This window comes from Anas acuta, chromosome W (genome assembly GCF_963932015.1).
Source record: "Anas acuta chromosome W, bAnaAcu1.1, whole genome shotgun sequence".
NCBI lineage: Eukaryota > Metazoa > Chordata > Aves > Anseriformes > Anatidae > Anas > Anas acuta.
Window position 1 is genome coordinate 26086410 of NC_089016.1, and position 72089 is coordinate 26158498.

General features: G+C 47.8%; 1 pseudogene; it reads right to left on the minus strand.

Moving 5' to 3' along the window:
- Positions 1 to 16377: 16377 nt before the first annotated feature.
- Positions 16378 to 57860, minus strand: LOC137846938 (nucleolar protein 6-like; annotated as a pseudogene).
- Between the last annotated feature and the right edge of the window lie 14229 nt (positions 57861 to 72089).

The window sequence follows — 72089 nt, forward strand, 5'->3', positions numbered from 1 at the left end:
GCCTGCGACACCAAGCAGGGGCCTGTTTCCATTCCTCCTCATCTCCTAGGTCCCCTCCCTCTGCTCAACAGCAACTGGGCAGAGGGTCCACCACTGTTTGAGGTGTCACCCCAGTGCCTTTCCTTCAGACCTGGCAGGGAGTTGCTCCACCAGTCTATCTCCCACTCACACTCCCTGATGGGCCTTAACCTTTCCACCTCCTCCTTGAGCTCTGTCACCAGACTGACCAGGTCATCCACCTGCTCACACCTCACACACATAGTGTCTCTGCCACGCTCAGATGGCAGCAACAGGTTCAGGCATTCCCTGCATCCAGAGACCTGAACTGCCGCATTTTTGAGCGGGCAGTCAGTCTGGGTGGCCACAGACTTTCTAGAAAGAGCTTTCTGCCTAGTGCAGACAATGACATTTTTGCCATAGGTAGACAGCCAGTAGACGAACTATTCTCCTGAGTGGGACAGGATGCTCTGCCCTGTCTGAGCACGCCCTGCCCAGGCGAACTGCTGCACCATGCCCTGACTGATATGCCACGCCCTGACTGCCCATCCTGTTCTCCGCACTCCTGGTCACTCACACTCCCTAGGGGCTCATCACACCCTCTGCAAACAACACTGGCAGGAGGAACAACAAAAATAAAAGTTTCTCATAGCACAACTGTCAGACTCAGCAAAATGAGTATATTATACTGTATGTTATCACTACCATGATTACTATAGGTGACTAATTAGAATGTATGGAAAAGAGTGTAACCTGAGCATGACATAAATGGTATGGAATAAGGGGTGGATAGATGTCCTGGTTTCAGTTAGAACAGAATTAATTTTCTTCCTAGTAGCTGGTGGAATGCTGTGTTTTGGCTTAGGATGAGAAGAGTGCTGATAACACCCCGATGCTTTAATTGTTGCAGAGCAGTGCTTATACTAAGCCAAGGACATCTCAGCCTTTTGCTCTGTCCTGCCAACGGGCAGGCTGGGGGTGCAGTAAGAGCTGGGAGGGGACAGACCCAGGACAGGTGACCCAAACTAGCCAAAGGGGTATTCCATACCATCTGACGTCATGCTAAACAATATATAGGGGTGGCTAGCCGGGGGGAGGGGGCCGGACTGCTCGGGGTTAGGCTGGGCATCGGTCAGCGAGTGGTGAGCAATTGCATTGTGCATCACTTGTTTGTACATATTATTATTATTTCCCTATTATCACCATTGTATTATTATTGTTATTATTGTTATTATTATTTTGTTATTATTATTTTCCTGTCTTATTAAACTGTCTTTATCTCAACTCACGGGCTTCACTTTCCATTTCTCTCCCCCGTCCCAGAGAGGGAGGGGGGAGGGTGAGCGAACAGCTGCGTGGTGTTTAACTGCCGGCCGGGTTAAACCACGACAGTTCCTGATTGTTTGGGACGTTTTCCAGGAGGTGAAACAAACAAAATTTCCATGAGAAAGAAAACCAGTAGGATTTGACTGCTTTGGGTGGTTACTGAGATTTGTTATCACAAGAGAAGAATTTAGATAACTTTTTCTCAATAATAGGCAAAGAGAACTTCTTTGATTTCATAGGATTTATTAATAGCACTTGTGCTTGTCCACTGAACCTAAGAGTTTGTTATCCTTGACATGCCCACAAGGATTCTCCAACAAGGAAATGTTACTGCTGTCTGTTGTAGTGGGTTTACGTGGCAACGTTTTGGTAGCAGGGGGCCATGGGGTGGTTTCTGTGAGAAGGATCTAGAAGCTGCCCCATGTTTAGTAAGGGCCCCACTGTTTTCCAGAGCTGAGCCAATAAGCTCTGTTGTTTTGTGCCTCTGTGAGAGCATATTTAAGACAGGGAAAAAAACGCTGCACCACACAGCAGCTGGGAGAGTGAGAGGAGTGAGGAACGGCCTTGCAGGCACCAAGGTCAATGAAGAAGGAGGGGGAGAGGTGCTCCAGGCTCTGGAGCAGAAGTCCCCTGCGGCCTGTGGTGAGGACCATGGTGAAGCAGGATGTCCCCCTGCAGCCCATGGAGTACCATGGTGGAGCAGGTTTCCACGCTGCAGCCCGTGGAGGAGACCACGGTGGAGCAGGTGGCCCTGCACTGACAGAGGCTGCCGCCTGTGGAAGACCCCTGCCGGAGCAGATTCTGGGCCGGACCTGTAGCCCGTGGAGAGGAGACCATGCAGGAGCAGGTGACCTGGCAGGAGCTGCTGCCCATGGGGGAGCCAGGTTGGAGCAGTTTGCTCCTGAGGGATAGACCCCGTGGTACGGACCCATATCTGGAGCAGTTCTGGAAGAACTGCTGTCTGTGGGAAGCCCACGCCGGATCAGTTCATCAAGGACCCCACAGCACAGGGGACAAGAGTGATCAAGAAGGAGTGGCAGAGAAGCGCTGTAGACTGACCATAACCCCCATTCCCCCGTTCCCCTGCGCCGCTCGGGGGGAGGAGGTGGAAGAGGGTGGATGGGGGGGAAGGTGCTTTTGGTTTCTTTCCTTTGTTTCTCACTTCTCTAGCTTGTTAGTAATAAGCAATAAATCTTACTATCTCCTTATGCCGAGTCTGTTTTGCCCGTTACAATAATTACTGCATGATTTTCTCGTCCTTATCTTAACCTTTGAGCCCTTTTCACATATTTTCTCCCCATTCCTCTTTGAGGAGGGGGAGTGAGAGAGCGGCTGTGGTGGAGCTCGGCTGCCCACTCGAGCGGAACCACGACATCTGTGAACCCTCATAGCTGCTGATGACACCACGCAGCAGCTCTTCTACTAATTTGGGCAAAAAGGTGAGCAGGCTCAGAGCTGTAATCCCTGCAGAGCCTTTCTGCACAGAGTCATTCCAAAGAGATTGCAGCTAGTAGGAAACACTTTGCTTTCTGTCTACTTTAACAATAAATCACCCTACAAAATGACTTTACCTTTGATCATGTGCCCTGTAAGTCTTGGGCAGATACCCATGAAACCTTCTGGAGTGGAAATCCCATCTCCATGAATCAGAAAGGAGAGTGTTAAGAAAAAACAGTCAGCACGTGGAAGTGCCTTGGGTGGTGTCCACATTGAGGTGAGATCTACTTGCACCAGTGCTGTGAAGTTAATGGAGGGCAGTAAGTTACCGCATGCTGGAGACATAATGACTACCCCACTTCTAAATTGTGCTTCAGCTTCTCAAAGCCTTTCAGACACAGCAGTCTAGGACTGGAGAGACAAGAAGCTTTTAAAACTCCAAAGGAGCTGCAGTAAATAGAACTGGGATAGAATCAAAAGAGCAAAAAAAGCAGGCTCCCGCCCTTGCGCTGCAATTACAGAGGTCTTTAATCTGCCCTTGTGAAGTACAAGTGTCTCACCTCACCTGTCTCATCCCCATTCAATACTGTCCTCAAGCCACCTGCCAGATCCATCAGTTCTACTCTTTCTCCTGCCTCTTGGTAAAGTCTTTTGCAAGAGGTGCTACCTTTGTAACAAAGCTACATGAACAAAAAGTCTTTTACTGGCTTTCAAATAACTCTCCTCACTAGAAAATACAGATACTGTGAATAACTACATCTTTTGCTTTCTTCAAGCCACATCAAGTGTTTTTCTTTTTCCATGGAACTTGTCTTTGGCAAGCAACAGCAGAAGCATCACAGCCAAGGTTTCTGCCTGCCCTTCTTGGAATCACATTCTGTCTGACATCTACCAGGTAAGATTCAAAACAGCATGGATCAGAGAGGTGGATGACGTTCAAAATGTTTGTTTGTCAGCACTGTGACAAGTTAGCCTCGGATCTGAGACTGTAAAAAAGATTTTCTGAAGCCAGATTTTCTCAGAACCAATATGCCAGTCTTGTGATGCAGAATTATAGAAAAATAGATTTGGAGAGATCTGCCTAGCAATTAGTCAATACTAGGGGTTGGATTAGTGTTGCTCAATATACTTTTGCTAATCCAGAAAAGGAAGTAAGCAGTTAAGTGACAACTGGATCATTGCTCACTTCCTTCTCAAGAGTTTTTATGAATATATTGAATATCAGAGACCATAATTTAGCACTACTTATAAAAACAGAGGATTGGGGTGCAAGGTGGGGTCAGCTCTATCCTTGTGACTACAGACAGATGTTTATCTATCCTGTTATTTCAGATTCCCGTACCGGGAATCTTCAGTCTGCCCAGATGATGCATTCAAGCACTTCACAATCCTACTGTCCTTAAGATTTTGCTCCCTACATCTCCATTGCTGCAATGCATCCTCTTAACTTTCTGCACCTCCAACTGAGAGAACTTCTTCCTTCAATCACAATTCACACATTCAAAAACTGGCACTGGGCCCCTTTCAGTCTTCTCTGCAACTACAATAGTTTGCTGTCTCTCACTTCAGTGTTGGACCCTAAATAAGTTCTCCTGCAAGCACAGACCTTTTTGGAGACGTTATATCTGCAGACAGCTCTATAGCACATAGAAATGTGCTTTTCTTAGCCACCTCTCCCAGACCCTTTAAAAATAGGCCAGAAGACAACAGACCACAGATCAAAAAGTCTCTGCTCTAGACTAAAGAAACTGTTTCTTCAGTCCTTTTCCATGCATCATATTTCCCACTGTGAAATGTGTTCATCTGATTCGTGTCAGTATGGAACAATGCTAAGGTGGCATGATATGATGAAATGTGACCTTCTGTCTTACATACCCTTGTATAACCACAAGTCTAAGGAAAACAGAGTGGTTAATGTATGTAGTTCTTGTATCTTGCAAAGGAATGGTCTAGCAGTTCATGTCAATAGAGGGTTTGAAGGGTAAACCTTGAAACTCAGGTCTAGGGGATAAGAGAACAAAGGGGTATGCCGGGAGTCTCTGCTCCACCAAGATGCACACCAGTTACATCAGGTGGATGGTTTTTATGCTCCTAGGCTAATACATATTCCACACCACTTTTTGGAAAAGGCAGGGTTATTATAATTAGTTCCCAGAATCCAAACCTTCCCACTGGCGCATGCATATCAGTGTCTGGTGGTCCCTCTGGGGGTCTCTCGTGCTGAAGGCTCGTAGTCTTCCTCCCAGGCTTTTTCCTTATCCTTCTCCTTTGTCTAACTTGGCTGTATGTCAGAGACTTGTGCAGCGTCCCATGCAAGTTTTGCCTTTTAGTCGTCCTTCAGCTTTTTCCCTTCTCCTTAATCTCTTGGCCAGATATCAGGGACTTGCATAGTGCCCCATGCAATAGTCATAATAGTTAGCACCCAGCGCTGTTTGCTTACCTCTATTTGTTTAATAAATTGTAAACTTTAATTGCAATACTATTTGGGACTTAGTCATTTATTATAACTGGGGGCTCATCCTGGATGGCTTTGGTTCCTGAATTCTGATTTGATCTAGGAGAGGCACCCCACAATTTGGTGGCTCCTGTTCGAGTCAGGTCAGGACTAATGCCATCTTGAACCTGAATAAAGGTAAGCAAAGATTTTGATTTTTTTTATGAGCTCCCTTGCCAGCTGAAGCACTGTATTTTGCCCGTAATTCTGCACGCGAAGATCCGAATGAAGACGATGGAGTCGTAAGTATTTAAGGCGTATACCGTTCGGTTGGGTGGGATTCGATTGCCTGTGTGTGTAAGAGTGTGGCTGAGACGGAACTCAGTTCCGAAGCGAGTGTGGAGGTCTTCTAACCGCGGTTCCAATCTCCCGCGAGGGACTTGGCTGGTGAAGGACCGAAGCGATTCCTATAGGATTCGTGGGTGGGTGATAGGTCCTAAACCCCCTGCAAGACACTCTTACTAAGGTAACCAAGGGCTGTGGGAATTGCCATAGTAAAATTCCTAGATGGGTCAGACAGAATTGAAGACCAAGGACCAGAAGAAAGGGAGCAAATTACCAGACGTACCACCAGAAAGTCCATTAGGAATAACGATTAGAAATTGGAACGATAGGGGCCCGAGAAAAGGAAAAAGTAAATTAAAAATGGTCCAGTATTGTATGATAGAATGGCCAAAGGAGCCTTTAAGACCACATGCTTTTTGGCCTGTTTTTGGATCCTTTGAAGACTAGATTTGCTAGGCCTTAAATATACATGTTAATTCAAAGAAACCTTTTAGCCAGGAAGAAAGTGATTATGCAGGATTATGGATCAGGACTTCACGTCCTTTTCCAGCCTCAATATTTACACTAAAAGCAGACGAGAAATTTGAAGAAGAAGAAAAACAGGAAAAAGAAAAAGATGATAAATGGGAGCTGTTGGATAACCTACCACCTCCATATCCTAAGAACCCACCCCCAGCAGCTCCCCCTCCGGTGGCCGTGGTATCTCCACCAGTACCACCGTTGCCCCTGCCTCCAGCACCAACAGCACCAGAATTAGACTGACCTCCGTCTGCATGTACAAGAAGTAGGACTGCCGTATCTGAGAGAGCTTCTCTATATCCCTTAAGAGAGGTACCCCTTGGAGGCAATCAGGGAGGCATTGGGTTTGTGGCAGTCCCATTAAATACCACATATGTAAGAATTACTTAGGGAAGCACAGAAAGTATATGTTAGGAGAGATGAGGAAAAACAAAAAGCAAAAGCCAAGATCTTTGTAGCAGCAGTAAGAGAAAGTCAGAAAAAGACCTTGTCCGGAGAGAGGGAGGAATCTTATATATAAAGAATCAATAATAAAAATTTTAAGGGAATTAAGAGAACCAAAGGAGATAGCAGTGGTACATGTGAAAGGACACCAAAAGGGATTAGATTGCATTGGGATTTTTGAAATAGCAAAGCAAATTACACAACGTTGCTTAACTTGTCAGAAGATAAATAAGAAAGTGTTTCAACAAGCAGCCATGGGAGGGAGAAAAACAGCTTATAGACCTTTTGAGAAAGTACAAGTTGATTTCACTGAATTGCCCAAAGTAGAGAGGATAAAATTGGTAATAGTAGACCTTTTAACACAATGGGTAGAAGCTTATCCTGTAGCACGAGCTACGGCACAAATGGTGGTAAAAATTCTATTAGAACACCTGATACCTAGATATGGGATAATCCAGTACATTGATTCTGATCAGGGCACACACTTTACTTCTAAAATAATAAAATTATTATTATGTCAATCATTAGGTATTCAGTGGGAATACCATACTCCGTGGCACCCACAAAGCTCAGGAAAAGTAGAAAGACTGAATCAAACAATAAAACAACAATTGGCTAAATTAATGAACGAGACACAAATGCCCTGAATGAAATGCTTACCATTGGCACTTCTAAACATAAGAACTAAACCACACAGTGAGACTGGATTATAACCATATGAAATGTTATATGATATGCCTTATTCTCAAGGGATGCCTCTAGGGAACAATGTAGTTGAGGATCGTAGCATCCAGAAATATATAATTACTCTTGGAAGGACATTACAAGAGCTAAGAGAAATTGGAATGATGCCTCAAACACCACCTTTAGGGTTTGCTATTCATAAGATACAACCAGGGGACAAGGTCTTAATAAAAACCTGGAGGGAAGAATCATTGAACCCCCAATGGAAGGGACTGTACCTTGTTTTACTTACTACTGAAACAGCTGTGAGAACAGCAGGAAGGGGTTGGACCCACACACCCAGAATAAAAGGACCAGTAACTACTGAAGCTTGGAAGGTGGAGTCCACTCCTGGGGAACTGAAACTAAGGCTAAAGAGGGACTAATACTCTGGTGGCAACGAGGCTCTGCATGAATTAAGGGCACCAGATAAAGGGGACGAGCCTGAAGGAAGGAAAGGGAGAAGGCAAGACCAGGGCAGGACCCTCCACTGTGGTGTGTATGGTCTACCAAGGGAGGCAACCCCTATGGGTATTGACTGCCGAGTGAGAGGGCCTCGAACGGACTTCTCCCACACCAAGGTCAGGTTGTCCCGAGAAAATAACATAAGAACCTCTTTTTTTTTTAAAAAAAAAAAAAGCATATAAAATTGTGATTCGTTTTCCAGGAGCTGGATCACCGCAACAGGCTGAATGGTAACACAAGCCCGAATCAACCCTGAAAGCGGGCCCAACCCTTTGATTGAAGGCGTTTGCCTATTATGATCCAGCTACGTGGGCAGAAGACAGATCCTGGGGCTATAGGACCCCAATATATATGCTTAATAGAATAATTAGGTTACAAGCTGTAATAGAAAAAGTTGTAAATAAAACCGGAGATGCACTTGGATTAATTGCAAAGCAAAATACCAAGATGAGAACTGCTTTGTATCAAAATCGCTTAGCTTTGGATTATTTACTAGCACAAGAAGGAGGAGTCTGTGGAAAATTTAACTTTAGTAATTGGTGTTTAAAGATTGATGATGAGGGTGTTTCTTCCTAGTAGCTGGTAGAATGCTATGTTCTGGCTTAGGATGAGAAGAGTGCTGATAATATGCTGATGTTTTAATTGTTGCAGAGCAGTGCTTACACCAAGCCAAGGACGTTTCAGCTTCTCACTCTGTCCTGGCAACAGGCAGGCTGTGGGTGCAGCAAACTGGCCAAAGGGGGAAGAGGGCCAGACTGAGCATCGGTCAGTGGGTGATGAGCAATTGCATTGTGCATCACTTGTTTCGTACACATTAGTAGTAGTAGTACTATTATCATAATTATTGTCATTATTGTTATTATTATTTCCCTGTCTTTATCTCAACTCACAGGCTTCATTTTCCTGTTTCTCTCTCCCATCCCAAAGAGGGAGGGGGTTGGGTGAGCAAACGGCTGTGTAGTGTTTAGCTGCTGGCTGGGTTAAACCACAACAGAAGGAAAAGCTGTAAACGAACTTGTAAAAGAAATGGAAAAAATTGCACATGTCCCAGTTCAAACTCGGAATGGAATTGATCTAAGAGGATTATGGGAGGGGGCTTTATGGGTGGTGACTGGTTTGCTAAAATAAGGATGGTTGTATTGGGGATATGTGGAGGACTGTCAATAATTCCATGTTTAATATGCTGTTTCCTTACCTGTATTCGTTTAATAAACTGTAAACTTTGATTATAATCCTGTTTGGGACTTCTTCATTTATTACACCACCCTCCAATCACTTCAGTTGCATTCCCCTGGACACTCTCCCACTGGTACATATCTTTCCTGCAGGGCAGTGCCCAGAGCTAGTCACATTACTACAGCATATACATTGTCTACAATAATAGTTGTTGGAACTATTTCATGTGTCCTACAAACAATGCTGCTGTTTATATATCCCAGGGATGTTTAACTTTTCCTTTCTTTTTTGCAACGCCATGACTCTGTTGACTTAGGGTCAGCTGATAATTGCCATAGCCACCTGCAATGCCTTCTCTATAGAGTTGCAGTCTTCCCAACTGTTTGTTTGTTTTTCCCCTCTTCGTACAGAAGACAGTTCTTGCATCCATACTGAACCCTGCACCATCCTCCTCTGTTGAGGGATTTTTGAAACAGCAAGGAGGCCATGACTTGCTGCAGCTGAGCAAACCAAGCTACCAGGACGACTATGAGAAGTTCCCATGACAATGTTCCCACATCATCTGATTGAGGAATTAAAAAATATGGTTGCCAGCAAATGGCTTCAAGGACGAGATCTATATGACTGCACATCGCAAATGTAGCAGGCATTAAGCAATGAGTGTTGCCTATATATTCATTCTTAATCAATCACTCTCTAATTTCTAATCCCATGTTTCAGAAACAGATCTAGGAAGTTGGATCCCTTGGGTGGAAACCCACTGAAGGCGTTCCTCACCACGGTCCCCTTAGTAGCTTGACCTGGCACCATCAAGCTGCCCAAACCCAGGTTCTAGCAGCTGCATCCAAGACTGCACAGTGCAGCATATGGCAAGAGGCAGGTCCTGCCCAGCAGGTGATCCTTCCACAGAAAGTTTTGCTGCAAGGCAGCAAAGACAAATGTGGGTAGTTAGGGTCTGGCGGCCGGAAGATGTCGCGATGTACGGAAAGGTGGAGCCCCTCCCTTGATGGACAGTAGCATGTGGCCTGTGATGTAAGCAAGCGGAAGTGACGCTATGGGCCTCGGGTATATAAGCCCATGTGACTCGACAATAAACGCCATTTGCCATCCACCACATTGGTGTCTGTGAGCTGATGGACCGAGCGGCCTGGGGTTGGTCGCCGTGCCGTTCCTGAACCAGGTCGCCACTGCCTCCCGAAGGCAACAAGTGGTGCCGAAACCCGGGAAAACTCCTGATTCGGGTGAACGGCGGCCGGAGCGGCGGGACCAGCCCGGTGGGGAGGAAGCTCCCGGACCAACAAGGAGGATGGAAACCCTTGTGAAGGTCGTATCAAAGTTGTGGAAGCTGTGGGGTGGCTCGGCTGAGGAAGCCAGGGGTGCCGGTGGGGAACCAGAGCCTGAGGAAATCTGGGAGAGACCACGGCCATGTGCGCCCCAGTACGGTGCCGAACTAAAAGATGAAGGGTGGGATGAAGAAGCCTCCGGCGGGAACGGGGATGAAGCGTTAGGTTTTACTAACACGTGGAAATGTGAGAAAGAAAACGGTTGCGGGGACGACCGGGGAGGAGGTAGAAGCGTGAGAGAGGGGCAGAGAGCCGATCGGAACGGCCATCCGAAAAAACGCTCCTGTGGCGCAAACGCCTCGCTGAGATGGCGGCAGGGCGAGCCACGAGGCAGAGAGCGGCCCCCCCGCGGGGGTGGGGGGCGGGGCCGGAGCAGGGAGCGGCCCGCCCGCAGGGGCGGTGGGCGGGGCCGGAACTCGATGGGAGGGGACCGGAACTCGGAGGTGAGCAGTCAGTCAAGCTCCGACTCCGGATCAGATACCGATTCAAATTCGGAGGAGGAAATGGGGACAGATAACAAAAACATCCCCATCCGAAATAAAGCTGCACCGCGAGGGGGAGAAATTCCTCTCACGGATTGGAGAAAAATAAAGATTGCGTGCGCCGACTGGGCCCCATCAGCCACGTTAGCCTTCCCGGTCCGGGTGACAGACGGGGGCCAGAGGGTTTATTCACCAATAAACCCTAAAGATATAAAGACAATTGTTAAAGCAATTGCAGACAAAGGGCTTAATTCCGCAATGGTCTCCACCCTCATAGATGGTGTTTTTGGGGGAGACGACATGCTCCCATTTGATATAAAACAAACTTGTCGACTGATCTTTGACGGGGCAGGGATGATGGTTTTTAAACAAGAATGGGAGGATAACTGCATGAAACAACAGGCCCAAGTAACTGGGGCAGATCACCCGCTTTATGGCTCTAGCCTGCAGCGGCTAATGGGTATGGACCCAACAATGATCACCCCCCAGGCACAAGCCCAGGGCCTGCGGGCTCATGAAGTTATGGCAACTACTCGTGCAGCCCGAGAAGCTATTCGTACAGCCTCTACAGTTATTGCCAAACCATCCCCGTGGTCAACAATAAAACAAAGTGAAAGCGAGAGCTTTGTACAGTTTGTAGACCGTCTCCAGGCAGCAGTCGACTCTTCGTCACTGCCTGTGGAGGCAAAAGGCCCAGTCGTAGCAGAATGCCTATGCCAGCAGTGTAATTCAGCAACCAGAGAAATCTTGCGATCACTGCCAGTGGGGTCTAGCATCGCAGACATGATTAAACATGTCATGAGAGAGGAGCACCTAACCCCGATCCAAGTAGCTGTTCACACCGCAATAACTAACATGATGGCATGTTTTAAATGTGGCCAGGCAGGCCACATAATTGCAAATTGTCCTCAGTTGGGGGGTCCATCAACAGCACTCCTCCCATACCAAAACCAACCCAGAGGACCGTGTTGGGTTTGTGGAAGGAAAGGGCACTTCGCCAAGGAATGCAGATATAAAGCTCAGGGAAACGGGAGGGGGAGAGGGCAATTGGGCCGCACACAGCCCTCTCCCACTTGGGATATGAGGCGGTCCAACTATGTCAACCCCGGATGGGGCGCGGTGCCCTCGAACCCACTGCACCCCCAAGAGGCGACCAATTTTATGGCTCAACCGACGGTCCAGCCAAACCTGTCCTCATCTCAGGGACAGCAAGGACCACCCTCTGGGGACGAGACCCCAGGGTGGCCCTGGCAATAAAGTGTGATAACCTGCCAGTGGTGTGGGGTACCTGTTCCCTTTATGATACCCTAAATTATACCACCATTAGTGTCCCCTTTTTGATTGATACTGGAGCGGACGTTACAGTTATTCCTGAGACAAACTGGCCTCCAAGTTGGAAATTGGAAGATGCCCCCATGGTGGGTGGAGTTGGGGGATTGACCCGAGCTCAGAAGAGCGCTCAATTGGTTGCAATCACGCTACACACTGAAAAGGGACCGGAGAAAACCATTACTCTCTTCCCATATGTCATGTCAGGAGTCCCTCCCCTGCTGGGAAGGGACGCTTTATCCCTATTAAAAGCCAGGGTGACAAATTTACCATAAGGGCCACTGCCGCATACCCACTTCCACCAATTAGACTGAAGTGGAAATCGTCCAACCCAGTGTGGGTCGAGCAGTGGCCCCTGTCGAAGCCTCGAATGGATGCTCTTCTCGAGCTAGTCGACCGTGAACTACAACGAGGTCATATAGAGCCTTCTACTAGCCCATGGAACACCCCAGTCTTTGTAATACCCAAGCGAACCGGTGAAGGATTTCGCCTCCTCCATGACCTGCGTGAAGTAAACAAGGTAATTCAACCAATGGGTCCTGTCCAAACATTGTTGCCTATGAACTCTATGATACCAGAAGGGCAACCTTGTGCCGTCCTTGATATTAAAGACTGTTTTTTCTCAATACCTCTACATGAAGAAGACAAGGAACGGTTTGCTTTCTCGGTCGTGTTTCCAAACAGCCAACGCCCCAACTTACGCTTCCAGTGGAAAGTGCTGCCTCAAGGAATGATCAACTCGCCTACTATCTGCCAGATCACGGTGGACCGGGCGCTGGCGCCAGTTCGGCACAGTGACCCGACCGCGACTATCATCCAATACATGGATGATATCCTGATCGCTGCACCGTCAGGAAGTCAAGTGGACCAGCTAGTGTCAAGAGTCTCAGAAACTTTAAAAACAAACGGGTTTGAAATCGCGAGCACGAAAGTTAAAAAGGGACCATGTGTAAGTTTTTTGGGAGTGGGGATCACAAGTTCTTACATAACCCCCCCCCAGATAAAAATCCGTCGGGACATCAAAACACTCCATGATATGCAACAATTAGTGGGATCCTTACAGTGGCTCCGCAATATTGTCCTGATTCCTCCTGAAACCATGGCTCCCCTGCACGATCTTTTAAAAGGAAAAAACCCATGGGAACAAAAGACTCTGACGACAGAAGCGATGAACTCTCTCGATTTTATCGAGCGACAACTATCATCAAGCACGCTTGCCAGGTGGAACCCGAATGAACCCCTTGATCTGTACGTGTACTTCACGGAAGGGGGGGAGTAGGGGCGCTAGCCCAGGGCCCCCCTCAAAAAGTTCAACCAATACAGTGGATAGTCCTAGGAAAACCATCACGCGCATTCTCTCCAGGAGTCGAGTGCATTGGTAACCTCATCATGAAAGGCCGAAAACTCGCCCTAAGACACCTAGGTATCGAACCTGCCACGATATATCTACCCTTTCGTAAACAGCTGCTACCACAATCAGTAGCGATGTCAGAATCTCTAGCCATAGCCCTTGCTGGATTTCGTGGAGAAGTTCAATACGCTATTAAGCCCCCCTGGGCTCAAATGCTGAAAATTGTCAACATCGACCTCCCACAGAAGATCATGGACCGGCCCCAACAGGGACCAACGGTCTTCACAGATGCATCCTCAGCAACCTCAACCGCAGCGGCAGTATGGCAATCGGAAGGAGAATGGCACTGCATTAAAATGACCGATCATGCGCTTTCAGTCCAGCAATTAGAAGCAACGGCCGTAGTATTAGCCTGTGGACTGTTCCCAATGGAACACCTCAACATAGTGACTGATTCAATGTTCGTAGCCAAACTTTGCTTGGCCATGTCGGGGCCCGGCCTGTCAATATCCACGGTTGCTCTAATGCTAGAAGAAGCACTTTTCTCCCGAAAAGGCACCGTATCGGTCATCCACGTCAACAGCCATAACCCAATCAAAGGGTTTTACCAAATCGGTAACGACAAAGCAGACGCTGCTGCAAAAGGATTATGGACACTAAAGGATGCCCACCAGCTACATGAGTCCCTCCACGTCGGAGCTAAAGCATTAGTTAAGAGATGTGGGATTTCGACCACCGACGCAAAACACATAGTAGCCACGTGTCCCCACTGTCAAAAAGCACCACTGTGGTCCAGTGGAGTCAACCCCAGAGGTCTCAAAGCCTCTGAGGTGTGGCAGACGGATTTTACACTCTGTCAGTTGCTGAGACCTCGAGCGTGGCTGGCGGTAACCGTAGACACATATAGCGGAGTGATCGTAGCCACACAACACCTTAAGGCCGACTCCAAAGCAACCATCCAACATTGGCTGACAGCCATGGCATGGCTGGGCATCCCTAATCAGATTAAAACGGACAATGGTTCGAATTTTGTGTCCAAATCAGCCCAAGCATTCGCTCAGAAATGGGGTATTACTCTAATATATGGCATCCCGTATAATAGTACAGGACAAGCCATAGTCGAACGAGCGAATCGAACTCTGAAATCTAAGTTAGAGGTATTAGCAAAAACAGAAGGTTTTACCACCGCCATTCCCCCACGAGAGCAAGCACGCTTGCTAGCGACCGCTTTGTTAGCACTAAATCAATTCCCCAGGGGAGAAAAGGTGGATAGCTCCGTCCAAAAACATTGGGCCACTCGAGCACTAGAAGAAGGCCCATCAGTTATAGTTAGAAACGAGCTGGGAGAATGGGAACAAGGGTGGAAATTAGTTCTGGCAGGGCGGGGGTATGCTGCAGTTAAAAAAGATGGCAGGGTCAAATGGTGTCCGCTTAAGTCCATCAAACCAGACCTTACTAACGAAAACTGAGTTTCTGTTCACAGGAATGGATCATTGGACACCCCCGTAGTCTGTACACCCTGGTGACAAGACAATAAGTCAGCAAGCGTCCTGCCTAAGTCCGAGAGCTCCACACTGACAGAACCCTGACAACAGCGAGGCAGCCTCCATGGGTGGGGGGCTGCGATGCCTTTGTATGATCTTATCTTTGGACCTTGTATACTAAATAAGCTTGTGTTGTTTGTTAAAAGTTGGTTAGAGAAAATTTACATTATGTTGGTAGAACACCAACAACTACTTTAAGAGTGTATTTACTCAGGGTTACCAGTTACCTCCTAGTTTTCTCCTGGTTATTGTGCCTTATGTTTTTTAGTTAAGTTGTGATGTCTACGTCTTAAGATTGTTATATTTTAGCTAATTTGGTTGTGCATAGGGAGGGGGGAAATGTGGGTAGTTAGGGTCTGGCGGCTGGAAGATGTCGCGATGTACGGAAAGGTGGAGCCCCTCCCTTGATGGACAGTAGCATGTGGCCTGTGATGTAAGCAAGCGGAAGTGACGCTATGGGCCTCGGGTATATAAGCCCATGTGACTCGACAATAAACGCCATTTGCCATCCACCACATTGGTGTCTGTGAGCTGATGAACCGAGCGGCCTGGGGTTGGTCGCCGTGCCGTTCCTGAACCAGGTCGCCACTGCCTCCCGAAGGCAACAGACAAACCCCAGTTAAATGCCTTCCTGAAGGTCAGCATCTATAGCTCTACAGTCTTGTGCAACCAGAGCTCCTTCTTCCCCCAGGACAGACAGCACATGAGCTGTCAATACTCAGCATCCCAAAAGTACACTTACCAGAAATCTCAAGTTACAAAGTCCTATGAGGTGCAAATAAATGTAGGATGGACTGAAGCAATCTGTTCTCCTTGCCCTCTATGTTTCAGCAGCTACGTCAACGAGTGACCTCTTCGGACGGTGCTGGGCAGGAGAGCTCAAAAGGAGCTTGCAAGAAGAGCGGACTGAAGCCCACAGCATGGCTTCCCCCAAGCCCACGTGAGCTGGATTCCCAGCATTGCAAGGACGCAGGGGATGAGCACTGCAGCAGAAGTAAACAACACCACATGCAAGCAACTTCAAACCTAACGGTCTGTCCCAAAAGCTCAGCACTGTTATAAATGAAGTCTCAACTCAATCTGAATTTAGTAATATTTATAAAAGGCAAGTAAACAGCGCTGGGTGTGCAGGGAGTCTATGCTCTACCAACACGCACACACTAACATTGAACTTGCTAAATATACAGAACAGTCTCCATTTTCCATTCCTTTTCTTGTACATATTAAATGCGAGTATGCCTATACATATGTACAGTCAGAAAAGGTAACTAACAATCCTTTAAGTTCCATGACTGGGGAGCATAGTTGGAGTTGGTAATCCTGGTTGAAGTGCTCCCATATCTTCCATGACTTCATTAATTTCTCTCAGATCATATAACAGTCTCCATTTTCCATTCCTTTTCTTGATTACAAACACCGGAGAATTCCAGGGCTAGTTGTGGGAACAATATGACTGGCTTTGTTAAGCAACTCGGCCTTCGGACCTTATGTAACCTATTCTTCCCGGATCGAAGGGAAACATATCCATCTCCTTTTCAAGGCCAACAGGGCCTGGGTCAAAAGACACACATCCAGGTCACCAGGGGGTGTAACAGCAAAGGCCTGCAATGGCAGTAGTATCAGGGGGGCCGGTGGTGTAGCAGAAGGATTGGTGGACAAGCCCACAGATCCCTCACTATCTGGCAAAACATGTTTCTGATTGAAAGAAGTGAAGAGGAACAGGCTGGCATGTGATAAATTAGTGGGGGTTTGTTCATTGTCTTTGAGGAATTTGGAGAATCTGCTGAGGAGATAAGGTTGTACAATTTAATGGCCTTGATAAGGGGGAGGATTAAGCAAGCAGATAGCAGGAGGGGGTGTTGGGTAAACATCCTTGAGTGAAACCAGACTCTGTGAAATTCCTTACCACAAGACATCCTTTTTGCCGCTTCACTTTCCCCACCTGAACACCAAGCAGAGGAACAACGACCCCCCTCTCAACAATAGACTGCGCAGCCTCAGCCAGTTCAACAAGTCCTGATAAGCTGGAATTCGACTGCTATAAAACAGCAACCCTGGAAAGGGAAGTTGCGCGCTGTTGCGGAGCGGAGACTCCCCAGCCGCCCAGCGCTGTTTTGCTCGTGTCTGCTTACTTGATTAATAAAATAATTTCAATAGACCAGTAAATTGTGTGGTCTAATTTATAACATGGCAGAATGGAGACCAGTACGGGAACAGGCACTTTGATTGCCTCATGAAGATAGGTTCGGTCAGACTCAGCAAACTGCTCAGAGAAGCTCGTACAGAAAGTTGCTGGAAACAGGCGCTCTGGAGCTGGACAGAAGCTCGAGCTGAGAGAAGCGGACCCATGCACACAACTGCCTCTCGCTGGTAAGCAGTTGCGCATTATGGGGAAGCATATGTCCTTAGGAACAAAGACTGTCCTGGTAGCCTTACAGCTTATTCTCCTTATTAACAATCGGACAGTTTATGAGCCTGAAATATGGGACCAAACTGAGGTCAAGGTGTGGGACTCTGCAACTAAAAACGACAAGGTTGCAGTGGGATTGCTTGGCACCTGGCGAGCAATCTCTGAGGCCTTAAACAGCCCTGTGGGACCACAGTCAGAAGCATGTGGTTTTGCCAGACAGTGAGGGAACTGCGGGCTCCTTTACTGATCTGACTGCTACTGCCATGGGCCCCTCTACTGCTACAGCCGTCAAAGGCCTTTGCTGTTGCGCCCCCTGCTGACTTGAACGTGCCTTTTGACCCAGGCCTATTGGCCTTGAATAGGAGATGGATATGCTTTTCTTCGATCTGGGAAGAACGGGATACATAAGGCCTGAAGACCGAGTTGCTTGACAACTTAAAGCGAGACATATTGTTCAAAGGGAATGGAAAATGGAGACTTGTATGTAATCAAGAAAAGGAGTGGAAAATGGAGACTGTTGAGTCATGGAACTTGGAGGATTGTTTGTTACTTTTTCTGATCGTGAATATATATCGGCGTACTCGATTTCAGTAAGTTATGGAACTCAAAGGATTGTTTGTTACCTTTCCTGATTGTACGTATGTATAGGCATACTCTGGTTTAGTATATAAAGCAATGTTCTGTATATTTAAAATGTTTGATGTTTGTGTGTGCGTGTTGGCAGAGCATAGACTCCCCGCACACCCAGTGCTGTTTACTTGCCTTTTATACCTTTTATAAATATTTCTTTTATAAATATTACTAAATTCAGATTGAGTTGAGACCTCATTTATAACAATACATACAATCAGAAAAGGTAAAACAATCCTTTAAATTTCATGACTTAACAGTCTCCATTTTCCATTCCCTTTGAACAATATGTCTCGCTTTAAGTTGTCAAGCAACTCGGTCTTCAGGCCTTATGTATCCCGTTCTTCCCAGATCGAAGAAAAGCATATCCATCTCCTTTTCAAGGCCAATAGGGCCTGGGTCAAAAGGCACATCAAGGTCAACAGGGGACATAATAGCAAAAGCCTTTGATGGCTGTAGTGACAGAGGGGCCCATGGCATAGCAGTCGGATCAGTAAAGGAGCCTGCAGCTCCCTCACTATCTGGCAAACCACATGCTTCTGACTGGGTAAACAAGCATTCTTTCTGGAAAAAACAGAGGTAACAGCTGCATGTGGAGTTGCTACTGGGCACCTTTGCTCTTGGATTGCTCAGCCATGTCAGAAGGCCTCAAAAGCAGACTTTGCACTGCATGGACACCACCAAGCAGGTGATGCAGGGCTGTAGGTAGAATCTACCCCATCAGAAATCACCCAGCCCTTTGTCTTGGGGTCCTGATGCAAGGCCTTTGCTATGCTTTCACCTGGCTTCAGTTGGTAGCCTCTCCAGCATCCTTTTGTTCTCCCTCCCCTGTTTTTTATTGTTCAGAGCAGCATTCCATTCAACTCCTTGTCCTGGAGGCTGGGAGCCCTGGGGCTGATCTGAATGCAGTAAGATGTTGGTACTGGAAAGGAGTGTGGCAGCAGCAAATCCTTACAGAAGATTTTTGGATAAGAATGCCTTTCACAGAAGTGGCTGGCTTTGACTCAGAGTAATTTGCTCTGCCTTAATAGCATAAACCACAGAATTGAGCAACAGGATTGTAGCAATGGTGGTTTTACAGCAACAGAGGGAGACATCTGCCACACAGCAATGCTGTGGGATTTTGTTCTCTTTTATGGGTGGAAAAGAAATAGCTTTTAATGTGGCAAGCTCAGATTTTTAAGCGTCTGGGCATGTTATTGAGCTGAGAGGGACAAGGAGTAGTCAATGTCCTTGGCCCAGTAACCACTTCTGTCCTGTCCAACCTGTTTGCATCGAGAGATGCCCTTTTGTTCTCAAATCAAAGGGGTAGGCAAGGCAGGAGTGCTCTGGAGCTGGAGGATTGCTGCACGCCTACCCCAGTAGGAGAAAATAAAAGGAGGGGAGGTGCTAAGTCCTGACTGCTTTGATTTTTCCTGCTTCAAGGAGATGTGCTACAGGAACTGGTCTGATTAAGTTGATCTGGTGCCTGAGAGGCTCTGGGTAAAGATGAAAGGCTGGTCATGGCATTCAGACAGTGAATTCTTAAATTCCAAGACAGATCTGATGGAAAAGGCCTATTCTGGGAGTTGGTCCAGATGAAAAGGCTTTGGAGACAGACACTTTTGAAGGAAAGTAGGTGCCAGACAACCCACGGAGAGGGCTTCCCTCATGTCTCAGCCTGGAACCAGATTCCCCAGTGCCTACTGTCCCAAACACCTTGGTGAACAATCCCTGGGTCAGGTCCTTGGGGATTCTCCAGCAAGACTAAATCAAGTTTTCAACTGATTCAACTGAGGTTTCCTTTGGATCCCCATTGTGACCGCAGGTTTGTGTTGTGGCTGCCATCGAGCAGCGCCTGCAGTTCTGCTCCCTTTGCTGGGGATGTGGCAAAAAAAGGGTCAGTCAGCACAGCTCTTGCTCTAGGGTGGCTTGGGTGTCTGCTATTCCACCTGCATCCAGTGAGCGCTGTGGCTGTGCTTATATCCATCTGCATCCATTCAGCAGCTCACAAAGCCCAAAGACTCTGGTTGCCTTGCAAAGGTCTAGAACTGTTCCTTCATGGAAGGGAAAGTTGAATGAGTCAGTCCTTGTGTCTATAATGGCTGCTAAGACTTTTTTTTTTTTAAAAGGGTCTTTAGTCTTACTGGATATGAAGCACTCAGATTTAGCTTTCTCTGTTTGCATGTGCCTGTTAGAGAGCTCATGTCATCTTGTACAGAGACCTTTCCTGTGTGGACAAGCAGGAGTATGTTTCCTGCTGTACTGTATAGGAAGGGACTTTTGCTTGGTGGACCAGTGGATGAGGCATGTTTACTAATACAGCCAGGAGACTGTGGGTGTCAGGTTTTGGTGGTGGCGGGGTGTGTGTGTTTTTTTTTTTGTTGTTGTTTTTTTGTTTCCCCCCACCATACATACCTGCCACTAACCTGAACCCCCAGGAGGGGGATGCTTGTGTGATTCTGGTGAGGTGCTAGGAGGTGGAACAGCGTAGATGGGTTGAAAAAACATCTTACCAGGGAAATCCCAAACCTAACACTCCCAAACCTAACACTCCCAAACCTAACACTCCCAAACTTTCCCTTGCGGGAGGTGTTTTCAAGCTGAGACAAGCCCAGTGGCACTGAGCATAGACTATGGGATGTGGAAAGGGAGGTTAACTGTTTGCTATTACTTCCCAAGCCTCTGTACAAACAGAAGCACGGTGACTAATGCACCAGATTCTTTTAATGCTGCAGTTTCCCAAGAGTTGGATGTGTATCTCTGCAGCTTGGGGAAGCCAGCCTGAAGCGCTGTCACGTGGACCTTGCTGGGAGCAGCACGGGAGCAGAAGCTCGCCCTTTGCTGGGGTTTTGAATTGGATGCTGTGGTTTTAATGTCAGCCCTCTGCTCCCTCCTGGATGTACAAAAGGTGCTAGATATCAGGCAGAGCAGTGGTGTGTTATGGGGAAACGAGCTGAGCCTGGGAGGGTTCCTTTCCTGCAAATGCTCCTGGTTCCTGTCCAATGTAAAAATACTTCTAGGGTGCATCATATGGCACTCAAGACTTCACCCCGTAGACTAACAAGGCCTTTTCAGGTTGTAATATGCTCTGGTCCCTTTTGATTCAGAGAGCTGTGCATTGGCAGTCATTGTGCTATGTGCTTTGCCCTTTGTTGAGCTTACCTTCCCTCCTGCCATTTGCCTTTTGGCACAACTGGGAGTTTTCCTTGGTGACTGGGCTCTGAGCATTGCCCATTGCTCTCAGCTGAGAAGCACCAGGGTAGGTTGCTGCCTCCTCAGTGTATTTTTAGAAAGTGGCCAAAATATCTTGAAAAACCAGGTAATGCCCTGACCAGCCTTGCTCCCTTGAAGGTCCCATGCAGTGGGATGAGCTGGTAGGTCTCCGGACCCTCACAGCTTGCTGGCCTAACCATGTTGCACTCTGTGCTGCTTTAAGTCTGAACTCATAAATCTGGTTGTGAAGGTTGCAGACAACACTGCCCATCCCTGCTTATCGGCTCCTTACACTTAAAATGCCACCCCTCCCTTTGGGATCAGTGGTAATACCAACTCAATCCACCTTTTCCTCCTCCTACTGCAATCCTGCCGTGTCCATGGATGGTGCCTGACTCATGGAAAGCTGACTCCACAATCAGTAAGATTGTAAAGTATAGGTATGTTTATTCAGCACTGGGCAGCACGGGGGGTAGTCCCACCAAAGTCATGCACACCTAACACGGCAACTTGCTTTGGTTATATGCAGTAAAGATTTACATATGCATGAGGTTTCCTAGTATGCATGTACATATTCATAACCTGTCCCTGCTTAGTATTAAAATTAGCTCCAAGGAGTCATTTCCATAAACTCCTCCCCTCTGTGCTTGCACAGTGCCTTGTGGTGGTGGGCGCTGAGGGTTGTGACGATGAAGTAAGATGTCTTCATCAGGGTTGAACTTTTCACCTCGTCTCCTTGGGCATGCTCTCTGAGCCCTTGGTCACAATCCAGGCCATAAGGTTGGTTTGGTCCAGTTCTCCGGATCTGAGGGGCTCCTGTTATCTCGAGGCCTTTCATGTTTGACGTCCTTTTTTAAGAACAGTCCTCCTTATCCTTGAGCCCTTGGTCACAGTCCGAACCATATGGTTGGTTTGATCTGGTTCTTGGAGTCCCAGGGGCTCCTGTTATCTGGAGGCCTAAGCGCAGCACAGACACATCGCAAATGTAGCATGTATTAAAGAATGAGTGTTGCCTACATATTCATTCTTAATCAATCACTCTCTAATTTCTAATCCCATGTTTCAGTGCCTTCCAAACTTGCCTTCTTCTTTATTTATGCATATCATCATAAAAACATCATGATACAATGATGCTGGAAGAGACCTTTCTTTGTAAGAGTGTGACAGAGATGAAGCTGGGGAAACTAGGGGAACGTGGTTACTGTGGTCCTGTTGACCATCAGAAGGATGAAGAGGGAACAGATTTCTGTTTCTTGCAGTAGGTTGCTCCAAAGCTAGCAAGGCCATGTGCAGAAACTTGCCATGCCACTGGTGCTGCAGGGGGTGTCTTTGCTCAGCACATTAAGCAATTGCATTGCCTGATGCAAGTCTCCACCGTGATGAACAGGTATCAGGGAGCAGCTTCTTGGCTGCTTGCTCAGCTGCCCTTGGGATGTGTATCTCTAGGTACCAGCGTGTTGGGTGCTGTGATATATGAAGTAATAATTTGTGTCAAGAAGACGGTTGATATTAACAAAGAAGGGGGAGATGTGGGAGTGTGGCCATGGGGGTCGACAAGCCCTGTGTTTCAGATAACATTAGGCTCTTAACGATGAGGCCATCAGGAATGTAAAAGAGCTTAGAGGGAACAAAGAAGGGTGATTCAGGAGACTCCATGCAGCCTCCTGTTGCTTGTTCTCCAGCCATTAAGGCATGGAAGTTGCTGGGTGCTTGCTGTTGTTGTTATATTCAAAGTTGTTTGACCAATGAAAAGTTGTTTTGAAAAGAACTGCTGTGGAGAGAAGGGTATAAGAGGGGAGCCTGCCCTCAAGAAAGAGGAGAAAAAAAAAAAAAGGCAACACGATATGATGAAGTTATGTCAACAATAAAGAAGCAGAAAGAAGGAATGAAAAGGAACAGGCTAGCAGAATGAAGACCAGGACAGGAACAGGCACATTGATCGCCTCAGGAAGATAGGTTCGGCCAAACTCAGCAAACTGCTCAGAGAAGCTCGTACAGAAAGTCTGCCTGTTACTGACCTGGAGGCTACAAGAGCCAAGTGCGCTGGTACTACAGGACACCTCCCACACAATGGGCATGGGGGAAACACAGCCATACCTACCTGAGCCTTCAACAGTAGGAAATGTCCCCCAGAAAAGGCTGGAGTAGAGAGCCTGAAATCTGCCTCACCAAAGCTTGCTCTTTTGAGAAACTTGTCATCAACTCCTGGCTCTGCATCCTCCCAAGCACCCTCAGGCCAAAGAAAAAGAGACACTGACTGCATGCTCCTCTTTGTGAGCGTTACACTACTTCCAACAAGGCAAGGTGACCTTTGCATGTACCCACGTTTCTTCACTGGGATGTTGGTATATTGGATTTAGGGCCAGATGTAACTTGTAACCCAAACCAAACCCTATTCCAAGTCTATTGTTACCTGTATTAGAGCAAATAGGCAGTAGAAATTAACACTTTGGATGTCGTAATTGAATGGATCAATTAAGTCAACTTAGGATAATTAAAACTGCTTTCCAGGAAAGATCTGCACTCTTCTCTTCTGGAGTCATTACTGACATCTCTTTGAAGACAGCAAGTTAAGTAGAAGCACAAAGAAGTGCTTTAACTGCAACACACCCTGATGAGTTTCCTGACAAGTGCTTCATTACACTGCCAGATTTGCTGCAGGTCTGTTGACAGCCTCCCCAGGGAGCCTGCTTTCCCCACTGGCCCTTCCAGGGGTCTCCAACTCCCCTTCGAATAAGAAGTCAGCCTCTTGCCAGATCTCCACAAGAGTCGCTCAGCCCTGACCTCTCTGGAGATGCAGCAGCTCTGGCCCCATGCACACCAGGCATCTCCAGCATCTTGGCAGCTGCTGAAAGACTCCATTCAGCTCTAATCCTCCCTTCCAGCATGGGCTGGAGGAAGATTTCAGGCTTAAACTCCATTTCCTACCCAGAACTGTGCCTCCTTATCCAGGTTTCATAGTGGCAGGTCAAACCCTAGTCATTTAGAGAACGAAGAGGAGCCTGCCCTGAGAATCCATCTCAGATCCAGACACCAGCAGAGAGACTGAAATATTAAGTTGTTCCCAGTCCTCATGCAGGGTATTCCTCCCCCTCCATCTCACAAATCCTGAACCCCAAGAAGTCTCCCAATGGTCTCTGCAATCTGCCTGGTGAACTTGCAGCTTCTCAATCACTTTACTTCTCAGAAGCAGGAGACCTCCCACCCTGTGCACTGGGCACCTCCTTTCCCTCTCCTCCCCATCCTTCCAGGCAAACGAGCAGCGCCACTTCCAGGAGAACTGGGGGAGGATTTTGATGTCTTACTCGAGGTATCTTTGAATTGAAGACCTGCCTTCCAGCAAGCTGCCCCTAGCACAGTTGCTGTGGTGGACTGAGCAATCAATGCATGTTGCAACAAGGGAAATGCCATTCAGGTATTAGGAAATAAACTTTCACCACAGCAGTGATCAAACATTGAGACAGAAGCGGAAAAATGTGGGAAGTCTCCATCCCTGGGGATATCAGCATTCAACAGGACTGGGCTCTTATGTTGGGTCTGTCTGAGCTGGAGTCACCTTTTCCCTGCAGCAGCCCGCACAGTGCTGTGGTCTGCACTCGTAGCTGGAACAGCACTGATATCACTCCAGTGTTGTGTCTATTGCTGCGTAGTGCTGGCACAGCATCAGGACTCCTTCCAAGCCCCCAAGAGCCAGCAGGCTGGGTGTGGGCAAGTGATGGGGAGGGGACATTGCCGGGGCAGCTGACCTAAACCAACCAAAGGGATATTCCATAACACCTGATGTCACACTCAGCAATAAAAGGGGGGCTCTCGTGGGGGAGGGGGCTGTTCCTCCTGAACAACCACTACGCGTTTGAGGCCCTGCTTCCCAGGACGTGGCCGAACACCGCTTGCTGATGGGAAGTAGAGAATAATTTTTTCTCTCTCTGTGCTTCCGCGAGGACTGATTGTTTCTTTTGTATCTGTTTTTCCTTCCCATTCCCTTTCCCTTTAGTTAAACCATTCTCATCTCAAACCTCGAGTTCTCTGTGTTGTATTTTCTCCCCCTTCCTTTTGAGGAGAGGGGGAGTGAGAGAGCGGTTGTGGTGGAGCTAGGCTGCCCACCTGAGTAAAACCACCACAGCTCTATGCAACCTCCTCTAATGTCCAAGCTGGATCAGCTCTGAGTGGGGAACAGGACCAGAGATCTGCACAGCACCTTCTTTCCAAAGCAAGCTCATGGTTCCTGTGTTCTAATACTGCTCACAACACCTCTGCAGACAGATCATTTGAGAGTCAAGCCAGTTTTTAATGAAAGGGCATCTCTGCCCCTAATCTCCACACATTAACATTTATTCAGCTACTACAAGCACAGCCAGAAAGCCCCAAAAAGAGGCTGCACATATGCTGGCCAGATGTCACATGGATCCCACTGCCACCCAACTCCTTGTGTTTCACCCCAGCTTGCTGAGACTTTAGCATGACCACACCATGGAAGAGCACTGGGCTGATGACTTTTGGATACTGATATTTTCCATTTATCCCCTTTACTAACTTCTTCTGTCATCACATGAGTAACCAGCCCCAGAGAAACAAATCTGTGACCAGTATTTGGCCTCAGTGGTGCATGCACCTGTTAGCCTTCCAGCAGTTTCTCTGGGAAGCCTGTGCCAATGCCTCACCAACCCAAGTAGGGAATTTCTTCCTGAAAATCTAAATCTACCCTCACCTGCAACAGAAGGCACTTAATGACCTGAATTAATGACAGACAACCCCCTGTAGCTCCCCAAAGGACTTACTCTCAGCTCCTGGAGGTAGCACTGTACAGGCTCATAATCCACCACAGGAAAGAGGACATTCACTCCCACGCTGTTCTTCACCACCCCCTGGGAAAACGACTTCACTGGACAGTCCACGCTCTCCAGGTGCTGAGGAATCTGGTTGTAGTTCAGGTGGATGAGAACATTGTAGAGATCCAAAGGAGCTGTGCCAGGGGGAACAATGGCAAGGCCAGGAGAGAAGGCAATGGCCCAGCTGAAGTGCATCTACACTAATACACGCAGCATGGGTAACAAACAAGATGAGCTGGAAGCCATCGTGCAGCAGGCAGGCTATGACTTGGTTGCCATCACGGAGATGTGGTGGGACCACTCTCATGACTGGAGTGCTGCAATGACTGGCTAGAAGCTCTTCAGAAGGGACAGGCAGCACAGAAGGGGTGGTAGTGTGGCTCTCTATACTAGAGAGTCTTTTGATGTTGTAGAACTCGAGGCTGGGAATGACAAGGTCCAGTCCCTTTGGGTTAGGATCAGCGGGAAGGCCAACAAGGCTAGTGTCCTGGTCGGAGTCTGTTATAGACCGCCGAACGAGGATAAGGATACGGATGAGGAGTTCTACAGGCAGCTGACAGAAGTTGCAAAATGTTCAGCGCTTGTTCTCGTGGGGGACTTCAACTTCCCTGACATATCCTGGAAGCACAACACAGCCCAGAGAAAGCAGTCTAGGAGGTTTCTGGAGAGCATGGAAGATAGCTTCCTGACGCAGCTGGTTAGTGAGCCTACCAGGGGTGGTGCCCCGCTAGACCTTCTCTTCACAAACAGAGAAGGACTGGTGGAGGATGTGGTGGTCAGAAGCTGTCTTGGGCAGAGTGACCACAAAATGGTGGAGTTCTATATTCTTGGCAAGGCCAGGAAGGGGACCAGTAAAACCGCTGTATTGGACTTCCGGAGGGCTGACTTTGAGCTGCTCAGGACACTGGTTGGTAGAGTCCCTTGGGAGGCGGTTCTGAAGGGCAGGAGTCCAGGAAGGCTGGGCGCTCTTCAAGAGGGAAATCTTAATGGCGGAGGAACGGTCTGTCCCCACATGCCCAAAGACGAGCTGGCGGGGAAGAAGACCAGCCTGACTGAACAGAGAATTGTGGCTTGAGCTTAGGAGAAAAAAGAGGGTTTATAATCTTTGGAAAAGAGGGCGGGCCACTCAGGAGGACTATAAGGATGTTGCAAGGCTGTGCAGGGACAAAATTAGAAAGGTCAAAGCTCATCTGGAGCTCAATCTGGCTACTGCCGTTAAAGATAACAAAAAATGTTTTTATAAATACATCAACACAAAAAGGAGGACTAAGGAGAATCTCCATCCTTTACTGGATGCGGGGGGAAACTTAGTTACAAGAGATGAGGAAAAGGTGGAGGTGCTTAATGCCTTCTTCGCCTCAGTCTTTAGCGGCAATACTGGTTGTTCTCTGGATACCCAGTACCCTGAGGTGGTGGAAGGGGATGGGGAGCAGGATGTGGCCCTCACCATCCACGAAGAACTGGTTGGTGACCTGGTATGGGGCACTTGGATGTGCACAAGTCGATGGGGTCGGATGGGATCCACCCAAGGGTACTGAGTGAACTGGCAGAGGAGCTAGCCAAGCTGTTTTCCATCATTTATCAACAGTCCTGGCTATTGGGGGAGGTCCCAGTTGACTGGCAGCTAGCAAACGTGACACCCATCTACAAGAAGGGCCGGAGGACTGACCTGGGAAACTACAGGCCTGTCAGTTTGACCTCAGTGCCAGGGAAGCTCATGGAGCAGATTCTCTTGAGAGTCATCACATGGCACTTGCAGGGCAAGCAGGCGATCAGGCCCAGTCAGCATGGGTTTATGAAAGGCAAGTCCTGCTTGACGAACCTGATCTCCTTCTATGACAAAATGACGCTCTGGGTGGATGAGGGAAAGGCTGTGGATGTGGTCTACCTTGACTTCAGCAAGGCTTTTGACACCGTCTCCCAGAGCATTCTCCTCAAGAAACTGGCTGCTCTTGGTTTGGACTGGTGCACGCTTCGTTGGGTTAGAAACTGGCTGGATAGCCGGGCCCAAAGAGTCGTGGTAAATGGAATCAAGTCCAGTTGGAGGCCAGTCACTAGTGGCGTTCCCCAGGGCTCGGTGCTGAGGCCGGTCCTCTTTAATATCTTCATCGATGATCTGGATGAGGGCATTGAGTGCACCCTCAGTAAGTTTGCAGATGACACCAAGTTAGGTGCGTGTGTTGATCTGCTCGAGGGTAGGAAGGCTCTGCAGGAGGATCTGGATAGGCTGCACCGATGGGCTGAGGTCAACTGTATGAAGTTCAACAAGGCCAAGTGCCGGGCCCTCCACCTGGGGCGCAATAACCCCAAGCAGAGCTACAGGCTGGGAGATGAGTGGTTGGAGAGCTGCCAGGCAGAGAAGGACCTGGGAGTGATGGTTGATAGTCGGCTGAATATGAGCCAGCAGTGTGCTCAGGTGGCCAAGAAGGCCAACAGCATCCTGGCTTGCATAAGAAACAGTGTGGCCAGCAGGGCTAGGGAGGTGATCGTCCCCCTCTACTTGGCTGTGGTGAGGCCGCACCTCGAGTACTGTGTTCAGTTTTGGGCCCCTCGCTACAAGAAGGACATCGAGGTGCTTGAGCGAGTCCAGAGAAGTGCGACGAAGCTGGTGAGGGGCCTGGAGAACAAGTCCTACGAGGAGCGGCTGAGGGAGCTGGGCTTGTTCAGTCTGGAGAAAAGGAGGCTCAGGGGCGACCTTATCGCTCTCTACAGGTACCTTAAAGGAGGCTGTAGAGAGGTGGGGGTTGGTCTATTCTCCCATGTGCCTGGTGACAGGACGAGGGGGAATGGGCAAAAGTTGCGCCAGGGGAGTTTTAGGTTGGATGTTAAGAAGAACTTCTTTACCGAAAGGGTTGTTAGACATTGGAACAGGCGGAGTCACCATCCCTGGAAGTCTTTAAAAGACGTTTAGATGTAGAGCTTAGCGATATGGTTTAGTGGGGACTGTTAGTGTTAGGTCAGAGGTTGGACTCGATAATCTTGAGGTCTCTTCCAACCTAGAAATTCTGTGATTCTGTGATAGGAGGGTAGAAGACAATCTGCATTAAAAACAAAAAAAAAAAACAAAAAAAAAAAACAAGACTGGTGCTATATAATATAGGGCACAGGCAATCAGGAGAGGTAAGACAGGTTTCCCAAGTCAATATTTGTATTTCATCCTCTTCTCCTTAATGCAGTAAGATCAAAGCTGTAACGAGGACATTGTCAAGAGCAAGGTGGCAGCGCCTGTGGCCATCTCCTGATGGGTAGGATACATGCTCCCTGCACCAGCAAAGTGCACCTGACTGCTGCAGCCCAAGTGTCCAGCAAGCTAAGCCCTCTGCCAAGGGGGTTGCTCCCTACCCACAGCAGACACCCAGCATGCAGGACTGCCTTTTCTACCCCACTGGGTTCCCAGGTCTGCAGAAAAAGCTATCTGGTGTCCCTGTGACTAAGGGACAGTCCCTAGAGAAGGGCTTTCTGGGGGGGGGCAAGGTTCCTTCTAGCTACAATCACAGGCCCTGAAAAGGAGGGAGTCAAAGAAAACCCCAAGGAACACAAGGAGCTGCAGGACAGCAGGACAGTCCCATCTGTCCAATGATTGTCCCAAAGGGCAGCAGCATCTTCCAGCGAGCAGAGGATGAGAACAGGCCCCATTAGCGGAAGAGAACAATCCCAGACACAAATATTTGGGCAGGAGGGATCTAGCATTCTAGATGCAATCGTATTAGAGTGGAAAACGTAAAACTGCCTGTACATTTTTGTGGAGTAAATGACATGGGAACACAAACAGAGCCACTGGACACTGCTCTCAGCATAGCGCTGTCAGAAAACCCACTGCTTGGGGCTGGCTTATAGCCAGGCCAGGGAACACACACGAACAACACCAGTGACCAGAATCAAATCCCAGCTCTAATCCACCCAGAGCTGCCTTTCCACCCAGATGAAGCCCATGGCTTATTGTATCCCTGTGAGAGCACAGACACAGAGCTCACAAACCCATCTCTGCATCCACATAAGAGGCACATCCCCAAGTGATCCAAATATAAAAAGAAGTGAGAAAAAAACAGCGTTGGAACACACTGGTAGACATGCGAGAAGCAACTCCAAGTTGCCTTTGAAAGCTTTCTCTCCTCCTCCCAGCCCCACATTTTGCTTACAAAAAGGATAGCACCTCAGGAAACACCGAGCCAAGTTTATCCCTAAGGAAAATGAAGGACAGCTGTACAAGACAGAGGGACAGTGTTATAAATGGCTCAGGATTCAAATTAGGATTAAATAAAAAATAGGATTTATTAGAAGAATATAAAGGAATAGAGGTAAGCAAACAGCGCTGGGTGCACCGGGAGTCTCCGCTCCACCAGGACGCACACCAGTTACATCAAGCAGCTGATTTTTATGCTCCTAGACTAATACATATTCATTACTACTTCTAAAAAAAATAGATTATTATAATTAGCTTCCGGGGTCCAGTCCCTCCTACTGAAGCATGCGCATCAGTCTCCTCTGGGGGTCTCTAGGGGTCTTTCATGCTGAAGGCTCGTAGTCTTCCTCTCACCTTTGTACTCACTCGGCACAATTCCAAGTTTATAGAACACTTTCTGCAGGTCTTGTCTCCCAACCGTCCTTCAGCTTCTTTTTCCTTCCTCTTAATCTCTTGGCCCCCTGGCCAGATACCAAAGATCCACATAGTATCCCATAACAGTCACTAGATGTTATCAGTTGTTCTGAAACTCCCAGACATCAAACACAAACAGCTTTCTTATTTGACGCTTCACGAGTAATTAAAACATTCTTCCCCAGCCATTCACAGACACATCTATAGCAGTGTTAAGTTAATCTCGAAGAAGACAGGAAAAAAGGCTGTAACTGTTAGAAATAGAAGTCCGGAATAACAAAAGCAAACAGGTTCATAAATTTAAGGAGTGTTTTCTGAAGACGTGATAAATTGACTAGAATGAGGGGGAGACTGGGACACACTGCATCTGTGGTTCAAGAATTAAATTGCCAGTGCAGGACCCAGAGGCAGACAGGATTCAAACAGAATTGTTCTTTATGGACACGAATTGTTAAAACATTCCTCACAATCCCTTATCTTCTTTTTAATATCCCCAATTCGTGTCTCTTCTGTTATTAATAATTGGATTTCATCAGTTTGTTCTTGGAGGGTCCAATTCTTAAGCATCATAATTGACATATTCCCTTCCTTTTTTAATGAAGTTATTACCAATGTACTATTTATCACCCGGTGTATTAATAATGTAAGACAAGGTATCATACAAGGCATAAACAATAACATCTTTACACCACATAGCAATAAAAATAACACTCTTTTAACCCATGGTCCACCAGGCAGCCATGAAAATAAATCCCATTCCATATCCTTCCAGGTTTGTGTTTGCTCACTCACCTCCCCCCCCTCCTTCTCTGGGATGGGAGAGAGAAATGGGAAAGTGAAGCCTGTGAGTTAAAAACAAGAAGATAATAACAATAATAATAATAACAATAATGATGATAATAGTACTACTAGTAATAATGTGTACGAAACAAGTGATGCACAATGCAATTGCTCACCACCTGCTGTCCGATGCCCAACCTAACCCCGAGCAGTCCGGCCCTCCTCCCAGCCTGCCTGCTAGCAGGACAGTGAGAAGCTGAATTTGGCTTGGTCCTCGGCTTGGTGTAAGCACTGCTCTGTAACAATTAAAAACAATTAAAACATCAGCATATTATTAACATTCTTCTCATCCTAAACCAGAACATAACATTCTATCAGCTACTAGGAAGAAACACCCTTTTTATCAATCTTTAAACAGCAATTGCTAAAGCTAAATTTTCCACAGACTTCTCCTTCTTGTGCTAGTAAATAATCCAAAGCTAGGCAATTTTGATACAAAGCAGTTCTCATCATTTATAACATCGCCAATCAAATATGAGTGGCCTGGAGGCAGCAATAGTGTCCATCAGCAACTGTGTTGCTCCCCCTCGAATCCCGCCCTCCGAAATAGCCTGCATCAACTGCATCAACAATTTATAGTCTATAGGCTCCCAGCCTCTCCCTTGTCCCTGCATAAGAACTGGATATGTGCTCGGTCCCACTGAAGGGACCCCTTCAGGTTGTAATTGAAGTCCTTTTCAAACGCACTCCCGTGCCACTGCGTTCCAACCCCCACACCGACTCGCCCTCTCCCACTCCTTTGACTGAGCCTCAGCGGCTGCTGCCGCGTTGCCCATCTGTATCTGCATTTTTGTAAACCCTTTCAACAACCGCTCCATACACTCCTGCAAATCCTCCAACTGTTTCTCCACTCTTTCTTGCTGTTTTCACATCAAGACTGCCTGTCCTGATAAGGGCGACTCCCTCTGCCCTCCTCGAGGATACTCTTTCTTGCCTTTGATTCCGTCCCCGATCCTCCACTCCCTCTTCCAAAGGCGCCGTCGGCTCCGCGCAGGGCGGAGGCAACGGCATATTTGTCCCTGGCATAGACGCGGAAAGGCCGGAGGGAGGCAGCGGAGGCAAGGAAAACACTGGAGTAGAGGCAGAACTCCCCCCCAGAAGGCGCCTCACGCACCGGGAATCTGATCATCGTGTTCCCCACCATCGTCCACCACCCACCCTGACCTTCTTCCATGGTTTTACTCGCAGGTAGGGAAACCTTAAAGACAGGGGCGCACCAAGGCGCCCCACAGTCCTCTACGGGGGGCCCGTCTTCCCCCGAATCCTTCCCTGCTCCCTTCTCCCTATCACTAGTGTCCTCCATCTGCGTCCCTCCCCCCCCCCCCCCCGGCCGCCGCTATTTTGTCGGCCGCCGAATTTTCCAACGGTGCACTCGATGACTCTACCTTCACCTCCTGACCCTGCCTACATTCCTCTGACCCTTGCAACATTCCCGCCGCCAACTGCCATACAGAGCGCTGCTCCCTCGCCTGCTTAAAGGTCTCGAGGATCTTCCCAAAAGCAGGAATCAACTCCAGAGCCTCCTTATTCCCATTACAAGCCGCTGCCCAAAGTTCCTCCCCCACCTTTTCTAGTGTTCGCCGTTCCAGACACTTGGACAGTGAATCAGCAAATCCCCACCGTTGCATCCACTGGAGCAACGGACGAATCTCCTTCCCCCTGTGGGAATATAAATGTTGTTTTTGCAGAGTTACATTGTTTAGAAGGAAGGAATGTGGTATTGAGATATGCTTGCAGTGATAAGAAAGCTCAACAAACAACCTTGTAAAATGCAGACAACCAGACTCCTTAGAGCAATTAGGAGAAAATCAGGGTGTTAAGTCAGATAAGTGAAGAAATATTGCCACTTTAAACAGTAAAAGTGTCAAAAGAAATTTGAAATTTAACAGGCCAGCAACTGAAGGCCATGCATTGTCTGTGAAGCATCAGATCGATTGTGAACCTGGATTACTCACCCAGGGGGGAAACAGGGGAGGGTCCTGTCATCAAAAAGTATATAAACTGTATTTTGGAACTAGTAGGCGCGCTCTCCTGCTTGTGGGGCGCCCACCATTGCAATCGCGAATAAATTACTACTTCACTGAGAAGTAGTTATTGGCTACGGAGTGTTTCTCACAATATTAATAAAGAAGGGGGAGATGTGGGACTGTGGCCATAGGGGTTGTCAAGCCCCATGGTTGATGATAACATCAGACTCTTAAGGATGAGGCCATCAGGAATGTAAAAGAGTTTAGAGGGAACAAAGAACGGTTTTTCAGGAGACGCCATGCAGTCTTGGATTGCTTGTTCTCCAGCCATTAAGGCTTGGAAGTTGCTGGGTGTTTGCTGTTGCTGGGCAAAATTGTTTGACCAATTAAAAGTTGTTTTTGAAAAGGACTACTGTGGGGTGAAGGGTATAAGAGGGGAGCCTGTCTTCAAGATAAAAAAAGGCATCATGATACAATGAAAAATGAATGAATAGGGACAGGCTAGCAGAACGGAGACCAGGACAGGAACAGGCACATTGATTGCCTCATGAGGATAGGTTCGGCCAAACTCAGCAAACTGCTCAACGAAGCTCGTACAGAAAGTCACTGGAAATAGGCACACCAGAGCTTGACGTGGTTATAAGGCATTTTGCTCTTTTTGTCTTCATATATGTGAAAATATTGTCCCATTCATTTTCCTGTTTGCTTCTGCCGCCTACCCTCCATTTCATTTACCCTCATCAACATCATGTCTTTCCTATAGTATAAAATATGTATATATACATGTTTCTCTCATATCCACTGATTAAGGAGGCATTGGGGAGGCAAGGACAATCCCCAGACAAGGACTGTATATCTCGAAACAAGACACTGGAACTCATGATAAGGAAGCGGCAGACGGACAGAGAAACAAATGTAAGGACTATAAATCTCAAAACTGGACATTGGAATTCATTATAAAGATACAACAAATGGAAGAATTAGCAACAACCAGTGCTTGCAATTAAGAAACCTGGCCAGATATCAGGGGCTTGCATAGTTTCCCATTCAGAAGCCATAACAGTTACTAGTTGTTAGCAGTTGTTCTGAAACCCCCAGACATCAGAGCCTTCAAAGAAAGAACATACAAATAGCTCTCTATTGACACTTCAAGTGTTGTTAAAACATTCCTCACAGGCCATTCACAGGGACACTCCAGTCACATCTATAGCAGTGATAAATCAACCACAAAGAAGGCAAAAAGGCTGTAACTGTTAGGAATAAGAGTTCGGAATAACAAAAGCAAATAGGCTCATGGATTTGAGGAATATTTCTGAAGATTTGATAAATTGACTATAATGAGGGGGAGACTGGGACACTGGGAGGAAAGGGAAGAAACCACATCTGTGGAAGAATTAAATTGCCAGTGCAGGACCCAGAGACAGACAGAACTGCTCTCTATTGACACGAATTGTTAAAATATTCCTTTGCAAGGTACAAGAACTATATACATTAACCACTCTGTTTTTCTTAGACTTGTGGTTATACAAGGGTATGTAAGACAGAAGGTCACATTCCTCATACCATGTGGCCCTAGCATTGTTCCATACTGACATGAATCAGATGAACATATATCACAACCAGATAGATCTGTCATAAAACAAGCTCCCACAACTTTTAGTTCTCCATAAGAGTTTGCAGTGAGCCTTTTCTTCCTTTCAACCCCAGCCTGGGTACTTCCCAGCACATTTTAAACTAGGGGCAGGATATTTACTCTTTTTTTCTCATCTGCTAAACAGAAAGGGTACCAATACACAACTGCTTGTATCTCCCCAGCTCTCAGCACGCTGCCAGCTTGCAAAACATGCCAGCCTGAGAGCAGGCCAGAGGCTGCGGGACACAATCCCTCTGCATCCAGAACCAGGGCATGCTATGAAGGTGGCTGAAGCCCAGGAAGGTTTAGAGATAGCAAGCCCAGCAGCACAGCCACCTTTTATCCCTTCCCACCATGCCTTGGCCCTGCTCTGCTGCCATACAGAGCTGGATGAACCTGGGGTTGAGCCCTACCACCAGCTCTGTGGGGAAAGCAGTGGGTGGCACTCACCAAGCCCTCAAGAACAGGCCTCTGCAGCAGAGGGGCAAGCACCAGCAAATGCTGCAAGTAGCTGGGAGAGAAGCAGGAGGAGCATCAGCTCTGCACTTGCTCTGATCTTGCACTTCCCTCTGCATCTGCTGATGATAAATTTTAGAGACAAGATGCAGGGCTGGGTGGACCTTGGCTCTGAACTCATCCAGGTGCTCTCACGTGGGCCCAGACACAGCTCAAGGTGCAGTTGCTGAGCTTAACAAGGGCTGGGAGCTCACATCAGAAGCTAATGAAAGGAGTTTGCACCTGAAGAGTCTTCTGCTTTGCTTTTTAAGTGGAAAAAGTTCTTTGGCCAAAAACACTTCCTGTTTTGTTCATTAAGAAAAAATGGAGTGCATAAAAATCTGTTTCCAAAACCCATTCTCCCAAACTCACAAAAAAGAGAAAGTTGGAGAAGTGCTGAAACCCACAGAAACAACTGCTTCCTCCATGAGCCTGCCTGCACTCCCAAGCAGCTTTTCCTTCTTTTATTAATCAGTTTTAAACACTGTAGCTGTTGCCATCCCTCCCACCCACCCTAGCACCCCAACAAAGCTAAAACAATCCTGTGGTCTCTCCTGGCTCCCAGGAAGATAGAGCATGTACCTGAAAGGCAATCAGCAGACAAAATAATAAGAGTGTAGGGCCACAGGTCCACTTGGATGCGCCAAAATGTTCCTTTGGGAAACAGAGACTTTTACCAGGAAATCCTCAAAGCTCAAGAGGTAACAAACAGTAGAGGACTATAGCCCTTTTTCCTTGCATGTCTCACAGCTGGAAACCAGCAGATAGCCCCTGTGATGTAGGCTGCTCAGTGGGGCTCTCAAAGCCACAACCCAACTCCAAAGCCAGGTTAAACACAGCAGAAGAGGAAATGAGTAGGAAAGTCTCCATGTTCAACACAGAAGCCTGGAAGTACTCACATATCCAAAAACCCCAGAGCCAGGGGCTGACCAAAGGAGGGCTCAGCACCCTCACAACCACAGCTCTCCCACAGCCCCAGCCCACATGCTGCCCGCTCACCTGTGAGGCTGGAATTCAAGTTGATGATGAAAGGGTTGTTGTTCCAGTCAAAGGTCGCCAGCAAGTTGAGGAAGCACAGGAACCCCACACCTAGGGAGAGTTGCAGACAAGACAAAACAGTTTGATACCAGCATTTGCTCCCCCATCCTGGATCCTCAGCAGAAACAGGGTTTGGGAGCGACTTAGCAATGCCCGGGCAACGCACAGCCCAGAAAGGGATGCTCAAGGTGAGAATGAGGTGCTTCCCCTTCTCCAGGGCCCTGAGGGGCGTCTTCCCCCCCTTGTTCCTTCCTCTCCATGCAAAAGAAACCAGCAGAAATTAAGACACTGTCCCTACATCTCCCAAAACATGGAGAGGTGGGAACAGAGCAAGAGTGAACAAGAAACAGGGCTGCTCCCATCTCCAGGGCAGCTTTGTACGATGCTGGCCTGTTGCAGGAAGAACGGCTGAAATCATGACATACCCCAATAAGGTCAGATCATGCTCTTTATTACCCGAATAGCCTGATTCTTATAGCAATCTAGCAGGGGCAGAGAGCACCTAACACAAGATTATTGGTCAAAAGCACTCAGAAACAACTATAAGAAGACAACCCCCTCGTGATTAGCAGTCACATAGATCTCGTCCTTGAAGGAAGTGCCAGCTGCTATCAACAATATTTTTAATTCCTCAATCGGGCAATAAGGGAATATCGTTATGGCAACTCCTCGTAGTCATCCTGGTAGCTTGGTTTGCTCAGCTGCAGCAAGCCATGGGATCTTTGCTGTTTCAAAAATTCCTCAACAATTCCCCCTTTTGCCGAGGCGATCGGCTCCAGGGCAGACGCATTCTGCAGCGGAGCGGGGGATCGGGCCAGGCAGGGCTAATTTTCCGGCATCGAGCCTACTTCAGGGAGCCGCCAGGACCCGGCAGCCCTCGTGAGGGAGGCTGACGAGGCGAAGGCGGAGCCAGCAGCGCCCCCTCCCCAGCCGTTCAAAAGCAGCCCCTAGGGAGCGCGGCGAACAGGACGGGCAAACAGGGCGTGGCGCGTCAGTTAGCGCAGGCAGGGCGAGCAGGAAGGGCGGAGAGCAACCGCCTGCCCACACGAACACCTCTTAACGACAGCCGTTAGCTAGGCGATAATGGTCTCCACCAGGCACGGTGCGCTCTCCAGGAGGTCGGTACACACCCAGACCGAGTACCCGTTAAAGAATGCAGCGGTTCAGGTCACCGGATGCAGGGAGTGTCAGAGCCTGCTGCTGCCATCGGCGGGAGGCAGAGACACTGCGTGCGTGAGGTGCGAGCAGGTGGATGACCTGATCCGCATGGTGGCGGAGCTCAAGGAGGAGGTGGAAAGGTTGAGGGCCATCAGGGAGTGTGAGCGGGAGATAGACTTGTGGAGTAACTCCCTGCAGGGCCTCAAGGAGAGGTATCGAGGTGAGACACCCCAAATGGGGGTGGACCCCCTGCCCTGTCGCCGTCGGGCAGAGGGAGGGGATCTGGGAGTTGAGGAGGAATGGAAACAAGTCCCTGCTCGACATGGCAGGCGATGCCCTCCCCTTCCGGCCCCACCTTCCCAGGTGCCCTTACACAACAGGTTTGAGGCCCTGGAGCTCAACAGACCAGTAGCTGAGGAAGAGGTAGCAAGTGTTCCCAGGAGGATGCCTAGGGCGAGGAGGTCGACTCCACGCCTCAGGACTGCCTCCATCAAGAAAGACAGGAGGGTTATTGTTGTTGGAGACTCTATTCTTAGGGGAACAGAGGGCCCTATTTGTTGGCCTGACCCTACCCGTAGGGAAGTCTGCTGCCTCCCTGGGGCTCAGGTGAGAGACTTTGCCAAGAAAGTCAAGCGCCTGGTACGGCCCACTGACTACTACCTGCTACTGGTCTTTCAGGCTGGTAGCGATGAAGTTGCAACGAGAAGTCCGAAGGCAATCAAAAGAGACTTTAGGGATTTGGGGCGACTACTTAGAGGATCAGGGGCGCAGGTTGTGTTTGCCTCTGTCCTTCCGATAGGGGGGATCGAAGCTGAAAGGTGCGCTGTTCACATAAACTCGTGACTTCGAGACTGGTGTGACCGGCAGAACTTTGGGTTCTTTGATCACGGGAAGGTCTATGCTACACCGGGCCTGATGGCACCGGATGGGATGCGCCTCTCTTGGAGAGGGGTAAGGATCTTTGGTCAGGAGTTGGCAGGGCTGATAGATAGGGCTTTAAACTAGAGTCGAAGGGGGAAGGGGCTAAAACCAGGCACGCCGGTGAAGACTTAAGGGATGGTACGCTAGAATCAGAGGGGCTGTGTGCCAGTGAGGTCCTTCGGTTAGATCCACAAGGTGCTGAGTGTAAGGAGACGCACCTGAAATGCTTCTACACGAACACACACAGCATGAGGAATAAAATGGATGAGCTAGAAGTACTGGCCCAGTCCCACAACTACGACATCATCGGCATAAGCGAAACCTGGTGGGATGAGTCCTGTGACTGGGGTGTTGCGATAGATGGTTACAGGCTCTTCAGGAGGGACAGGCAGGGTAGGCGAGGTGGTGGGGTGGCGATGTATGTGAAGCAGGGGCTGGACTGTGTGGAACTCCAGGTCGGCGATGGCAAAGTTGAGAGCCTCTGGGTAAGGATCAAGGGACGAACGAATAAAGGGGATGTCGTTGTGGGAGTCTATTACAGACCGCCTGGCCAGGAAGATAGCGCCGATAAATTATTCTTTACAGAACTAAGAGAGGCCTCGAGATTAACTCCCCTTGTCCTTATGGGGGACTTCAACTTGCCAGACGTTAACTGGGAGTGCCACACGGCTGACACGAGCAAGTCCAGGAGGTTCATGAAGCACCTAGATGATAACTTCTTGGCGCATGTGCTAAGGGAGCCAACTAGGAAAGGTGCCCTCCTAGACCTGTTGCTAGAAAACAGAGAGGGTCTGGTGGGAGATGTGGTGATTGGTGGCCGCCTCGGTCATAGTGACCATGAAGTGGTTGAGTTCAAAATTTACGGTGACAGAAGGAAAAGTGCCACCAAAACCTCATCCCTAGATATGGGGAAAGCGGACTTCAGGCTGCTCAGGGAACTAGTCAGCAAGGTCCCCTGGGAAACTGCTCTTGAAGGCCTTGATGTCCACCAGTGCTGGTCATTCTTTAAGCAATGCCTCCTAGAAGCACAAGATCAGGCAATTCCTAAATATCGCAAGGCAGGCAGGCAGGGCAGGAGGCCGGCGTGGCTGACCAGGAACATTCTAATGGAGATTAGGCGGAAACAGAGAGTGTCTCGCTACTGGAAGGAGGGCCAGGTGTCATGGAAAGAATACAGGGGTGCTGTTCGTGTTTGTAGGAAGAAAATTCGTGTGGCTAAAGCACACCTAGAGTTGAAGCTGGCTGTGTCTGTGAGAGAAAATAAAAAGGGTTTTTTTAGATATGTGAATGGAAAAAGGAGAACTAAAGAATACATAGGGCCGCTCCTTGATAGGGAAGGTCTCCTCACAGACAATGACATAGGCAAAGCAGAGACGCTTAACGCCTTCTTTGCCTCTGTCTTCAATGCCGATGATGGGCTTCGGGACCCAGGGTGCCCTGAGCTGGAGGACCGGGACGGTGGGGATGACAAACTCCCAACCGACCCTGAACGTGTGCGGGATTTGCTACTCCACCTGGATCCCTACAAGTCCATGGGTCCGGATGGGATTCATCCCCGGGTGCTGAAAGCGCTTGTGGACGTCATCGCGGAACCTCTCTCAATTATTTTTCAACGATCCTGGGAGTCTGGAGAGGTCCCGGTAGGCTGGAAGCTGGCAAATGTTGTGCCGATTTTCAAGAAGGGTCAGAAAGAGGACCCTAGCAATTACAGGCCTGTCAGTCTCACGTCAGTGCCTGGTAAAATCATGGAGAAGATGGTTCTCGAACTTATTGAGGCACACCTGGGGGACAAAGCAGTCATTGGTCCCAGCCAGCATGGGTTTGTGAAGGGTAGGTCCTGCCTAACTAACCTGATTTCCTTTTATGATAAGATCACCCGTATGGTGGACCAAGGGAAACCAGCTGATGTGATTTTTTTGGACTTCAGCAAGGCTTTTGACACGGTTTCCCATAGGATCCTACTGGACAAAATGTCCACCATACAGCTAAATAAAAACATCATACGATGGGTGAGCAATTGGCTAATGGGCAGGGCCCAAAGGGTTATGGTAAATGGGGCTGCGTCAGGCTGGCGGGCGGTCACTAGTGGGGTCCCTCAAGGCTCCATTTTAGGACCGGTACTTTTCAATATTTTTATAAACGATCTGGATGTAGGAATAGAAGGTATTTTGAGCAAGTTTGCTGATGACACCAAACTTGGAGGAGTTGTGGACTCTGTTGAGGGTGGAAAGGCCTTGCAGAGGGATCTGGATAGGTTGGAGAGCTGGGCGATCACCAACTGCATGAAGTTCAATAAGAGCAAGTGCCGGGTCCTGCACCTGGGACGGGGAAACCCTGGCTGCACGTACAGACTGGGCGATGAGACGCTGGAGAGCAGCCTAGAAGAGAGGGATCTGGGGGTCGTGGTAGACAGCAAGTTGAATATGAGCCAGCAGTGTGCCCTGGCAGCCAGGAGGGCCAACCGTGTCCTGGGGTGCATCAAGCACGGCATTGCTAGTAGGTCGAGGGAGGTGATTGTCCCGCTCTACTCTGCGCTTGAGTACTGTGTGTAGTTCTGGGCACCACAGTATAAAAAGGATATGAAACTGTTGGAGAGTGTCCAGAGGAGGGCTACGAAGATGGTGAAAGGCCTGGAGGGGAAGACGTACGAGGAACGGCTGAGGGCACTGGGCCTGTTCAGCCTGGAGAAGAGGAGGCTGAGGGGAGACCTCATCGCAGTCTACAACTTCCTCGTAAGGGGGTGTCGAGAGGCAGGAGACCTTTTCTCCATTAACACCAGTGACAGGACCCGCGGGAACGGGGTTAAGCTGAGGCAGGGGAAGTTTAGGCTTGACATAAGGAGGGGGTTCTTCACAGAGAGGGTGGTTGCACACTGGAACAGGCTCCCCAGGGAAGTGGTCACTGCACCGAGCCTGTCTGAATTTAAGAAGAGATTGGACTGTGCACTTAGTCACATGGTCTGAACTTTTGGGTAGACCTGTGCGGTGTCAAGAGTTGGACTTGATGATCCTTAAGGGTCCCTTCCAACTCAGGATATTCTATGATTCTATGATCTTTGCTGTTTCAAGAATTCCTCAACAATTCCCCCTTTTTCTTTTTTGAGCAATCTAAGTCTGATGTAACAGTTTTGCAAGTAACCCTTTAACCACGTTTATTACAACACAACACGCAATGATGATTAACACCACAACAAACAGAATCTTTAATCCCTCTTTGATTAGTCCCAGTAACCATCTATGCATTGTCCCAAACAAATCAGTGAGCTATTGATCAAAAGGACTAATATCATGTAGAATCCTTCCCATGTGCTCCTTCAGGAAAGTAATGGATTTGTGAATTGACTCACTATGATCAGAAAGGTTTAAACAGCACATTCCCTCAAAGTCCTCACACCCATGCCCTTGAGCCAAAAGCAAGAAGTCAATAGCAGCTCGATCCTGTAAAAGCACATGTCGCAGACTATTTTGATCTGGTAACATCTCAAGTATCTCTGTCGTGGCATGGGCTTGCTTCTCGGCCCAGCATGCCAATTTTTCTAAATTATTAAGTGTGGCCACAGATGCCACTTCTGGCACTAAACTTACCAATGCTGCTCTAGCTGCAACACCAAGCAATTCAACATTATCATTGCAGTCCGGTGTGAGCAATGCCTGTTTATGTCTGGTGATCTCCCACAACTGTGACAAGCTAGGAGCAAATATAGTAAGTTTACCTAAGTAACGTGGACCTCCAGTAGCATTTGCAGGGATACCTTGCCAGGCCCTATCCCTGAGCTGCCATGGAATCTGCAATCTTGGTCACAAGTGCAAGCCCTGCTGGCAGTATTAGAATCACCATCAGTAATTTCCCTATCCCTTGAGACATCTTGGGCGGCCTTCGCAAATCGGCTTGGCACCCAAACTGGTCCTGCTCAACATACTGCAGGTCTGATACAATATTGTATCCCGCATCTTATTTTTTTTTTTGTCCATTATAATCGGCATCAATTATCCTTGGCAAAACAAACAAAGTACTTGGTCATCCTAACAGCAATACATTACAGTCATTCCCACACCACTTGGTGCAGTTAGGTAGAAGATTCCTAGAAATACTAATGAAATTCCAACATGGAATGAAACCCCTTCAGCACCACACTCTTTGAAAACTTTTTTTTTAGCTGCTGGGATTTATTGAGTTTCTTGTTTTCACTGCTGAGATCTGTGGCCGCCTTTTCAGGTGATCCACCCACATCCTTGGCTGAGCTGCCAGCGACAGCCCGCAGCGCCAGCAGAGGGGCCGACGGGCTGAGGGGGGGGAGGGGGCTGGGGGAAAGCAGCGGCGGCATCGAGTGGGGCCCGCGGGGCGACAGGCCCGGGCGCAGCAGCAGGCAGAATATGACAGAGCAACCCGATGCGGGCGGGCGCTCAAACCAGAGAAATGCAGCAGCCAGCGGCAGGGCAGGTGGGCGGGTGCCCAGAGCTGACAGCAGGGTGGGCGGTGGGACTGGTGGCGCTTTGCCCTAGGCATTCTGTCAGTCCCACACGGTACTGCTAGAGCTGACACCACCGCCATCACCTCCTGCTGCTCAGCTTTCATACCACACAGCGCATTAATTGCTGTCCGCCATGTTCCACTTACTTCTTTATCCAGCTTTCCACTTGAGATGGCTTTATCCCATAAGAGATCTCCTACCTCCCACCACTCTTCTGGGCTCACAGCGCTACTCTTCCGTTGTCTTCACCGACTCCTCTGTTCTCCCATAGAAGTTTTGAGGTCCGGCTCGATCACCAATGTCCCATGTCTCAGGCCCCACTTGTTGCAGGAAGAACAACTGAAGTCATGACATACCCCAATACAGTCAGATCATTCTCTCTTTATTATTCGAATAGCCTGATTCTTACAGCAATCTAGCAGGGGCAGAGAGCATCTAACACAAGATTATTGGTTGAAAGCACTCAGACAAACAACTGCAAGAAAACAACCCCCTTGTGGTAGCAGTCATGTAGACCTTGTCCTTGAAGGAAGTGCCAGCTGCTTGCAACAGTATTTTTTAATTCCTCACTCGGGCAATAAGGAACATCATTATGGCAACTACTTGTAGTTGTCCTGATAGCTTGGTTTGCTCAGCTGCAGCAAGTCATGGCCTCCTTGCTGTTTCAAAAATCCCTCAACAGGCCATCACCCTTCCCAGACAGAGGGGCATCCCAGGGGCCAGGATGTCATGTCATCAACATCTCACAGCCAGCACCAGCAGCTCAGCAGTGCCTTCATCCTTGACCTGTAACGGTTTGTCCATAGCAGGCACCCAGCATCACACATGGCATCCCCAAAACCACTAGTGTCCCCAACCAACACCACCCCACAAGGGGAACTCCCCTCATCTCAGAGCAATCAGCTTGCAGTCCCTTCTCCAGTGTGCTGGCAGCAAACTCAGGAACAAACAGGAGCCCAAATATCAGGGACCCAACATCCTTGTGCTTTGGGGATTCAGCATCAATTGGCCACTGAGAAGAAACAAAATATGAAGTACATGGAGAGATGACATTGCTAGAGCAGTGTCTGCTGGGATAGGTAAGCTTCCTGCTACACAGGATATGCTCTCAGATGCCCAGATGGGCACAGACAGGAAAGGTCTTAACAGGTCTCCTGGTGAGAAACCTGCTTGCCTTCACCTTGCCCTACTGCTGGGCCACAACTTCCACCTAGACCAAGCCTCCCAGCCACACCTCATGCCCCAGGTCCTACCTTCCTACACAAAGGGGACAGGCACATCTCCTCCCCTGTGAGTAAAAAAAAAAAAAACTCCCTGCACCCAGCAGTGCCACAAGGGATGTACAAGACCCCACAAGCAGCAAAGGATCTAGTGTCACTGCCCACTGTGTTACCTCAGGGGTCTGAGAGGAGTGTGCCATAAGCAGCGCTCTTCCAGCCAGCCTGTGGGCCAGCAGCGAGATGATGAAGGGAAAGGCTGCAGCCACATAGTTCCCACTGCAATCCATCAGCTTGTTCAGCAGCTCCATCTTCTTGCAGGCACTTTGTAGCTTGGAGACATGCTTCAGGCTACAGGAGGAAAAAAGCCAGTCACACACCTCTGCCTCCTTCACCAAATCCCTTCTGCGAGAGAGATGCTAGAGGATGGGTAAAGTGAAGGAGCAGAGGGTCCTTGCCCAAGATGAGGGCTACAAGAAGAAACACTGCACTTTAGCATCTCAGGCCAAAGCACAGCTTCCCAGGAGGAGGGTGGCAATCTAGACAGTAAAAGTGGAAGGGCCAAATGGAAGAGACACCAACATCTATCCCAGAGCTAGCAGAGCCATCTCCCACTAAACAGGTCTAAATCCACTCTGGTCAGAAACTAGAAACAGCCCGCTCCTCCCCAAAGAGGCTCACTCAGCACCACCCCACCAGCACAAGCAGACTCAATGGAAGACATGGTCAAAGGTTCTGAGCATGGGCTTCAGGGTCATGAGCAACGCCTGGAAGCCATCCACCATCCTGTCATCCAGAATTTCCATGGAGCACTTGGCTTCCAACTGGACCTGAGCAAGGAGACAACACAGGAGCATGAACAGGAAGGGAGGGGCAAAGCAAATCCCTCCAACAGCTGTCACCAGTGTCCCCCAGTGAACCCCAGCTCTATGGTCCCCAGCAGACACTGAGGTGAGACAACCTCCACCCTCATCTGTCACTTGACTACACACTATGCTGCTGGCTAAACACCCCCCCCCTTGATGTCCCTGCCATCAAAGTGGATTTTTCTGTTCCAAAACTTTTTCCCTGCTAAACAGCTGTTTGGCTTCACCTGAAGGTACCCACACACAGGAAAACAACTTTCTTCCACCATCCAATAGGTAAATCCAAGTCTTAAAATGAACTCCTAAGATTCAGAGCCAAGGAGAGGCATTAAAAGCTTGAAATGCAGACCTGAACCCCCCCTCCTCACATCCAACAGCCTCCTCTCAGACACCCAACCATTCTGCATGCCTCTGCTCTCTAAGGCAGCATCCTAGGATGCCCTGACAACCTGCTGGTACCTGGTGGTATTTGCTAACAGTCATACCCACGCAGAGGTTCACCAGCCCGGAGGGATCCACAAAGACTACTTTGCCTGGTGGAAGTCAGACAGCGCAGGCTGGAAGAGCAGAGAAAGCCTACAGAGCCACAGCACAGACACCAGAGCACTAACCATCACCTTGCTGCCATTCCACAGCAGGCACTTCCCTGCCATAGCAGTGCTGGCAGCACTGCTATTGCTCACCAGGTAGGCATCCACATCCTTCATGAGGCTGATCCCCATCACACTCAGGTCAGTGGTGGCTGTGGGCAAACAGGAAGGAACAAGTCATGCTGCCACCTGTGTCTCCCCCACTGGTGAGGGTGGTATAGCCATTTGCCAATGCCACTGTGTCCTCAGCTATGTCAAACAGGGCTGCAACAAGGTGCTGGGATCTACCCTCCCCTCTACAACATGTTCTGCTACCACATCCCCTCCTGTTCATCCTGCCCACAGGGGCTCAGCAACAGAGGGAGAAGAGCCATACCCCTCCCCCGCCCTTTCCTCTACTCTGTTCAGGCTTCATGCAGAGACTCTGGTTCAGCCACACTTTGAGGTTTGAGAAGGGCGATTCCAATCCTTCATGCCCGGGAAGCCAGTGGAGGCAGTGGACAAGAACTGCAGGTGGGACAGCAGCACCATGTCACAGAGGATGGAGTTGTTGTAGTGTGGGGTGGGTGGCTCAGGGGCTCCTGTGCAAGGAGGCAACCGACATGTTGGATCCAATCACAAACCTCCCACTCACAGAAAAGGGCTGCAGCGAGCCCAGCTCCAGGTGCAACAAGCAGCCTCGTGTTCCCCCAGCCCAGGCCCTACCTTCTTTGGGGGCACTCTGCTTCATGAACCAGGCTCTCCAAACATTGTTCTAGCTTGTTTGGAAGCGGCTCAGCTTGAAGAAACCGGGGCAGGACAGGTGTGAAGTCAAACAGTAACCAGCTTCTCATCCTTGCCTGTAAGCACGAAAAAGGGGGGAAGATGATAACAGGGAGCAGGGGTGAGGAGGTTGGACAGGAAGGACAGTACCACACAGAGCCACGTTTCTGTAGGGCCTGCTTTGTTCCCTGCAGAGCCCAGCCAACCTGCAGAGGGAGGCTCAAGAAGCCTAGGAGGGGAAGAGACATCAAGGATGAGGATGGGTGAGGGATTGATTCAAAGATCGAAGCCGAAATTCCTTTAAGTGGTATATTCTTTATTGCAGCGCTGGATGCACGGGGGATCTCTCCACCTATCGTGCATACCCAAAGCAGAAAGCAGTCTTGAATTTATACAATCAATCTATCAATATTCTACAAGCGCCTATACATATGCATTACCTATCCCCGCCTTCCCTCGCTTCTCATGCTAATTAGCCTTTTGGCACCTTGCGCCTGCGTAGAGCCTCCCAAGAATTGTGGGCAGGGGTCTTTGGGAGGAAGACCCCGAGTCTTCCTCACAGTGTACTTTTCACCTTTGGTCAGGAATCCGCTGAATTGGCACGTTTCTTAATTGCGAGAGCTGGTTGTTGCCAATTCTTCCGTTTGTTGTATCTTTATAATGAATTCCAATGTCCAATTTTGAGATTTATAGTCCTTACGTTTGTTTCTCTGTCCGACTGCCGCTTCCTTATCATGAGTTCCAGTGTCTTGTTTCGAGATATACAGTCCATGTCTGGGGATTGTCCTTGCCTCCCCAATGCCTCCCCAATACCTCCTTAATCAATCCCCCCTTTTCTTTTCCCATGCAAATTCTTTTGCATCAGATACTTTCATTATTTACAGTAACACAACAAAGCAGGCATCTAAACAACACGCACACAAATATTCCTAACACTACTAATGTTATAGAGCAATGAACACTTGTTTCAAACATTGGAAATTGGGCAACCAGGAGGTTAACTTATTCCATATTTCACTAAAACTCCATGAAAGATCATCTTTACTGATCTCATGTAGGACCCTTGTCTGCTTCCATATTTCTTCCAGGTCGGTAGAGATCCTTGCACTCTGATCTACATACACACAACAACTTGTGTTTATTACTGTACAGACTCCCCCTTGAGCGGCCAGTAACAAGTCTAGGGCCATCCGATTTTGTAATACTACCTGTGATAAACTAGATATCTCTTCTTGTTGAGCCTTTATAGCATCCAGAGTTTTGTTTTCTAACTTCTCTATAATTGCAGAAATATTAACTATCGCCTTTTCCAATTCACTCACTCCTAACCATGGGATAAACCATCGAACAAAACTATGAAAAGCGGTGTCTCTCTCTATCAATGGATTGTTAATTTTTCGTCTAATTCTCCGGATATGATTTCTCAAATAACCTCGAGGCGCTACATCATGTATGGTCAAATTGGGGACTACTGCTCCAAGAGTGCAAGTTCCCTTCCAATTCTCGGGCAAGACCTTCCGGGCTGTATCATTGCATAGCCAATACCACCCTTTTCCTTCTGGAACCGGCCAGCTGGTTGAATTTGCCCAGCCGCTAGTCGTACTAATATCAATTGTTCGATTACAAGATGTCTGATTTCCCACATAAGTAGTATCCGTATTTATACAATCCTGTTTTCCCATACCCCTAGGTGGGTTACACCTTTGTACACATACATAGTAAGATTCCAACGGCACAAAGCTACTCACTTCTAGTTCCAAAACTTCTTCATATTTTCGACCCCAAGATGTGTTTTCCCACCAATTAGTCCAAGGTAAGTTTGCAGGCAAGGGAATCCTGATTAACGATACACCCTTATTCCCATGCTGTGGCAGGTGGGTGCATACCCAGCAGTTTGTCTTATTAATTACTTGAGAAATTGTTTGTATCAGGGACAGGTGTAAGTTCTCATCCCAAACTGCCCACCCCAAACCTGAGAACCACACCCCTGCAATCATTAGGATCTGGAAAACCATAATTTTGTTGGTCCAATTGGAGTGGTGGTCCATATCCTCGCCAGGGCCTTCTTCACCCTTGAATCGTGGATCCAAGCTGCTTGCTCCTTAATCTTAATGGCAGTGTGTGTTGTCAGTAATACCTGGTATGGTCCCGTCCACTTTCCTTCCGTTTTTCCTCTAGGGGTTGTCCTGAAAAAGTCTTTATATATATAATCCCTGAGCTTAAAAGGGTGGATTGGTTGATCCAACCGTCTAGCCCAGGTCTTGAGAACAAATTTATGTACTTTATTTAATTATTTCTGAAGTTCAGTTATATATGCATATAAATATTCTAATCCTAACTGCGTTCGATCCTCTCCACTAAATAGAAATGGATACGGCCTTCCATATAAGATTTCAAAGGGACTCAAATTCCCTTTTATTCTAGGTTTAACTCAAATTCTAAGTAATGCTAAAGGGAGGGATTGAGGTCATGACAAATTAGATTCTTGTCCGATTTTAGCTATTTGTTGTTTAATTAAATGTTTCATTTTTTCTACCTGTCCACTTGCCTGCGGTCTATAAAGAGTATGCAGTTGTCTTTAGAATATCTTTAGAATCTTACTTATCTGTTGTACCACTTGCACACAAAAATGTGAAACTCTATCAGAAGACATTGCTACTAGAATCCCAAAGCATGGTATTATTTCATTTAACAAGACTTTAACCACTTCTTCTTGCTTTGTTTGTTCGACAGGGAAAGGCTTCAGGCCTTCCTGAAATCATGTCAGTCAGAACCAGTAAATAACAATACCCCCCTTTTCTAGGGAGTTCTGAAAAATCAATTTGCCAATGCTGCCCAGGATAGTTCCCTTTACCAATGACACCAAATGTCACCCTATTTCCTGTATTGGGATTATGACGCATACAGGTGTCACATTGTTGGGTTACCTGCCTTATTGTGGTATACAGATTTCTTGCTACCAAGACTCGATTTAATAGTTTATACAGGGCATCGGCTCCCCAATGGGTTTTATTGTGTTCCCCCAAAACCATAGGCCACACCAAATTAGAGGGCATAACAACCCTGTTGTCCTTCAAATGAGCCCACCCATCAACATTCAGCTTCCCTTTTAGATCCTCGATCAACTTTAAATCTTCTTTTGAATATTTAGGAGCCTGTCCTTTCTCTAATGCCTGAATTTTACCGTCTGGTATTAAAGCAAGCACTTCCACTTGGCCTCTTTCCGCCGCCCTTCTTGCCTCTTTATCAGCCAATCTGTTCCCAATCTCGAAGTCGGTGGATCCTCTTTGATGCCCTCAGCAATGCATAATAGCCACTTTTTCTGGTTGTTTTACAGCCTCTAACAATTTTAAAATTTCTTCAGCATGTTTTATCTGTTTTCCCTGAGCAGTCAGTAATCCACGTTCTTTCCAAATCGCTCCGTGAGCATGTACCACGCCGAATGCATATTTAGAATCTGTCCAAATATTTACCCTTTTTCCAGCTGCCAGTTCCAATGCTCTCGTGAGAGCAACTCTCTCCGCCTTTTGAGCTGATGTTCCAGGGGGTAAAGGCTTAGACTCAATTACCTGCTGAGTAGTTGTTATAGCATATCCAGCTTTACGTTGTCCTTGTGTAACAAAACTGCTCCCATCCGTGAACCAAGTTTCTTCTGCATCTTCCATGGGCTCCTCCTTAAGGTCTGGTCGGCTGGAATACACAGTCTCCATAGTTTCTAAGCAATCGTGAATCACAGGTTCCGCCGGAGCATCGCTAAGAAAAGAGGCTGGATTCACAATATTAGTTATCACAATTTCCACATCGTCCTGTTCTACCAATATTGCTTGATATTTCAAAAATCTCTGAGGAGATAACCAATGAGCCCCCTTTTGTTCTAAAACTGCTGACACAGTGTGCGAGACAAACACTGTTATCTTCTGCCCCATTGTAAATTTCCGGGCTTCTTGTATATTCATAATTACGGCTGCCACTGCTCGCAGGCAGCCTGGCCATCCTTTACTTACTTCATCCAATTGTTTAGAGAAATAAGCCACTGCCCTTTTGTAAGGTCCCAACTTTTGTGCTAGTACCCCTAAGGCCATACCCTGTCTTTCATAGGAGTATAACCAAAAGGGTTTAGACAAATCTGGTAAACCAAGAGCTGGGGCTCGCATCAACTCCATCTTAAGCTTCTTAAAGGCTGCTCGGGCTTCTCCTGTCCATATTAGTCTTATGCAGTTATCTTTAATTAAATCATACAAAGGCCTTACAATTAATCCATAATTGTTGATCCATAATCTGCACCAACCTGTCATTCCTAGGAAAGTTCGTAATTCTTTAACAGTCTGTGGTTCTGGGGTACGACAGATTGCTTCCTTGCGTTCCGTCCCCAATTCACGTTGTCCTCCTGAGATCTCAAATCCTAGGTACGTCACGTGGGTTTGAACCAATTGTGCCTTCTGTTGTGAAACCCGGTATCCATTCATTCCTAGGAAATTAAGGAGGCTCACCGTCCACTGTATGCAGCTTCCCCTGTCTTCGGTAGCAATCAAGAGATCATCAACATATTGCAGCAGGACCCCTGCAGAATTGGGGGCTTCCCAGGATTCAAGTTCCTTTGCAAGTTGATTACCAAAAATCGTAGGGCTATTTTTAAACCCCTGAGGAAGCACTGTCCATGTCAACTGGACTTTTCGTCCTGAGTCAGGATTTTCCCATTCAAAGGCAAAGAGGTTTCGGCTTTCTGGGGCCAAGGTTAAACAAAAGAAGGCATCCTTTAAATCCAGTACGGTAAACCAGACCAACTTGTCCCTTAACTTGGTCAATAGCGTATAAGGGTTTGCTACCACAGGGTGTATGTCTTCAGTGATTTTACTTATGGCCCTCAAATCCTGAACTAACCTATAGCTTTTTTCATCTGCCTTTTTAATTGGCAATATGGGTGTATTGTATTCTGATTCACATTCAATCAATAATCCATACTGTAAAAATTTATCAATTATCTCTTTAATTCCTTTCCTATCTTCTAACCTCAAAGGATATTACTTAACCTTAACAGGTTTCTCTCCTGGCTTTAATTTAATAATTAAGGTAACATTTTTGCTCTTCCAGGGACTTCGGTAGCCCAAACTCCTGGACATATTGATCTGTGATCTCTAAAGGTATTTCACTTTTAGGGTCAGTTTGTATTAGTGCCAAGCTTAACACATTTATTAGTTGTTCTCCTATTCTTAATTTCATTTTCCCTTTTTCAATGACAATTTCTGCTCCTAATTGCTCTAATAAATCTCTACCTAAGAGTGCCCATGAGGAGTTAGGCATATATAAAAATCTGTGTATGCCCCATTGTTTCCCTAACTTGTACTTCAAAGGTTCACAAAAATAAGCCTTTTCGGTTACACCTTGTCCTGGTTTCAGTTAGAATAGAGTTAATTTTCTTCCTAGTAGCTGGTAGAATGCTACGTTTTGGCTTAGGATGAGAAGAGTGTTGATAACACCCTGATGTTTTAATTGTTGCAGAGCAGTGCTTACACCAAGCCAAGGACATCTCAGCTTCTTGCTCTGTCCTGCCAACAGGCAGGCTGGGGGTGCAGTAAGAGCTGGGAAGGGACAGACCCAGGACAGGTGACCCAAACTAGCCAAAGGGGTATTCCATCCCATCTGGGGTCATGCTAAACAATATATAGGGGTGGCTAGCTGGGGGAGAGGGTCGGACTGCTCGGGGTTAGGCTGGGCATCGGTCAGCGAGTGGTGAGCAATTGCATTGTGCATCACTTGTTTGTACACATTATTAGTAGTGGTACTATTATCATCATTGTATTATTACTATTATTATTATTATTTTCCTGTCTTATTAAACTGTCTTTATCTCAACTCACGGGCTTCACTTTCCATTTCTCTCCCCCGTCCCAGAGAGGGAGGGGGAAGGTGAGCGAACGGCTGCGTGGTGTTTAGCTGCCAGCCGGGTTAAACCACAACACACCTTTTACCCTAACATAATAATTCTGTGAAGGCATTAATGCTTGATTTAGAACTGAATACGTTGCCCCATATCAATAAGAAATTTCACTTCCATTCCTCCCCTAGCTTCATTATAATCAGTGGAGGATCCGCTAGGGTAGATTCCCCAGGTCCCCGTTATTCCTGTTGAAATCAGGGACCAATGATTACCCTAGAAAAAGGCTAGTCAATTTGTCCTCCGAAGCCAGCTCCAAACCGTTTTGTTTTATTTATTTATTTATTTATTTTCATTACATTTCAGAGTTGGTCCAAAAATTCCATAGGGGTTTCTTTTAGACCTTGTTGGAAGCATATTCTCAATTCCCAATTCATCCAGATTTTAGTATTTACTTAGCCGTTCATAATTTTAGGGATGATTAGGGTCTCAGTGGGGTCGGTCAGGGGAATGCAGTTGTCCACAGTTCCCTGAGCGGTCCCATCGGTAATCTGAGCTCGCACATGAACTCAGGTTGTTTTAAGAGTTAACTGTTTTTCTGTTTCCATAACAACTCTCTCTCAGACCCATCATGATCCATTTGCCCCAAAGGGCTAACACCCATGATTTTAAGATCTCTGCCTAGAGCAGAGGCAGAACTGTTAACATTCCTACATCCTCTTTCCCTGCTCATTCAACTTCAAACACCTTTAACACTTTCAACAACCCTTTTAACACTTCCTTTATCTTTCTCCAGCCTGTACTTCTCTAATGCCAACATCAAAGGCTCAGTCAGGGGCCAACTTAATTCCGTACCTTTTCCCACCAAGATGCTGAAACAACATCAGTATACAACATTTCATCCTGTTCTCCTTCTCAAAACCAACATTAACTGTAGCAAAACATTAGAGTTTAAAGTTCCATTTAGGGGCCACTTTTCTCCACATTCCAGCTTATAAAGCGGCCACCATTGATTACAATATTTTATCAAGGTTTTCTTATTTTCACTTCCACCCAGAGCCCCCCCTATATCCTTCCAATGACTCAAAATACAACCCAGCGTACTTTTCTTAGGAATTTCACTGCTTACTCGCCCCCCATTTTCCAGTTTACACTTTCAGAATACACGTGTTACTTACAAAAGCGTATCACAAAAACGTATCACTCACAAAATTACAGGCACGCAATATCTTTCAGTAGCGATGTCACAAAGCTACTATTACCAGCAATATTGCCAAAATCACAATAACAATAGTCAGAGTCAAATTCCACATGCGATAAGTCAGAAAACCGAACTGTGTAACACCGTAATGATATCTTTCTTATAACAATGCCACGAACCTACTATTACCACCAGAAAAATAGCCAAAATCGCAGTAACAATAACCAGAGTTAAATACCATACTCCATGAGTCAGAAAACCGAAATAGACAACACAATTCCAGATGGACCTTAAAGCGAGCTCTTTCCTTAAGGTCCCCAAATATACTTATGGTGCTTACCACAAAGTATATACCAAACACTGTCCTGCAGAAGATCACCTTCCGACTTACTGGACAGTCCCAGATGACCGGTCTACCAGAAAACCAAACCAGAATAAAGAATATACTCACTTACAATGATGGGGTCCTTGTCTGCCTCCGCAGTGATCCGGTGAGTCGAGGAGTCCCTCCGGGAAATCCCGGGGGTACCCTAGGGAGTCCTGTCCCCAGCGGGTCCTGCAGACCGGCAGAGAGGTAGTCCCATCTGGGGTGCCAGATTGATTCAAAGATCGAAGCCGAAATTCCTTTAAGTGGTATATTCTTTATTGCAGCGCTGGATGCACGGGGGATCTCTCCACCTATCGTGCATACCCAAAGCGGAAAGCAGTCTTGAATTTATACAATCAATCTATCAATATTCTACAAGCACCTATACATATGCATTACCTATCCCCGCCTTCCCTCGCTTCTCATGCTAATTAGCCTTTTGGCACCTTGCGCCTGCGTAGAGCCTTCCAAGAATTGTGGGCAGGGGTCTTTGGGACGTGGGCAGGGGTCTTTGGGAGGAAGACCCCGAGTCTTCCTCACAGTGTACTTTTCACCTTTGGTCAGGAATCTGCTGAATTGGCATGTTTCTTAATTGCGAGAGCTGGTTGTTGCCAATTCTTCCGTTTGTTGTATCTTTATAATGAATTCCAATGTCCAATTTTGAGATTTATAGTCCTTACATTTGTTTCTCTGTCCGTCTGCCGCTTCCTTATCATGAGTTCCAGTGTCTTGTTTCGAGATATACAGTCCATGTCTGGGGATTGTCCTTGCCTCCCCAATGCCTCCCCAATACCTCCTTAATCAGGATGAGGAGAGGGAGAACTGGGAGCAAAGCTCCAACATTTACCACCAATTGCAAGGACAGCCCCAAACTGATCCCTCTGCTGGAGGAAGGTGAAGGCTCTACCTTGGGGCCTGAGGAGCAGGATGGGCTTGAGATGGTTGCTCTCCACATAGAGAAACTTCATGCTGCTAAAGAGCTTCTCCTTGAAGAAGTGGTGGGCAATGTGGGCCAGGTACACAGCTCTCTTGCAATGGTAGCACTGGTTCAGGTTGTCTTTGTCCTGGAAGACTTCCTGCAAGGGGAGGGACAGGGGAATCTCAGCTCTCCTGCAGGCAGAGCCTGGTTAAGCCCAAGGCACCACACCCACAGCTCCCCCCATCTCTGACATACAGCTACAGCCTGAGGGAGCTCCAGGTCAGCGAGGAACTGAGGAACACCGCCTTGCTGGTTCACCAGGCTCTAGGATCACAGAACCAAACTGCACAGCCTAACAGGACACTGTATCTTCTCAAAACCCATCAGAGACACACTGAACAGCAAGAGGAGGCAGCTCTAAGCCGATAACAGCTTGCAAACATCAGCCTCCCTCTAACACAGACTTGGCAGTAGGGGCAGAAATACAATGGCATTCAAAGCAAGACAACATTCTACTTTCCTAGCAACATAGAGGAGGTTCAGCCCAGGGAGAGGGCATGGAGATCATAACGAGGAGCTAAAACCAAAGCCACTAAAATCTCTGAACCAGCATCAGCACTGATGTCTCACTCCCCAGCTCCTCACAGAAGTTGCCATGCTGTGTTTGTGTCCAGAATTGAGGACAGGGGCAGGACCACAGGGGACAGGAGATGGGGCTCAGCTCAGGCACAGCCAGACTCACCCATCATCTTAGGGCCACAAAGATGATACAGGGCCTGGAGCATCTTCCCTATGAGGAAAGGCTGAGAGAACTGGGTCTGTCCAGCCTGGAGAAGACAGAGGGGATCTCCTCAGTGTATATAAATATCTGAGGGATGGGGGACAGAAGGATGTAGCCAACCTCTTCTCAGTGGTTTGTGGGGATAGTACAAGGGGCAATGGCTGCAAGTTAGAGCACAGGAAGTTCCGCACTGACATGCGAAAGAACTTCTTCACGGTGAGGGTGACAGAGCACTGGAACAGGCTGCCCAGGGAGGTTGTGGAGTCTCCTTCTCTGGAGGTATTCAAGGCCTGTCTGGACACCTACCTGGGCACACTGCTCTGAGTAACCTGTTTTGGCAGGGAGGTTGGACCCAATGATCTTTTGAGGTCCCTTCCAACCCCTATAGTTCTGTGATTCTGTGATGGCACCATCATGGCCACATCCGTGTTGATCTCGTGCTTAACGCAGGTGCCTAGCAGGTAGCTGCCCACCATGCTCAGCTGGGCTGGGGGCAGGAAGCTGAACTTGCCCTTCACACCAAAAGGCACCTGCAGGAACAGCACCTTCACATCCCCAGGGAGCCACGTCTGGTTGGTGAGCTGGGGACAGGCAGGAGAAATAAAGGCTGTAAGCATCACCAAGAGCAGATGGGCACAGAACAAGATCCCTCTTCCCACACAGCGCTGCCCTGAGCTGGCAGGCACCCACACCCAGAACTTCAAGACCCCTCCAATGTAAAGCAAGCAACAGAAAAAAATAGTGCCTAAGAGAGGTTCCCACGGGGAACTGGCTCTGTCATCAGCAGAGCCTGCTCCACACAAGGTCCCTCACATATGGTCCTTCCTGCCTCCTCCAGCCCCCTGGGACCTACATCACTTCCTGATGGTCTCCGGGATGGCACTCAGCAAGCTGTTAATTTCATGGAGGAAGGCATCGATCTTCTTCTTCATCTCCTTCAGCATAACCTCCTTCAGAAGTTCTTCAATCTGCAGGGGAAAGGGAACCATGAAGAGCAGCTACAATACTAAAACTGCACCACTGATGGCAAGCCAGGTAAAGAAGACAGAAAGTGAGCTGGGCAATGCCTGTGTCTCTGCAAAAATGTATCTCAGAGCTGAGAGAACTTTCAGTCCCCTGCAGTAGCTCCTACCCTCTCCTGTGAGGTGCTAGATGGAATTCAGCTCCATTCCACTGACTTCCGTGTGAGTTCCAGCCATGAAAAAAGTGGTATGACACCCATAGGCTTTACTCTTAGAAAGGTTTTTGCATGACAAAGTGCCAGCTTCAAGAAGTAACCTTGCAGGTTCACATTGTGAATGAGATCCTAAGGATCCTGCTACCAAAACTAGGAAGCAGCCAGGAAATCAGAGCTGCTCCTGATAAAACCCACAGATGTGAGGGCCACCAGGTACTATTTATTTATCACCCCCTCCTAACACAGGCTGCTTGTTTTCCTGAAACACAAAAACCCTCCTGTCCCACTCAGAAGATTTGCAGCAACCAGGTACACATGGTGGTGTTATCCCCAACCCTGATAAGCAATAAATCACCACACAGCAAGATGCGGCACTCACACTTCCAACACACTACAAACACCTGCTAGAAATGTTCGATTTTAAAGCAATAAATGAAGCAAAAAGCTCAGGGTGGGGTAGCAATAACAACTACAGCTGAGATCCCATAATGTGGTAAGTAAGTCTTGTGAAGCCTGCACTTTGTCCCCACACCATGCCCACCGTCCGCCAGCCCAGCTCCCACAGGGGACACACTAGGAGAGCTCCGCAGCCTGTTCACAGCCTGACGCCAACCCCCCCCCCCCCCCCGCCCCCCAGGCCTTAAGCACAGATGGGGCTCATCGACAGGCGGAGCAGGCTGGAGTGGAAAAGATCCTCTGTCTCCTTAAGGCAGTTCAGTTCCTCGCTGCTCAGCCTACCCACCGGGACCGGCCTCTTCCTGCCCAAGGGGGCTGCGAACCCTGCGCAGGCTCCTTAAACCCTGCGAGGAGGAAAGAGCACAAGCCCTCACCACCATAACGGCCACCGCCTCCTTCTCCCTGTCGTCCCCATGGCGCAGCCCATCCCGCTTAGTGGCCGCCTACCGCCCGCCCATTGGTCCGCACGCACTGCTTCGGGCTCCCGATTGGCCGCCTCCTCCTCCCACTCCGCCCCTGGCAAGTTTGAGAGGGAGGGGTAGCTCTTCATTGCTTTGTGGCAGGTTGTGCTGGGGAGGTGCAGCGGTTGTGCGCTCTTGGCGGTACGGCTGGGGGGCAGTGTTAAAGGGGATTGGGGGTGCAAAATGGGGCCGTTTGGGGTTTTGACCTTGACACAGGCAGCACCTAGCCTGTGGGGCCGTGTGGCTCTGTGCTCCAGGCCTCGGGCAGGGCTGGCGCTGCGGGGTGTGTGTTTGAGGTGTCACAGAACAGGGTGGCTGCAGAGGGAACGGAGTTGAGGGCAGAGCTGTGGGGATTTTGTGGTCTGGTCATGAGACACCACAGCCACTTAGCTAGGGGAACCACAGAGTCAAACTATAGAATAACAGAATCAGAAAGGTTAGAAAAGTTCTCCAGGATCATCTGTTCCAACCATCTCCCTACGCCCAATATCACCGCTAAGCCATGTCCCTAAGCACCACATCCAACCTTTAAATGAGGAGAGCCCCCACATGCCCTATAATTTTCATGAGCTTACATACAGTTTGCAACAAAACACCTCCAGTCACATCACTGCAGCAGTCCTAATACCACAGGTCATCAGGGGATGGGGGCAGCCTCAGGTTGGCTCCAGCCCTCTGTTTACATCCCCCAGGAGCTTTGTTCATCTCCAAAATTCTTTCAGAACAGGACTTTTGGTGTTTTTCTCACATTTCTTTTTTTCCTCCTAGTACATCCTGCTAATGCACTCAGGACAGTGTTTGCAGCTCTCCGTCAGTTCCTAGCTTCCAGGCAAAATGGCCAACCATTCCTTGCAAAAGTCAGCCCACGGCAGTTTTCAACCCAGCCTGGAGCAGGAGGCACTGTAACATTTGCACTCGAGCAGCTTGGTCCCCACAGTGCCAGAAACAAGGCCAAGGAGTGATCTAGGGCCCCCCTCTGATCTTCCTGGCAGACAGCAGAGATGGTTTGCTCTGTCCACATGGATGGGCTCTCCATGGTTGGGTGTTAACAGCCCTGTCCTACCAAGTGATGTCTCAGGTGGTTCAGCAGGAACTGTGCATGGCTTCTGGCACAAGGATTTCTGACCAAACTGTTACTGCAAAAATACTATGCCTGAAGTTTTCAACACACCCAGAAAATAGCTTTGTTTCCCAAAGGAGCCAGGCCACAGGCACCATTTCCAGTATGCTCCCGGGTAGGACAAGCTCAGAGCAGCCAGGGGAGCACTACTTCACAATTTGTCAGGGTGGGCATCCTGCATGTAATCTGCAGAGTGCACAAGGCAAAACTGCAGAGCCCAGGTTGCGTAGGGAAACTCCTGTAAGGCTGGGGTAAGCAAGTGCAGCTGGGCTGGTTGAAGCCTACAAGTGAGTTATTGGAGCAGGGGAAATGTTCCCTTTAAGCTGGTGCCTTTGCAGAAACAGCTCCAAAACTCAGGTCCAGCTAGATTCAGGTTGTCAGGGTATTTAAAGACCCATCCAGGAAGCTGACAGAAGTTGCAAAATTGTCGGCACTTGTTCTCATGGGGGACTTCAACTTCCCTGACATATCCTGGAAGCACAACACAGCCCAGAGAAAGCAGTCTAGGAGGTTTCTGGAGAGCATGGAAGATAGCTTCCTGACGCAGCTGGTTAGTGAGCCTACCAGGGGTGGCGCCCTGCTAGACCTTCTCTTCACAAACAGAGAAGGACTGGTGGAGGATGTGGTGGTCGGAAGCTGTCTTGGGCAGAGTGACCACGAAATGGTGGAGTTCTATATTCTTGGCAAGGCCAGGAAGGGGACCAGTAAAACCGCTGTATTGGACTTCCGGAGGGCTGACTTTGTGCTGCTGAGGACACTGGTTGGTAGAGTCCCTTGGGAGGTAGTTCTGAAGGGCAGAGGAGTCCAGGAAGACTGGGCGCTCTTCAAGAGGGAAATCTTAATGGTTCAGGAGCGGTCTGTCCCCACGTGCCCAAAGACGAGCCGGCGGGGAAGAAGACCAGCCTGGCTGAACAGAGAGTTGTGGCTTGAGCTTAGGAGAAAAAAAGAGGGTTTAAAATCTTTGGAAAAGAGGGCAGGCCACTAGGGAGGACTATAAGGATGTTGCAAGGCTGTGCAGGGACAAAATTAGAAAGACCAAAGCTCATCTGGAGCTAGCATATGTGAGACCCATCTACAAGAAGGGCCGGAGGGCAGACCCGGGGAACTATAGGCCTGTCAGTTTGACCTCAGTGCCAGGGAAGCTCATGGAGCAGATTATCTTGAGTGTCATCACGCGGCACTTGCAGGGCAAGCAGGCAATCAGGCCCAGTCAGCATGGGTTTATGAAAGGCAGGTCCTGCTTGACGAACCTGATCTCCTTCTATGACAAAGTGACACGCTGGGTGGATGAGGGAAAGGCTGTGGATGTGGTCTACCTTGACTTCAGCAAGGCTTTTGACACCGTTTCCCACAGCATCCTCCTCAAGAAACTGGCTGCTCTTGGCTTGGACTGGTGTACGCTTCGTTGGGTTAGAAAGTGGCTGGATAGCCGGGCCCAAAGAGTTGTGGTGAATGGAGTCAAATCCAGTTGCAGGCCGGTCACTAGTGGTGTCCCCCAGGGCTCGGTGCTGAGGCCGGTCCTCTTTAATATCTTCATCGATGATCTGGACGAGGGCATTGAGTGCACCCTCAGTAAGTTTGCAGATGTCACCAAGTTAGGTGCATGTGTCGATCTGCTCGAGGGTAGGAAGGCTCTGCAGGAGGATCTGGATAGGCTGGACCGATGGGCTGAGGTCAACTGCATGAAGTTCAAAAAGGCCAAGTGCCGGGCCCTCCACCTGGGGCGCAATAACCCCAAGCAGAGCTACAGGCTGGGAGATGAGTGGTTGGAGAGCTGCCAGGCAGAGAAGGACCTGGGAGTGGTGGTTGATAGTCGGCTGAATGTGAGCCAGCAGTGTGCTCAGGTGGCCAAGAAGGCCAACGGCATCCTGGCTTGTATCAGAAACAGTGTGACCAGCAGGTCTAGGGAGGTGATCGCCCCCCTGTACTCGGCTCTGGTGAGGCCGCACCTCGAGTACTGTGTTCAGTTTTGGGCCCCTCGCTACAAGAAGGACATCGAGGTGCTTGAGCGAGTCCAGAGAAGGGCGACGAAGCTGGTGAGGGGCCTGGAGAACAAGTCTTATGAGGAGCGGCTGAGGGAGCTGGGCTTGTTCAGTCTGGAGAAAAGGAGGCTCAGGGGCGACCTTATCGCTCTCTCTTATCGCTCTCTAGAGATACCTTAAAGGAGGCTGTAGTGAGGTGGGGGTTGGCCTGTTCTCCCACGTGCCTGGTGACAGGACGAGGGGGAATGGGCAAAAGTTGCGCCAGGGGAGTTTTAGGTTGGATGTTAGGAAGAACTTCTTTACCGAAAGGGTTGTTAGACATTGGAACAGGCTGCCCAGGGAAGTGGCGGAGTCACCATCCCTGGAAGTCTTTAAAAGACGTTTAGATGTAGAGCTTAGGGATATGGTTTAGTGGGGACTGTTAGTGTTAGGACAGAGGTTGAACTCGATGATCTTGAGGTCTCTTCCAACCTAGAAATTCTGTGATTCTCTTTTGATCCTGCCACCTGCTAGCTTTTTTGATGCCTTTATCCTCACGTTGGAGGAGATGATGACCAATCCTTGTCACACTGCTGCACACTGCTGGCTCATATTCAGCCGACTAAAGAGCTGAACAAACCTGAACTAAAACAAACCAAAGGAAATGATTTTGCACCCAAACAGGCCATTAGAGAGAGAAGCTGTGTGCCACAGGATGTTGCAAATGCTTAAAATGTAGTCAACTTCAAAAATAACCAAATAAATTAATGGAAGAAAAATCTGCTGAAGACTATTACATACAAAGACACCTCTGACTCAGGCATTCTGAGTCACAGAAAATTGTCGGAGGTCAGGGAACTATTCTGGGGAAGTATCGCATCTTCTGACATCCTTCCATGGGTGTCCAAGGGTGGACTTTCATGAAGAGTGGTACTGGGCTTGATGGACCATTTCTATAGACAAGAAAAGGAAGGTGATTGTTTTGGGGCTGGTTGTGATTCTCTTCTCTCCCTGCTTGCCATTGCAAATGCCTCTCTGTACTGTAAGAGGAGCCAGGATCAGGTAACTGCAGGCAGTGAAGCGGTCCCAGTTGCCCAATACTGAAATACCACGTCGGTCCTGGTAAGTTTGTTATCCACTTGCATGAATATGTCCCTGGAGCTCAGCCCAGCGTGGCTGTATGGGGCACAGAGCCCATGGGGATGACCAAGGGAAGCCTTTCCAAATAAACAGGGCACACAGACAGAGAGATGCTCTGTAAAGGGTGAAGAGCTGGAAAAGCAAAGAGAGGGATGAGGGATGCACTTTTGCACCAGCAAAGCCCCAGCAGTAGGGCCAGGACCACAGGGCAGCCCAGGACACAAGCTGGCTGCAGAGCTGTGCAAGCATCTCCCAGAGGCACCCAGCAGGTGGGGAGAGGAGATAGTGCCTGTGGGAGCCACTCGGGCAGGCTCCGGAGGTAGGGCAATGGGGGGAAATTGCTCGGTGCAGGGCCTTGATAGAGCACCAGCCGCCGACACACTGAGCCTGAAGGCCATGAGATAAAGTGAGAGAAGGAGACCAGCACAAAACCTGTCGGTGGGAATTTCCAAATCTCCCCTCTCATTCCTGTGATGCAGAACATGATAGAATCGAATCAAATCAAATAGAATAGTTCAGTTGGCAGGGACGTACCAAGACAGTTGAGTGCAAGTGCCTGAGCACTTGAGGGCTAAGCAGATGTTGAAGCCTGCAGATGAGGGCATTATCCAAATGCCTCTTGCCCAGTGAGAGGCACAGGGCATCAGCCTTGCAGTGATTGAGCACCCTCACAGGAAAGAAAATGAAGTGTTTAGAGCAATAAATATGTGCCTGAGCAGCTGTAGCCCACCTAGGGCTGCCCCAGACTTTGGCAGAAAGCCTCAAGGTTTCTGGTCTCTGTAGCCACCTCCAATGTCAATAAAATGCTGCTGCCCACATTGCCAGCCTGAAACCCAGGAAGCGGCCAATCCATGAGAAGCCTCTTGTTGGCTCCTGCATTGCTGAACCTCTGGAAACATCTCTGAGGATGAGAAGTGCTGGGAGTGTCACAGGTGATATTTATTCCTGTATTCTGGGCTTAGAGAACCCTAGATAAAGTATTACTCTGATTTTTTTATTATTACTATTATTTATTAATTATCAGAATATTAAGGGTAATAGGAAGGTATTTTCATTGTGCTCTTGTATCAGACTCTTTGACAGCTACCACAAATTTTTAGCCAGCAAGTGGTGATTCAAAGATCGAAGCCGAAATTCCTTTAAGTGGTATATTCTTTATTGCAGCGCTGGATGCACGGGGGATCTCTCCACCTATTGTGCATACCCAAAGCGGAAAGCAGTCTTGAATTTATACAATCAATCTATCAATATTCTACAAGCGCCTATACATATTCATTACCTATCCCCGCCTTCCCTCGCTTCTCATGCTAATTAGCCTTTTGGCACCTTGCGCCTGCGTAGAGCCTCCCAAGAATTGTGGGCAGGGGTCTTTGGGAGGAAGACCCCAAGTCTTCCTCACAGTGTACTTTTCACCTTTGGTCAGGAATCTGCTGAGTTGGCGTGTTTCTTAATTGCAAGCACTGGTTGTTGCTAATTCTTCCATTTGTTGTAACTTTATAATGAATTCCAATGTCCAATTTTGAGATTTATAGTCCTTACATTTGTTTCTCTGTCCGTCTGCCGCTTCCTTATCATGAGTTCCAGTGTCTTGTTTCGAGATATACAGTCCTTGTCTGGGGATTGTCCTTGCCTCCCCAATGCCTCCCCAATGCCTCCTTAATCAGTGGATATGAGAGAAACATGTATATATACATATTTTATACTATAGGAAAGACATGATGTTGATGAGGGTAAATGAAATGGAGGGTAGGCAGCAGAAGCAAACAGGAAAATGAATGGGACAATATTTTCACATATATGAAGACAAAAAGAGCAAAATGCCTTATAACCACGTCAAGCTCTGGTGTGCCTATTTCCAGTGACTTTCTGTACGAGCTTCGTTGAGCAGTTTGCTGAGTTTGGCCGAACCTATCCTCATGAGGCAATCAATGTGCCTGTTCCTGTCCTGGTCTCCGTTCTGCTAGCCTGTCCCTATTCATTCATTTTTCATTGTATCATTGTGGGAATAGAAATGTTGTTTTTGCAGAGTTACATTGTTTAGAAGGAGGGAATGTGGTACTGAGATATGCTTACAGTGATAAGAAAGTTTAGCAGGCGACCTAGTAAAATGCAGACAACCAGTCTCCTTAGGACAATTAGGTGAAAATCACGGTGTCAAGTCAAGTCAGATAAGTGAAGAAACATTACCACTTCAAACAGTAAAAATGTCAAAAGAAATTTGAAATTTAACAGGCCGGCACCTGAAGGCCATGCATTGTTTGTGAAGCATCAGATAGATTGTGAACCTGGATTACCCACTCAGTGGGGAAACAGGGGAGGGTCCTGCCATCAAAAGGTATATAAACTGTGTTTTGGAACTAGTAGATGCGCTCTCTCCTGCTTGTGGGGCGCCCGCCATTGCAATCGCGAATAAATTACTACTTCACTGAGATCCTCGCCTGAGCCTAAGTTATTGGCTACGGAGTGTTTCTCACAATTTGGGGGCTCGTCCGGGATCCAGTCACCTACTGGGGAGCCCCACCACCGCAGCAGCAGGAAGGCATGCCCCGCTGATTTCAGCGGTCCTGTGCATCGACAGTGGCGGTTCTGCGGAAAGCTGACAGAGGGCCCGAGACTGGTTAAAGAGGCAGGATCCGTGAAGTAGTGGGGAAAGGAAGAAGGTAGGCACTCCGGGTTTTTAAGAATCGATCCGGTAACTCTGTGCACAGACCAAGGTAAGAAATATTAAGTATTGCCTTGGGGGTCGGGTATCTGGTGTATGGTAAGCCCTTGCACGGGGAAGTGCTGGCACTACACCAGGGGAATCTGGTGTACGGTAATCCTTGCACGGGGAAGTGCTTGGAAGTACACCAGGGAATCTGGTAAACTCAGGTGTGCGGTAACGCTGGCACGGGGAAGTGCTTGGCGGTACACCCCCATCTTTCAGTACGTTGGTGTGTGGTACACTGCAGAAGGGAAAATTCTGTAGCACATACTGGCGAGGGTTAGGAAAGATGGGAAAATATGAGTTCCAGGGGACAGGGAGATATCCCTGGGGGAGTGCCTACTAATAGTTCTTCCTGAAGAATTAAAAGAAATTGGAAACATAATCCCAAAATTAGAGGGATTGTAAAAGAAAAATAATTTTTTTTTAAAAAAAAAGGTTAAATATTGTGTATCAGTCTGGACAAAGAACCAATTAAGGAAACAGCGGTATTTTGGCCAAAATACGGGTCTGATGAAAATTCAGGCTTTAAATTTATGTGTAAACAAGAAGATTCCTTTTTTTTTAGAGAAGGAGCCAAGTCATGCTCCCTGTAATCTTAATATTGAACTGGTGACAGCAGCAGTCACTCCAGGAAGGGAGACAGGGACTGTAATTAACACTGTCCCTAAAGAAGGATCGTACTCTAGGTTCTGGCAAGAATTAGAACAAGGTAGAAGAGATATTGAGAATTTTGCCTTCCCTGATACTAACAGTACTAACAATAACTGTGTATCCTCTTAGGTGAACTACCCCCCCCTCCTTACCAGCAGAGAGGTTAGGACTTTTAAGAAGGAGAGGAAGTCTTTATTTGAGGACCCCGACAGCCCAGTTCCTACGACCTGATTTATACTCTTGGGGGAGGGAATTATGTCTATAAGTATGTTGTTTACAGGGAAAGAAATGGGAATGATCAGGAGGAGAGCTGCTATACAAGAATGGGAAAGAGCTCATCCTCCAGGACCAGGGGTAATACCGGCAGGGCAGAAATACCCACTTGCCAATCCTGGCTGGAATAATAATAGTGTGCAACACAGAAATCATATGAGAGACTTGGGGTCAGAATGAGAAAGTACTTGGGGATGAGACCTGAGGACCCAGTATCCCAAGGGCTCTTGAAAGTTCATGGTGTGATTAAAGCCTGGCAAAATACGCAGAAAATGATTCAGAAGGTGGGGGGATGTAGTGAACAGTCACTGGGGGACCCTCCTGCGGGAGGCCCTGGAGGTGTGTGTCCAAAGGGGAGATAAGAAGGAAAAAAAAAAAAAAAAAAAAAAAGAGCGAAACTAATGGTATTGACAGTGCAGCGGGTAGTGAGGCAGAGGGTTGGAGAAAGAGGAAGAAAATCTTCAAGGAGAGTCAGGGCCAGGATGGAAAGGAGAGGAAGAGAGATGAAGGAATGGCAGGCAAAGAAGGCTGCCTGTGTTGTGGCCTGAGTCCTAGCAGGGACAGGCTTTGATAAGATGTTTTAAGTGTGGCCAGGCTGGCCACTTCGAATAGGAATATGTGGAGTGGAAGAAGGAGGGAAGAAGGAAAATGGCATGAAATATGCTATATTGATATGTTGTTTATCTTGGAGGGAAAAAGTATGGAATTAAGTTGGACCCTGACTGAGCCTTTGGTGCTGGTATTAAAGTACAGGCTGGAGAAAGATAAAGGAAGTGTTAAAAGGGTTGCTGAAGGGGTTAAAGGTGTGGCATGTAGTATTTAACAGAGCTGTTTGAAGTTGAATGAGCAGGGAAAGGGGATGTAGGCATTATCTAAGTAACAGTCTAGAAGTTTTGGTATATTTGCATATTTGCTGTGGTGTTTGGTCAGTTTCCCAAGCATCGGGGAGGGGGACGGTGGGGGGGAACAGCCTGCTCCACCAGGAGCCTCTCCAGCGGCCGCAGGGGGGCTTCGGCTCCAGCGCCTGGAGCGCCTCCTCCCCCTCCTTCTGCACTGACTTTGGTGTCTGTGGGGGGGCTTCTCGCTCTCCCAACTGCTGTTGAGCAGCAGGTTTTTGTTTGTTTCTTTGTTTGTTTGTTTTCGTGGATGTGCTCTCACAGAGGCACTGACTGTATTGCTCATGGCTTGGCTCTGGGCGGCAGTGAGCCCCTTAGGGGCCGGATGAAAGTGTTTGAAATTGAATTGAATTACCTGCCACGGGGAGGCTTCTGGGTTTTTCTCACGGGGGCTGCCACTGCAGTTTCCCACGCCCCCCACTCACAGCCCCCGAACCTTGCCATCAAACCCAATACACTGGGGAACAGCTAGGTCATTACTGACTTGTAAAGTATCAGGGATTAAATTAACTAATGAAACCCTAAAAAGTGACGGGGGCAGAAGGAACTGGGATAACAGTACCACTTTTGGGGGATACCAAGCTGAGACCAGGGGATAAAATGATCACTGGGTAATTATTGTACGTACCCAAGGCAGGGACTAACTTGTTGAGAAGGGATTTGATGATTAAATTGGGCATTCAAATAGTAAATTGTTAGACTGGAATAACAGTGTTATTAATGGAGTGCTCTCAGGCCCTGAGAGCAAACATACATGTATATTCACCTCTGACTGGAAAGACCCTGAAATGGGGGCGGAAGCAACAATATAGGTGGACAATTTTACCCCCAAGGGTTTACTGGGCCACCTATCTATTTGGTTAAGTTCTAAAAAAAGATTTTGGAGCAATTACAACCTCCCAAGGAGGTATTAATGTTAACAAATATGTGGATCGTTTTCTATTGTCAGGACAGGAGAAAAGAGTTGTGAAGAAAGCTACTAACAAGCTATTCAACTTTCTGGGAAAGCAGGGCTTGGGAGTATTAAAAAAATAAATAAATTACAATATGGAGAAAGAGAAGTCAGGTATTTAAGGCATCTAATGTCTGAAGGAAAACAGAATAAATGCAGAGAGGATTCAGGGAATTGTTGAAAATTAAGAAAGAACTAAAAAGTTTTAAAAGAAAGATTTTTTTAAGGAATCAGGAGCCACAAAGTCTGAAGGAAAATTGATACTCCCTGATGGGAGAGAAATGCTGAATAAAGTGATAATGAGGCAAATATTAACTGTTTTACATCAGAAGAGTCATTGGGAGGTGCAAGCAATATGTGATAAGAAAGTATGTCTGTGTAGGAATATACACTTTAGGGAAGCACATATGTAGAGGATGTGCCATATGTCAAAAGGTAAATAAAAAGGTCTTCTGTAACCCATCTAGAGGGGGACGGGAGCCAGGGGTTTGACCTTTCCAAAGTATACAGGTAAACTTTACTGAGTTACTTGTTTGTCCTAATTGACCACGTGACTGGATGGGTGTAAAGCTTTACTGCAAGGGTTAAAGCAGGCCTTAGAGATTGAGTGGGATTTTCACAGCCCCTGGTACCCCTCCTCTTCTGGGAAGGTGGAGCGAATGAATCAGACATTAAAGAAGCAATTAACTAAACTAGTGTTAGAAACCCAACTTCCTTGGGTAAAATGCTTACTCCTACAGGTTTAAACAGCACCAAGAAAGGATATAGGAATTTCACCATATGAGATGCTGTTCAGATTGCCCTATCTGGGCAGAAGGGATGAGATACCACAATTCAAAACAAGAGAGTTTTCTTAAGAACTGTATTCTGGGTTTGTCCTCTTCTTTGTCATTTCTCAGGACCTGTGGGTTGTTGGCTCAAACCCCACCTTTGGAATTACCCATTCACCACCATCACCCAGGAAACCGGGTCCTGATTTGGACCTGGAAAGAGTCAACTCCGGCCTGAATGGGAAGGACAATTACTAACCACTGAAACAGCCATAAGAACTGCGGAAAAAGGTTGGACTCACTATACTCGAGTGAAGGCATCCGTCGACGCTAGTACCTGGGAAGCTGTTCCTACAAAAGACTTGTTGGAAGTTGAAATTGAATAGAAAAATCTCATAGTGGACTCTGAGCAGGATAAGAGCTTACAATTGTAAACTAACCTTTATTTTCACAGGTAACTAACGACTGTGACTTGTGATTGAAAGAAAGAACAGACCTATAGCGAAATGCAGTGCTCCCAAGGGGGGGGTTGTTATAGTAGTAGTGTACATCTTATTTTTTTGTATCGATAATTATTTGGAAACCTAAGGTTTAAAAATAATGACAGGGAAAAATTGATTACTAATTTTGTTTTTAGTGATTCTAGGCCTCAGAGAAGGCCTTGGTCAATTGGCAACTTGCAAAAGGCATGACCAGATAATAGCAAAAACAGGATACCCCATCAAAATATGGGTGACTGTGACAGAGGGTTATGTACCACATTCTGTCACGTTTGATGTTTGTGAGGTGTTAGCTTGTGGAGATCTAAATGCCCAACGACAATTGAGCAGAGAGAACAAATAACTGGGAGAGACCCAACAGCCAGATTGAGAATAGCTGTATGGAAACAATCCTCTATTGCCATCAGAGAAAGGGAGAAACTCAAGGAGAAAACAGGAGAGAAAACAGGAAGCCCTCTGAAATGTGTCAGTTCAAACAAGGTATGGGGATGTGAATGCCTGGATAGAATGGGTCAAATATACCGTCCAGAGTCTCAACCGTAGCTACTGCTATGCTTGTTCCTCGGGATGACCGATTGCCCAGATAGTGCCTTTCCCATGGGGGTGGACCAAAGACTCCCAAGGGATGCGATGTATGATTGCATTGTACCAAGAAAAGACTGCCTGGGGAAATGAGGCCTGTAAGTCTCTCTTTGCTGTTCCTTGCATGATAACAGTATCACGGTTCCCCCTGCATTCTCTACAGCTATAGGTAACCATACAGCTTGCCTCTCATGGCAGGGTGTGAGTGCTACCTGGCATCTACGAGAATTTGCCTTGTGCTACCAAGGACTTGATGGGAAACTGCTCAAGACTAGAGATCCCCAGGGCAGATCTCTGGTGGTACGGTGGAGGGAAGATCTTACGGTCCACCCTACCATCTAATTGGGGAGGCACTTGTGCACTTGTTCAATTAGCTATACCCTTCACCCTGGCATTTGAAAGAGAAACATCACAAATACCCAGAGGAAGTAAAAGAGGCTTAGGAATATCATTTGATGATAGAGTATACATAGATTCTATTGGGGTACCTAGAGGAGTTGCAGATGAACATAAAGCCAGAAATCAAATTGCTGCAGGGTTTGAGTCACTGTTCTGGTGGGTAACAATCAATAAAAATGTGGATTTAATTAATTATTTCTATTATAATCAGCAGAGATTCATCAATTATACCAAGGATGCGATGAGAGGAATCTCTGAACAACTAGATGCCATCAGCAAAATGGCTTGGGAAAACAGGATAGCATTAGATATGATGCTCGCAGAGGAAGGAGGTGTGTTTGTGTGTGTAATACTGAGCAACCATTGTTGCACTCTTATACCCAACATACCCAACAATAGTGTCCCAGATGGCTCGGTAACAAGAGCATTGCAAGGGCTTACCACCCTTGCCAGTGAATTGGCAGAAAAAAAAAAAAAATAAAATAAAAAAAAAATAGGCATATTTGCAACATTGATCGTAGTTGTAGGAATTTTGACAGCCATTGGTTGCTGCATTATCCTCTGTGTAAGAGGACCAGTACAGTGGTTAACTGAAACCGCACTATTGAAACAAATGACCATGGAGCCACCACCTTACTCAGATAAGGAGATAATGAGGAGATGGAAAGCAAAGAAAGCAAAGAAGAAGAAGTCTATCAAATTGCACCTTAGAGAAAGGTTTTGCAAAAATCAACAGTTTATAAAAAAAGAAAAGGGGGGAATTGTGGGAATAGAAATGTTGTTTTTGCAGAGTTACATTGTTTAGAAGGAGGGAATGTGGTACTGAGATATGCTTACAGTGATAAGAAAGTTTAGCAGGCGACCTAGTAAAATGCAGACAACCAGTCTCCTTAGGACAATTAGGTGAAAATCACGGTGTCAAGTCAAGTCAGATAAGTGAAGAAACATTACCACTTCAAACAGTAAAAATGTCAAAAGAAATTTGAAATTTAACAGGCCGGCAACTGAAGGCCATGCATTGTTTGTGAAGCATCAGATAGATTGTGAACCTGGATTACCCACTCAGTGGGGAAACAGGGGAGGGTCCTGCCATCAAAAGGTATATAAACTGTGTTTTGGAACTAGTAGATGCGCTCTCTCCTGCTTGTGGGGCGCCCGCCATTGCAATCGCGAATAAATTACTACTTCACTGAGATCCTCGCCTGAGCCTAAGTTATTGGCTACGGAGTGTTTCTCACATCATGATGCCTTTTTTTATCTTGAAGACAGGCTCCCCTCTTATACCCTTCACCCCACAGTAGTCCTTTTCAAAAACAACTTTTAATTGGTCAAACAATTTTGCCCAGCAACAGCAAACACCCAGCAACTTCCAAGCCTTAATGGCTGGAGAACAAGCAATCCAAGACTGCATGGCGTCTCCTGAAAAACCGTTCTTTGTTCCCTCTAAACTCTTTTACATTCCTGATGGCCTCATCCTTAAGAGTCTGATGTTATCATCAACCATGGGGCTTGACAACCCCTATGGCCACAGTCCCACATCTCCCCCTTCTTTATTAATATTGTGAGAAACACTCCGTAGCCAATAACTACTTCTCAGTGAAGTAGTAATTTATTCGCGATTGCAATGGTGGGCGCCCCACAAGCAGGAGAGCGCGCCTACTAGTTCCAAAATACAGTTTATATACTTTTTGATGACAGGACCCTCCCCTGTTTCCCCCCTGGGTGAGTAATCCAGGTTCACAATCGATCTGATGCTTCACAGACAATGCATGGCCTTCAGTTGCTGGCCTGTTAAATTTCAAATTTCTTTTGACACTTTTACTGTTTAAAGTGGCAATATTTCTTCACTTATCTGACTTAACACCCTGATTTTCTCCTAATTGCTCTAAGGAGTCTGGTTGTCTGCATTTTACAAGGTTGTTTGTTGAGCTTTCTTATCACTGCAAGCATATCTCAATACCACATTCCTTCCTTCTAAACAATGTAACTCTGCAAAAACAACATTTATATTCCCACAGGGGGAAGGAGATTCGTCCGTTGCTCCAGTGGATGCAACGGTGGGGATTTGCTGATTCACTGTCCAAGTGTCTGGAACGGCGAACACTAGAAAAGGTGGGGGAGGAACTTTGGGCAGCGGCTTGTAATGGGAATAAGGAGGCTCTGGAGTTGATTCCTGCTTTTGGGAAGATCCTCGAGACCTTTAAGCAGGCGAGGGAGCAGCGCTCTGTATGGCAGTTGGCGGCGGGAATGTTGCAAGGGTCAGAGGAATGTAGGCAGGGTCAGGAGGTGAAGGTGGAGTCATCGAGTGCACCGTTGGAAAATTCGGCGGCCGACAAAATAGCGGCGGCCGGGGGGGGGGGGGGAGGG